The sequence below is a fragment of the Eschrichtius robustus genome, unplaced genomic scaffold (genome assembly GCF_028021215.1).
Source record: "Eschrichtius robustus isolate mEscRob2 unplaced genomic scaffold, mEscRob2.pri scaffold_631, whole genome shotgun sequence".
Lineage (NCBI taxonomy): Eukaryota > Metazoa > Chordata > Mammalia > Artiodactyla > Eschrichtiidae > Eschrichtius > Eschrichtius robustus.
The window spans coordinates 105,183-166,598 of NW_027175508.1; the positions used below are offsets into that span (position 1 = coordinate 105,183).

General features: G+C 49.4%; 2 protein-coding genes across 4 annotated transcripts; one reads left to right on the plus strand and one right to left on the minus strand.

Annotated features, from left to right (window-relative positions):
• Nucleotides 1-43,279: 43,279 nt before the first annotated feature.
• LOC137758012 (RAD52 motif-containing protein 1-like) lies at nt 43,280-52,178 on the minus strand. Of its 3 annotated transcripts, XM_068534403.1 has the most exons (7): nt 52,083-52,178; nt 51,523-51,702; nt 48,215-48,337; nt 47,671-47,839; nt 46,605-46,703; nt 44,841-44,926; nt 43,280-43,381 (listed from the first exon to the last, which is right to left on the minus strand). In XM_068534403.1, the coding sequence occupies exons 1-7, from the start codon at nt 52,176-52,178 to the stop codon at nt 43,280-43,282; spliced, it is 855 nt and encodes a 284-aa protein (XP_068390504.1). The 3 variants fall into 3 exon arrangements, with proteins under 3 accessions (XP_068390504.1, XP_068390505.1, XP_068390506.1); XM_068534404.1 differs by lacking the exon at nt 46,605-46,703; XM_068534405.1 differs by lacking the exons at nt 44,841-44,926; nt 46,605-46,703; nt 47,671-47,839.
• Nucleotides 52,179-52,595: 417 nt separating this feature from the next.
• On the plus strand, nt 52,596-58,212 carry LOC137758011 (RAD52 motif-containing protein 1-like). The gene is made up of 5 exons (XM_068534402.1): nt 52,596-52,691; nt 53,072-53,251; nt 56,437-56,559; nt 56,935-57,103; nt 58,070-58,212. The coding sequence occupies exons 1-5, from the start codon at nt 52,596-52,598 to the stop codon at nt 58,210-58,212; spliced, it is 711 nt and encodes a 236-aa protein (XP_068390503.1).
• Nucleotides 58,213-61,416: the final 3,204 nt, after the last annotated feature.

Below are 61,416 nucleotides of genomic sequence, written 5' to 3' on the forward strand. Positions count from 1 at the left end.
ACCTGTGGTCTCCTGCTGGGTTGGAGAAAGTTCAACTTCCCCAGGAGGCTCAGAAGGCGGAGCTGGCTGCTCCCGCTCACGTGAAAGCTCAACCTCTCCAGGAGGCTCTGGAGGCTCAGCTGAGGTCTCTTGTTGGGTTGGAGAAGATTCTGTCTCCTCAGGATGCTCAAGAGGTGGAGCCAGGGCCTCCTGCTGAGCTGTAGGAAACTCAGCTTCCGGAGTGGGCTCTGGAGTGATGCTAAGTTCCAAATGCAGAGGTTGAAGTGTCACACTGGGCAAGTTTGAATGAGCGTGACGCTGAACGACAGGTAGAGATGCTACCTCATCCCTCACTGGAATTTTATTTTATTTATTTCTTTTTTTAATTAATTTTGAACTGATTTGTATTTTTGTGAATTTTTTATATGAGGGTTTTGCTATTGCGATACTGTTCTTTTTCTTACTAATCTGTAAGAATTTTTAATAGGTTACTCTTTTTTTGTACAAGCAGATATTCATTTTTAATTATTATTTATTTAATTATTTTATTTTTGGCTGTGTTGGGTCTTCGTTTCTGTGCGAGGGCTTTCTCCAGTTGTGGCAATTGGGGGACAGTCTTCATCGTGGTGCACGGGCCTCTCACTATCGTGGCCTCTCTTGTTGCGGAGCACAGGCTCCAGGCGCGCAGGCTCAATAGTTGTGGCTCACAGGCCTAGTTGCTCCGAGGCATGTGGGATCTTCCCAGACCAGGGTTCGAACCCGTGTCCCCTGCATCGGCAGGCAGATTCTCAACCACTGCGCCACCAGGGAAGCCTCACTCACTGGAATTTGAAGTACATACTCAGTAGGGCACCCTGGAGCCTGAGTTGGGGCCTCTTGATGGAGTAGAGAAGGTTCAACCTCCTCAGGGAGCTCTGGAGGCTGAGATGGGGCCTGCTGCTGAACTGGAGAAGGTTCAACCTCCTCGGGGCTCTCTGGAGGCTGAGATAGGGCCTCCTGCTGGACTGGCGCAGGTTCAACCTCCTCACGGCTCTCTGGAGGCTGAGATGGGGCCTCCTGCTGGATTGGACAAGGTTCAACCTCTTTGGAGACCTGTGGAGTTATGGCCAGTGCCAGATCCAGAGGTTTAACAGTGACATTGTACAAGTTTGACTGCTGAGCTTCATTTACCCCATGATGTGCTACTGGTCGAACTACAACCTCCTTAAGTGTCTCCAAAGGCTGGGCTAGGGCCTCCTGGGGACTTGAAGTTTCTAGTTCCTCAGGGGCCTCTGAAGGCTGAGATGGAGCCTCCTGCTGAAGTGGAGGTAGCTCTACCTCTTCAGTGGGCTCTGGATGCTGAGCCCGGGCCTCTGCCTGGGGTGAAAAAGATTCAACCTCCGCAGGGGTCTGTGGATGCTGAGCATGGGCCTCTTACTGGGGTAAAGATTCAGCCTCCTCAGTGAGCTCTGGATGTCGAGTGTGGGCCTCCTGCTGGGATGGAGAAATTTCAGCTTCCTCAGGGGGCTCTGGAGGTTCATCTGGGCTCCCCAAAAAATCCCTAGGTAGGCTCTCCTCAGGGTAAAAGGCATCCATCCATACTGAGATCTAAATAATCACCCTGCAACTGTTGTTCTAGACACTAGAGAGTGTTTTTTTTCAAATTGGCCTATAGTTCCAACAACAACTTTGGCAAGCCGATGATGCTGAACTAGATCTTTCTTCAGGCTTGGGGGTGAAACAATAAACTTCATTGGTTTTGAGCTCTTACTACCTAGAGGTGGAACAAGTATTTCAAATGATTGGTGACCTTCAGCCTGATCTAGACCTATGTTTTTAGTCTTACATTTGCATTGAGAAGGCCGAACCAAGGCCTGAGTCTGATTCCAGTCCAGCACTGGAACTTCCTCTGGGAGCTTTTGAATTTGGGTTTGCTTGTTATTCAGATCCTGATGTGGGACAGCAAATTGATCTGGCCCTGTAAACAGCTCTCCAACCGAATCCGTGTCCGGGTATGGAACCTCAGTCTCAGTCAACTCCTGATGAGGCGGGGCAAACATCTGGACTGGAGATGAGGACGTCAAGTAATTAAAGCCCCCGGCTTCTGTCAGGGTGTAAGGGCATGGGGCAATTTGAGAGGGGGATCTGAGGCGTGTGAAGACCAAGCCTCGATCAGCGGCGGGGGGGGGGGGGGTTGGGGGCTTATTACTGAAGGTTTATTATGTGTACCGGCTTCTGGAGATTGGGCTGGAGCCTCCTGTTGAACTGGCAAAGGTTCAAACTCCTCGGGTGGCTGTGAAGGCAGCGAGGGGGCCTCATGTTGGGTTGTAGAAAATTCTGCATTAGTAAGGGGCACTGAGGGCTGAGCTGAAGGCTTGTGCTGATTTGGAGAAGGTCCCACCTCTGGAGTGGGTTCTTTTCTTATGGTAAGCTCCACATCTGCAGGTTTGACAGCGACACTGGAGAAGTTTGAATGCTGAGCATGACGGTGACTTGGAGGTGAAACTGTCATTTCATGATGCTCTGGAGGTTGAGCTGGCTGTTCCTGTTGAGTTGCAGAAGGTTCCACCTCCCCTCAAGAAGGCTCTGGAGGCTGAGCTGGTAGCTCCTGCAGGGTTGCAGAAGGATCTATCTATCTCCGCTGGAGACAGGGCTGGGATCTCCTGCTGGCTTGGACACCATTCTGCCGCACTAGGGGGCTCTGGAGACTGAGCTGAGGCTTCCTCCTGGGATGCAGAACTTTCAGCTTCTCCAAAAGACTCTGAAAGCTGAGCTGGGGTCTCCTGCTGGGTTGCTGGCTTCACCTCCTCAGGAGGCTCTGTAGGCTCAGAAGGCTGAGTCGGTTGTTCCTGTTCACTTGGAGAAGGCACAGCTTCCACAAGAGACTCTGGAGGCTGACCTGTGGTCTCCTGCTGGGTTGGAGAAGGTTCAACTTCCCCAGGAGGCTCAGAAGGCGGAGCTGGCTGCTCCCGCTCACGTGAAAGCTCAACCTCTCCAGGAGGCTCTGGAGGCTCAGCTGAGGTCTCTTGTTGGGTTGGAGAAGATTCTGTCTCCTCAGGATGCTCAAGAGGTGGAGCCAGGGCCTCCTGCTGAGCTGTAGGAAACTCAGCTTCCGCAGTGGGCTCTGGAGTGATGCTAAGTTCCAAATACAGAGGTTGAAGTGTCACACTGGGCAAGTTTGAATGAGCGTGACGCTGAATGACAGGTAGAGATGCTACCTCATCCCTCACTGGAATTTTATTTTATTTATTTCTTTTTTTAATTAATTTTGAACTGATTTGTATTTTTGTGAATTTTTTATATGAGGGTTTTGCTATTGCGATACTGTTCTTTTTCTTACTAATCTGTAAGAATTTTTAATAGGTTACTCTTTGTTTTCACAAGCAGATATTCATTTTTAATTATTATTTATTTAATTATTTTATTTTTGGCTGTGTTGGGTCTTCGTTTCTGTGCGAGGGCTTTCTCCAGTTGTGGCAATTGGGGGACAGTCTTCATCGTGGTGCACGGGCCTCTCACTATCGTGGCCTCTCTTGTTGCGGAGCACAGGCTCCAGGCGCGCAGGCTCAATAGTTGTGGCTCACAGGCCTAGTTGCTCCGAGGCATGTGGGATCTTCCCAGACCAGGGTTCGAACCCGTGTCCCCTGCATCGGCAGGCAGATTCTCAACCACTGCGCCACCAGGGAAGCCCCACTCACTGGAATTTGAAGTACATACTCAGTAGGGAACCCTGGAGCCTGAGTTGGGGCCTCTTGATGGAGTAGAGAAGGTTCAACCTCCTCAGGGAGCTCTGGAGGCTGAGATGGGGCCTGCTGCTGAACTGGAGAAGGTTCAACCTCCTCGGGGCTCTCTGGAGGCTGAGATAGGGCCTCCTGCTGGACTGGCGCAGGGTCAACCTCCTCACGGCTTTCTGGAGGCTGAGATGGGGTCTCCTGCTGGACTGGAGAAGGTTCAACCTCTTTGGTGACCTGTGGAGTTATGGTCAGTGCCAGTTCCAGAGGTTTAACAGTGACATTGTACAAGTTTGACTGCTGAGCTTCATTTACCCCTTGATGTGCTACTGGTCGAACTACAACCTCCTTAAGTGTCTCCAAAGGCTGGGCTAGGGCCTCTTGGGGACTTGAAGTTTCTAGTTCCTCAGGGGCCTCTGAAGGCTGAGATGGAGCCTCCTGCTGAAGTGGAGGTAGCTCTACCTCTTCAGTGGGCTCTGGATGCTGAGCCCGGGCCTCTGCCTGGGGTGAAAAAGATTCAACCTCCCCCAGGGTCTGTGGCTGCTGAGCAGGGGCCTCTTACTGGGGTAAAGATTCAGCCTCCTCAGTGAGCTCTGGATGTCGAGTGTGGGCCTCCTGCTGGGATGGAGAAATTTCAGCTTCCTCAGGGGGCTCTGGAGGTTCATCTGGGCTCCCCAAAAAATCCCTAGGTAGGCTCTCCTCAGGGTAAAAGGCATCCATCCATACTGAGATCTAAATAATCACCCTGCAACTGTTGTTCTAGACACTAGAGAGTGTTTTTTTTCAAATTGGCCTATAGTTCCAACAACAACTTTGGCAAGCCGTTGATGCTGAACTAGATCTTTCTTCAGGCTTGGGGGTGAAACAATAAACTTCATTGGTTTTGAGCTCTTACTACCTAGAGGTGGAACAAGTATTTCAAATGATTGGTGACCGTCAGCCTGATCTAGACATATGTTTTTAGTCTTACATTTGCATTGAGAAGGCCGAACCAAGGCCTGAGTCTGATTCCAATCCAGCACTGGAACTTCCTCTGGGAGCTTTTGATTTTGGGTTTGCTTGTTATTCAGATCCTGATGTGGGACAGCAAATTGATCTGGCCCTGTAGGCAGCTCTCCAACCGAATCCGTGTCCGGGTATGGAACCTCAGTCTCAGTCAACTCCTGATGAGGCGGGGCAAACATCTGGACTGGAGATGAGGACGTCAAGTAATTAAAGCCCCCGGCTTCTGTCAGGTGTAAGGGCAAGGGGCAATTTGGGAGGGGAATCTGAGGCGTGTGAAGACCAAGCCTCGATCATCCGCGGGGGGGGGGTTGGGGGTTTATTACTGAAGGTTTATTATGTGTACCGGCTTCTGGAGATTGAGCTGGAGCCTCCTGTTGAACTGGCAAAGGTTCAACCTCCTCGGGTGGCTGTGAAGGCAGCGTGGGGGCCTAATGCTGGGTTGGAGAAAATTCTGCATTTGTAAAAGGCACTGAGGGCTGAGCTGAAGGCTTGTGCTGATTTGGAGAAGGTCCCACCTCTGGAGTGGGTTCTTTTATTATGGTTAGCTCCACATCTGCAGGTTTGACAGCGACAATGGAGAAGTTTGAATGCTGAGCATGACGGTGACTTGGAGGTGAAACTGTCATTTCATGATGCTCTGGAGGTTGAGCTGGCTGTTCCTGTTGAGTTGCAGAAGGTTCCACCTCCCCTCAAGAAGGCTCTGGAGGCTGAGCTGGTAGCTCCTGCAGGGTTGCAGAAGGATCTATCTATCTCCGCTGGAGAGAGAGCTGGGATCTCCTGCTGCCTTGGACACCATTCTGCCTCACTAGGGGGCTCTGGAGAGTGAGCTGAGGCTTCCTCCTGGGTTGCAGAACTTTCAGCTTCTCCAAAAGACTCTGAAAGCTGAGCTGGGGTCTCCTGCTGGGTTGCTGGCTTCACCTCCTCAGGAGGCTCTGTAGGCTCAGAAGGCTGAGTCGGTTGTTCCTGTTCACTTGGAGTAGGCTCAGCTTCCACAAGAGGCTCTGGAGGCTGACCTGTGGTCTCCTGCTGGTTGGAGAAAGTTCAACTTCCCCAGGAGGCTCAGAAGGTGGAGCTGGTTGCTGCCGCTCACGTGAAGGCTCAACCTCTCCAGGAGGCTCTGGAGGCTTAGCTGAGGTCTCTTGTTGGGTTGGAGAAGATTCTCTGTCTCCTCAGAATGCTCAAGAGGTGGAGCCAGGGCCTCCTGCTGAGCTGTAGGAAACTTAGCTTCCGCAGTGGGCTCTGGAGTGACGCTAAGTTCCAAATCCAGAGGTTGAAGTGTCACACTGGGCAAGTTTAAATGAGTGTGACGCTGAACGCCAGGTAGATAAGCTACCTCATCACTCACTGGACTTTGAAGTACATAGTGAGTAGGGAACCCTGGAGCCTGAGTTGGGGCCTCTTGATCGAGTAGAGAAGATTCAACCTCCTCAGGGCGCTCTGGAGGCTGAGAAGGGCCCTGCTGCTGCACTGGAGAAGGTTCAACCACCTCGGGGCTCTCTGGAGGCTGAGAGAGGGCCTCCTGCTGGACTGGCGGAGGTTCAACCTCGTCAGGGCCCTCTGGAGGCTGAGATGGGGCCTCCTGCTGGACTGGAGAAGGTTCTGTCTCTTTCAGGGGTTCCAGAGGTAGGTCTGGGAACTCCTGTTGGAGTAGAGAAGACTCCATATTCTCAGGGGGCTGTAGAAGCTGAGGAAGGGTCCCTTAAGGGACTGGAAATGGTTCCACCTTTGCAGGGAGCTCTGGTGACTGAGCCTGAAGCTCCTGCTGTGTGGGAGAAGGTACCACCTCCTTAGGGGGCTCAGGAGATATAGCTGAGCCCCCCTGGGCAACTGGAGACTGAGCTGGGGGCTCCTCGTGGACTAAAGAAAGCTCTATCCCTCCAGGGGGATCTGGAGTCTGAGTAGGGTCCTCCTGCTGCACTGGAGGTTGTGCAACCTCTTTAGTGGGCTCTAGAGTTAAGACAACCGCCAGATCCACGGGTTTAACTGTCATATTAGGCAACACTGGATGTTCAACTTCACCTGGACCTAGAGGTGAGAATGTCACTTCATTATGTACTGAAGGTTGAGCTGCACCATCTGTAGAGGCCCCTGGAGGCTGAGTTGGGTGCTGATGCTGGACTGGAGAAGGTCCAACCCACTCAGTGGGCTTTGGATGCTGAGCTGAGCTCTCCTGCTGCCTTGGAGAAGCTTCAGTTTCCTCAGGAAGCTCTTCAGGTTGAGTTGGGGCTCCCTGCTGAACTGGAGAAGGCTCAACATTTTCAGAGGGGGTTGGATGCTGATCTGAAACCTCTTGCTGGACTGACAAAGCTTCCAACTGCTCAGGGGACACTGTAGACTGAGCCGAGGTTTCTTGTTGGGGTGGAGAAGTTTCAACCTCATTAGTGAACGCTGGAGTTACGATAAGTGCAAGATCCACAGGTTTAACAGTGACATCGGGCCGCTGCAGAAGCTGAGCTTGATCCTGACCTAGAGGAGAAACTGTTGTCACGTGATGCTCTGGAGAGAAAACTACAGTCACATTAGAGAGCTCTGGAGACTGGGTTGGAGAGGAGTCAACCTCACCAGGAGACTGTGGAGGCTGAGCTGTGGCTTCCTGTTGAGGTGGAGAAGGTACAAGCTCAGGAGCCTGTGGATGCTGATCTGGAGTCTCCTGCTGGGTTGTGGCAGGTATAACTTCTTCTCCAGGATGCTCTGGATACTGAGCTGGGGTCTCCTCTTGTACTGAAGGTTTATTATGTGCACCGGCTTCTGGAGATTGGGCTGGAGCCTCCTGCTGAAGTGGCAAAGGTTCAACCTCCTCGGGTGGCTGTGAAGGCAGCGTGGGGGCCTCATGCTGGGTTGGAGAAAATTCTGCATTTGTAAAGGGCACTGAGGGCTGAGCTAAAGGCTTGTGCTGATTTGGAGAAGGTCCCACCTCTGGAGTGGGTTCTTTTGTTATGGTAAGCTCCACATCTGCAAGTTTGACAGCGACACTGGATAAGTTTGAATGCTGAGCATGACAGTGACTTGGAGGTGAAACTGTCATTTCATGATGCTCTGGAGGTTGAGCTGGCTGTTCCTCTTGAGTTGCAGAAGGTTCCACCTCCCCTCAAGAAGGCTCTGGAGGCTGAGCTGGTAGCTCCTGCAGGGTTGCAGAAGGATCTATCTATCTCCGCTGGAGACAGGGCTGGGATCTCCTGCTGGCTTGGACACCATTCTGCCGCACTAGGGGGCTCTGGAGACTGAGCTGAGGCTTCCTCCTGGGTTGCAGAACTTTCAGTTTCTCCAAAAGACTCTGAAAGCTGAGCTGGGGTCTCCTGCTGGGTTGCTGGCTTCACCTCCTCAGGAGGCTCTGTAGGCTCAGAAGGCTGAGTCGGTTGTTCCTGTTCACTTGGAGAAGGCTCAGCTTCCACAAGAGACTCTGGAGGCTGACCTGTGGTCTCCTGCTGGGTTGGAGAAAGTTCAACTTCCCCAGGAGGCTCAGAAGGCGGAGCTGGCTGCTCCCGCTCACGTGAAAGCTCAACCTCTCCAGGAGGCTCTGGAGGCTCAGCTGAGGTCTCTTGTTGGGTTGGAGAAGATTCTGTCTCCTCAGGATGCTCAAGAGGTGGAGCCAGGGCCTCCTGCTGAGCTGTAGGAAACTCAGCTTCCGGAGTGGGCTCTGGAGTGATGCTAAGTTCCAAATGCAGAGGTTGAAGTGTCACACTGGGCAAGTTTGAATGAGCGTGACGCTGAACGACAGGTAGAGATGCTACCTCATCCCTCACTGGAATTTTATTTTATTTATTTCTTTTTTTAATTAATTTTGAACTGATTTGTATTTTTGTGAATTTTTTATATGAGGGTTTTGCTATTGCGATACTGTTCTTTTTCTTACTAATCTGTAAGAATTTTTAATAGGTTACTCTTTTTTTGTACAAGCAGATATTCATTTTTAATTATTATTTATTTAATTATTTTATTTTTGGCTGTGTTGGGTCTTCGTTTCTGTGCGAGGGCTTTCTCCAGTTGTGGCAATTGGGGGACAGTCTTCATCGCGGTGCACGGGCCTCTCACTATCGTGGCCTCTCTTGTTGCGGAGCACAGGCTCCAGACGCGCAGGCTCAATAGATGTGGCTCACAGGCCTAGTTTCTCCGAGGCATGTAGGATCTTCCCAGACCAGGGTTCGAACCTGTGTCCCCTGCATCGGCAGGCAGATTCTCAACCACTGCGCCACCAGGGAAGCCTCACTCACTGGAATTTGAAGTACATACTCAGTAGGGCACCCTGGAGCCTGAGTTGGGGCCTCTTGATGGAGTAGAGAAGGTTCAACCTCCTCAGGGAGTTCTGGAGGCTGAGATGGGGCCTGCTGCTGAACTGGAGAAGGTTCAACCTCCTCGGGGCTCTCTGGAGGCTGAGATAGGGCCTCCTGCTGGACTGGTGCAGGTTCAACCTCCTCACGGCTCTCTGGAGGCTGAGATGGGGTCTCCTGCTGGACTGGAGAAGGTTCAACCTCTTTGGAGACCTGTGGAGTTATGGCCAGTGCCAGATCCAGAGGTTTAACAGTGACATTGTACAAGTTTGACTGCTGAGCTTCATTTACCCCATGATGTGCTACTGGTCGAACTACAACCTCCTTAAGTGTCTCCAAAGGCTGGGCTAGGGCCTCCTGGGGACTTGAAGTTTCTAGTTCCTCAGGGGCCTCTGAAGGCTGAGATGGAGCCTCCTGCTGAAGTGGAGGTAGCTCTACCTCTTCAGTGGGCTCTGGATGCTGAGCCCGGGCCTCTGCCTGGGGTGAAAAAGATTCAACCTCCGCAGGGGTCTGTGGATGCTGAGCAGGGGCCTCTTACTGGGGTAAAGATTCAGCCTCCTCAGTGAGCTCTGGATGTCGAGTGTGGGCCTCCTGCTGGGATGGAGAAATTTCAGCTTCCTCAGGGGGCTCTGGAGGTTCATCTGGGCTCCCCAAAAGATCCCTAGGTAGGCTCTCCTCAGGGTAAAAGGCATCCATCCATACTGAGATCTAAATAATCACCCTGCAACTGTTGTTCTAGACACTAGAGAGTGTTTTTTTTCAAATTGGCCTATAGTTCCAACAACAACTTTGGCAAGCCGTTGATGCTGAACTAGATCTTTCTTCAGGCTTGGGGGTGAAACAATAAACTTCATTGGTTTTGAGCTCTTACTACCTAGAGGTGGAACAAGTATTTCAAATGATTGGTGACCTTCAGCCTGATCTAGACCTATGTTTTTAGTCTTACATTTGCATTGAGAAGGCCGAACCAAGGCCTGAGTCTGATTCCAATCCAGCACTGGAACTTCCTCTGGGAGCTTTTGAATTTGGGTTTGCTTGTTATTCAGATCCTGATGTGGGACAGCAAATTGATCTGGCCCTGTAGGCAGCTCTCCAACCGAATCCGTGTCCGGGTATGGAACCTCAGTCTCAGTCAACTCCTGATGAGGCGGGGCAAACATCTGGACTGGAGATGAGGACGTCAAGTAATTAAAGCCCCCGGCTTCTGTCAGGGTGTAAGGGCATGGGGCAATTTGAGAGGGGGATCTGAGGTGTGTGAAGACCAAGCCTCGATCAGCGGCGGGGGGGGTGGGGGTTGGAGGTTTATTACTGAAGGTTTATTATGTGTACCGGCTTCTGGAGATTGGGCTGGAGCCTCCTGTTGAACTGGCAAAGGTTCAAACTCCTCGGGTGGCTGTGAAGGCAGCGAGGGGGCCTCATGTTGGGTGGGAGAAAATTCTGCATTAGTAAGGGGCACTGAGGGCTGAGCTGAAGGCTTGTGCTGATTTGGAGAAGGTCCCACCTCTGGAGTGGGTTCTTTTCTTATGGTTAGCTCCACATCTGCAGGTTTGACAGCGACACTGGAGAAGTTTGAATGCTGAGCATGACGGTGACTTGGAGGTGAAACTGTCATTTCATGATGCTCTGGAGGTTGAGCTGGCTGTTCCTGTTGAGTTGCAGAAGGTTCCACCTCCCCTCAAGAAGGCTCTGGAGGCTGAGCTGGTAGCTCCTGCAGGGTTGCAGAAGGATCTATCTATCTCCGCTGGAGAGAGAGCTGGGATCTCCTGCTGCCTTGGACACCATTCTGCCTCACTAGGGGGCTCTGGAGAGTGAGCTGAGGCTTCCTCCTGGGTTGCAGAACTTTCAGCTTCTCCAAAAGACTCTGAAAGCTGAGCTGGGGTCTCCTGCTGGGTTGCTGGCTTCACCTCCTCAGGAGGCTCTGTAGGCTCAGAAGGCTGAGTCGGTTGTTCCTGTTCACTTGGAGTAGGCTCAGCTTCCACAAGAGGCTCTGGAGGCTGACCTGTGGTCTCCTGCTGGTTGGAGAAAGTTCAACTTCCCCAGGAGGCTCAGAAGGTGGAGCTGGTTGCTGCCGCTCACGTGAAGGCTCAACCTCTCCAGGAGGCTCTGGAGGCTTAGCTGAGGTCTCTTGTTGGGTTGGAGAAGATTCTCTGTCTCCTCAGAATGCTCAAGAGGTGGAGCCAGGGCCTCCTGCTGAGCTGTAGGAAACTTAGCTTCCGCAGTGGGCTCTGGAGTGACGCTAAGTTCCAAATCCAGAGGTTGAAGTGTCACACTGGGCAAGTTTAAATGAGTGTGACGCTGAACGCCAGGTAGATAAGCTACCTCATCACTCACTGGACTTTGAAGTACATAGTGAGTAGGGAACCCTGGAGCCTGAGTTGGGGCCTCTTGATCGAGTAGAGAAGATTCAACCTCCTCAGGGCGCTCTGGAGGCTGAGAAGGGCCCTGCTGCTGCACTGGAGAAGGTTCAACCACCTCGGGGCTCTCTGGAGGCTGAGAGAGGGCCTCCTGCTGGACTGGCGGAGGTTCAACCTCGTCAGGGCCCTCTGGAGGCTGAGATGGGGCCTCCTGCTGGACTGGAGAAGGTTCTGTCTCTTTCAGGGGTTCCAGAGGTAGGTCTGGGAACTCCTGTTGGAGTAGAGAAGACTCCATATTCTCAGGGGGCTGTAGAAGCTGAGGAAGGGTCCCTTAAGGGACTGGAAATGGTTCCACCTTTGCAGGGAGCTCTGGTGACTGAGCCTGAAGCTCCTGCTGTGTGGGAGAAGGTACCACCTCCTTAGGGGGCTCAGGAGATATAGCTGAGCCCCCCTGGGCAACTGGAGACTGAGCTGGGGGCTCCTCGTGGACTAAAGAAAGCTCTATCCCTCCAGGGGGATCTGGAGTCTGAGTAGGGTCCTCCTGCTGCACTGGAGGTTGTGCAACCTCTTTAGTGGGCTCTAGAGTTAAGACAACCGCCAGATCCACGGGTTTAACTGTCATATTAGGCAACACTGGATGTTCAACTTCACCTGGACCTAGAGGTGAGAATGTCACTTCATTATGTACTGAAGGTTGAGCTGCACCATCTGTAGAGGCCCCTGGAGGCTGAGTTGGGTGCTGATGCTGGACTGGAGAAGGTCCAACCCACTCAGTGGGCTTTGGATGCTGAGCTGAGCTCTCCTGCTGCCTTGGAGAAGCTTCAGTTTCCTCAGGAAGCTCTTCAGGTTGAGTTGGGGCTCCCTGCTGAACTGGAGAAGGCTCAACATTTTCAGAGGGGGTTGGATGCTGATCTGAAACCTCTTGCTGGACTGACAAAGCTTCCAACTGCTCAGGGGACACTGTAGACTGAGCCGAGGTTTCTTGTTGGGGTGGAGAAGTTTCAACCTCATTAGTGAACGCTGGAGTTACGATAAGTGCAAGATCCACAGGTTTAACAGTGACATCGGGCCGCTGCAGAAGCTGAGCTTGATCCTGACCTAGAGGAGAAACTGTTGTCACGTGATGCTCTGGAGAGAAAACTACAGTCACATTAGAGAGCTCTGGAGACTGGGTTGGAGAGGAGTCAACCTCACCAGGAGACTGTGGAGGCTGAGCTGTGGCTTCCTGTTGAGGTGGAGAAGGTACAAGCTCAGGAGCCTGTGGATGCTGATCTGGAGTCTCCTGCTGGGTTGTGGCAGGTATAACTTCTTCTCCAGGATGCTCTGGATACTGAGCTGGGGTCTCCTCTTGTACTGAAGGTTTATTATGTGCACCGGCTTCTGGAGATTGGGCTGGAGCCTCCTGCTGAAGTGGCAAAGGTTCAACCTCCTCGGGTGGCTGTGAAGGCAGCGTGGGGGCCTCATGCTGGGTTGGAGAAAATTCTGCATTTGTAAAGGGCACTGAGGGCTGAGCTAAAGGCTTGTGCTGATTTGGAGAAGGTCCCACCTCTGGAGTGGGTTCTTTTGTTATGGTAAGCTCCACATCTGCAAGTTTGACAGCGACACTGGATAAGTTTGAATGCTGAGCATGACAGTGACTTGGAGGTGAAACTGTCATTTCATGATGCTCTGGAGGTTGAGCTGGCTGTTCCTCTTGAGTTGCAGAAGGTTCCACCTCCCCTCAAGAAGGCTCTGGAGGCTGAGCTGGTAGCTCCTGCAGGGTTGCAGAAGGATCTATCTATCTCCGCTGGAGACAGGGCTGGGATCTCCTGCTGGCTTGGACACCATTCTGCCGCACTAGGGGGCTCTGGAGACTGAGCTGAGGCTTCCTCCTGGGTTGCAGAACTTTCAGTTTCTCCAAAAGACTCTGAAAGCTGAGCTGGGGTCTCCTGCTGGGTTGCTGGCTTCACCTCCTCAGGAGGCTCTGTAGGCTCAGAAGGCTGAGTCGGTTGTTCCTGTTCACTTGGAGAAGGCTCAGCTTCCACAAGAGACTCTGGAGGCTGACCTGTGGTCTCCTGCTGGGTTGGAGAAAGTTCAACTTCCCCAGGAGGCTCAGAAGGCGGAGCTGGCTGCTCCCGCTCACGTGAAAGCTCAACCTCTCCAGGAGGCTCTGGAGGCTCAGCTGAGGTCTCTTGTTGGGTTGGAGAAGATTCTGTCTCCTCAGGATGCTCAAGAGGTGGAGCCAGGGCCTCCTGCTGAGCTGTAGGAAACTCAGCTTCCGGAGTGGGCTCTGGAGTGATGCTAAGTTCCAAATGCAGAGGTTGAAGTGTCACACTGGGCAAGTTTGAATGAGCGTGACGCTGAACGACAGGTAGAGATGCTACCTCATCCCTCACTGGAATTTTATTTTATTTATTTCTTTTTTTAATTAATTTTGAACTGATTTGTATTTTTGTGAATTTTTTATATGAGGGTTTTGCTATTGCGATACTGTTCTTTTTCTTACTAATCTGTAAGAATTTTTAATAGGTTACTCTTTTTTTGTACAAGCAGATATTCATTTTTAATTATTATTTATTTAATTATTTTATTTTTGGCTGTGTTGGGTCTTCGTTTCTGTGCGAGGGCTTTCTCCAGTTGTGGCAATTGGGGGACAGTCTTCATCGCGGTGCACGGGCCTCTCACTATCGTGGCCTCTCTTGTTGCGGAGCACAGGCTCCAGACGCGCAGGCTCAATAGATGTGGCTCACAGGCCTAGTTTCTCCGAGGCATGTAGGATCTTCCCAGACCAGGGTTCGAACCTGTGTCCCCTGCATCGGCAGGCAGATTCTCAACCACTGCGCCACCAGGGAAGCCTCACTCACTGGAATTTGAAGTACATACTCAGTAGGGCACCCTGGAGCCTGAGTTGGGGCCTCTTGATGGAGTAGAGAAGGTTCAACCTCCTCAGGGAGTTCTGGAGGCTGAGATGGGGCCTGCTGCTGAACTGGAGAAGGTTCAACCTCCTCGGGGCTCTCTGGAGGCTGAGATAGGGCCTCCTGCTGGACTGGTGCAGGTTCAACCTCCTCACGGCTCTCTGGAGGCTGAGATGCGGTCTCCTGCTGGACTGGAGAAGGTTCAACCTCTTTGGAGACCTGTGGAGTTATGGCCAGTGCCAGATCCAGAGGTTTAACAGTGACATTGTACAAGTTTGACTGCTGAGCTTCATTTACCCCATGATGTGCTACTGGTCGAACTACAACCTCCTTAAGTGTCTCCAAAGGCTGGGCTAGGGCCTCCTGGGGACTTGAAGTTTCTAGTTCCTCAGGGGCCTCTGAAGGCTGAGATGGAGCCTCCTGCTGAAGTGGAGGTAGCTCTACCTCTTCAGTGGGCTCTGGATGCTGAGCCCGGGCCTCTGCCTGGGGTGAAAAAGATTCAACCTCCGCAGGGGTCTGTGGATGCTGAGCAGGGGCCTCTTACTGGGGTAAAGATTCAGCCTCCTCAGTGACCTCTGGATGTCGAGTGTGGGCCTACTGCTGGGATGGAGAAATTTCAGCTTCCTCAGGGGGCTCTGGAGGTTCATCTGGGCTCCCCAAAAAATCCCTAGGTAGGCTCTCCTCAGGGTAAAAGGCATCCATCCATACTGAGATCTAAATAATCACCCTGCAACTGTTGTTCTAGACACTAGAGAGTGTTGTTTTTCAAATTGGCCTATAGTTCCAACAACAACTTTGGCAAGCCGTTGATGCTGAACTAGATCTTTCTTCAGGCTTGGGGGTGAAACAATAAACTTCATTGGTTTTGAGCTCTTACTACCTAGAGGTGGAACAAGTATTTCAAATGATTGGTGACCTTCAGCCTGATCTAGACCTATGTTTTTAGTCTTACATTTGCATTGAGAAGGCCGAACCAAGGCCTGAGTCTGATTCCAATCCAGCACTGGAACTTCCTCTGGGAGCTTTTGAATTTGGGTTTGCTTGTTATTCAGATCCTGATGTGGGACAGCAAATTGATCTGGCCCTGTAGGCAGCTCTCCAACCGAATCCGTGTCCGGGTATGGAACCTCAGTCTCAGTCAACTCCTGATGAGGCGGGGCAAACATCTGGACTGGAGATGAGGACGTCAAGTAATTAAAGCCCCCGGCTTCTGTCAGGGTGTAAGGGCATGGGGCAATTTAAGAGGGGGATCTGAGGTGTGTGAAGACCAAGCCTCGATCAGCGGCGGGGGGGGTGGGGGTTGGAGGTTTATTACTGAAGGTTTATTATGTGTACCGGCTTCTGGAGATTGGGCTGGAGCCTCCTGTTGAACTGGCAAAGGTTCAAACTCCTCGGGTGGCTGTGAAGGCAGCGAGGGGGCCTCATGTTGGGTGGGAGAAAATTCTGCATTAGTAAGGGGCACTGAGGGCTGAGCTGAAGGCTTGTGCTGATTTGGAGAAGGTCCCACCTCTGGAGTGGGTTCTTTTCTTATGGTAAGCTCCACATCTCCAGGTTTGACAGCGACACTGGAGAAGTTTGAATGCTGAGCATGACGGTGACTTGGAGGTGAAACTGTCATTTCATGATGCTCTGGAGGTTGAGCTGGCTGTTCCTGTTGAGTTGCAGAAGGTTCCACCTCCCCTCAAGAAGGCTCTGGAGGCTGAGCTGGTAGCTCCTGCAGGGTTGCAGAAGGATCTATCTATCTCCGCTGGAGACAGGGCTGGGATCTCCTGCTGGCTTGGACACCATTCTGCCGCACTAGGGGGCTCTGGAGACTGAGCTGAGGCTTCCTCCTGGGTTGCAGAACTTTCAGCTTCTCCAAAAGACTCTGAAAGCTGAGCTGGGGTCTCCTGCTGGGTTGCTGGCTTCACCTCCTCAGGAGGCTCTGTAGGCTCAGAAGGCTGAGTCGGTTGTTCCTGTTCACTTGGAGAAGGCTCAGCTTCCACAAGAGACTCTGGAGGCTGACCTGTGGTCTCCTGCTGGGTTGGCGAAGGTTCAACTTCCCCAGGAGGCTCAGAAGGCGGAGCTGGCTGCTCCCGCTCACGTTAAACCTCAACCTCTCCAGGAGGCTCTGGAGGCTCAGCTGAGGTCTCTTGTTGGGTTGGAGAAGATTCTGTTTCCTCAGGATGCTCAAGAGGTGGAGCCAGGGCCTCCTGCTGAGCTGTAGGAAACTCAGCTTCCGTAGTGGGCTCTGGAGTGATGCTAAGTTCCAAATCCAGAGGTTGAAGTGTCACACTGGGCAAGTTTGAATGAGCGTGATGCTGAACGACAGGTAGAGATGCTACCTCATCCCTCACTGGAATTTTATTTTATTTATTTCTTTTTTTAATTAATTTTGAACTGATTTGTATTTTTGTGAATTTTTTATATGAGGGTTTTGCTATTGCGATACTGTTCTTTTTCTTACTAACCTGTAAGAATTTTTAATAGGTTACTCTTTTTTTGTACAAGCAGATATTCATTTTTAATTATTATTTATTTAATTATTTTATTTTTGGCTGTGTTGGGTCTTCGTTTCTGTGCGAGGGCTTTCTCCAGTTGTGGCAATTGGGGGACAGTCTTCATCGCGGTGCACGGGCCTCTCACTATCGTGGCCTCTCTTGTTGCGGAGCACAGGCTCCAGACGCGCAGGCTCAATAGATGTGGCTCACAGGCCTAGTTTCTCCGAGGCATGTAGGATCTTCCCAGACCAGGGTTCGAACCTGTGTCCCCTGCATCGGCAGGCAGATTCTCAACCACTGCGCCACCAGGGAAGCCTCACTCACTGGAATTTGAAGTACATACTCAGTAGGGCACCCTGGAGCCTGAGTTGGGGCCTCTTGATGGAGTAGAGAAGGTTCAACCTCCTCAGGGAGTTCTGGAGGCTGAGATGGGGCCTGCTGCTGAACTGGAGAAGGTTCAACCTCCTCGGGGCTCTCTGGAGGCTGAGATAGGGCCTCCTGCTGGACTGGTGCAGGTTCAACCTCCTCACGGCTCTCTGGAGGCTGAGATGGGGTCTCCTGCTGGACTGGAGAAGGTTCAACCTCTTTGGAGACCTGTGGAGTTATGGCCAGTGCCAGATCCAGAGGTTTAACAGTGACATTGTACAAGTTTGACTGCTGAGCTTCATTTACCCCATGATGTGCTACTGGTCGAACTACAACCTCCTTAAGTGTCTCCAAAGGCTGGGCTAGGGCCTCCTGGGGACTTGAAGTTTCTAGTTCCTCAGGGGCCTCTGAAGGCTGAGATGGAGCCTCCTGCTGAAGTGGAGGTAGCTCTACCTCTTCAGTGGGCTCTGGATGCTGAGCCCGGGCCTCTGCCTGGGGTGAAAAAGATTCAACCTCCGCAGGGGTCTGTGGATGCTGAGCAGGGGCCTCTTACTGGGGTAAAGATTCAGCCTCCTCAGTGAGCTCTGGATGTCGAGTGTGGGCCTCCTGCTGGGATGGAGAAATTTCAGCTTCCTCAGGGGGCTCTGGAGTTTCATCTGGGCTCCCCAAAAAATCCCTAGGTAGGCTCTCCTCAGGGTAAAAGGCATCCATCCATACTGAGATCTAAATAATCACCCTGCAACTGTTGTTCTAGACACTAGAGAGTGTTGTTTTTCAAATTGGCCTATAGTTCCAACAACAACTTTGGCAAGCCGTTGATGCTGAACTAGATCTTTCTTCAGGCTTGGGGGTGAAACAATAAACTTCATTGGTTTTGAGCTCTTACTACCTAGAGGTGGAACAAGTATTTCAAATGATTGGTGACCTTCAGCCTGATCTAGACCTATGTTTTTAGTCTTACATTTGCATTGAGAAGGCCGAACCAAGGCCTGAGTCTGATTCCAATCCAGCACTGGAACTTCCTCTGGGAGCTTTTGAATTTGGGTTTGCTTGTTATTCAGATCCTGATGTGGGACAGCAAATTGATCTGGCCCTGTAGGCAGCTCTCCAACCGAATCTGTGTCCGGGTATGGAACCTCAGTCTCAGTCAACTCCTGATGAGGCGGGGCAAACATCTGGACTGGAGATGAGGACGTCAAGTAATTAAAGCCCTCGGCTTCTGTCAGGTGTAAGGGCAAGGGGCAATTTGGGAGGGGAATCTGAGGCGTGTGAAGACCAAGCCTCGATCAGCGGCGGGGGTGGGGGTTGGGGGTTTATTACTGAAGGTTTATTATGTGTACCGGCTTCTGGAGATTGGGCTGGAGCCTCCTGTTGAACTGGCAAAGGTTCAACCTCCTCGGGTGGCTGTGAAGGCAGCGTGGGGGCCTCATGGTGGGTTGGAGAAAATTCTGCATTTGTAAAAGGCACTGAGGGCTGAGCTGAAGGCTTGTGCTGATTTGGAGAAGGTCCCACCTCTGGAGTGGGTTCTTTTCTTATGGTAAGCTCCACATATGCAGGTTTGACAGCGACACTGGAGAAGTTTGAATGCTGAGCATGACGGTGACTTGGAGGTGAAACTGTCATTTCATGATGCTCTGGAGGTTGAGCTGGCTGTTCCTGTTGAGTTGCAGAAGGTTCCACCTCCCCTCAAGAAGGCTCTGGAGGCTGAGCTGGTAGCTCCTGCAGGGTTGCAGAAGGATCTATCTATCTCCGCTGGAGACAAGGCTGGGATCTCCTGCTGGCTTGGACACCATTCTGCCTCACTAGGGGGCTCTGGAGACTGAGCTGAGGCTTCCTCCTGGGTTGCAGAACTTTCAGCTTCTCCAAAAGACTCTGAAAGCTGAGCTGGGGTCTCCTGCTGGGTTGCTGGCTTCACCTCCTCAGGAGGCTCTGTAGGCTCAGAAGGCTGAGTCGGTTGTTCCTGTTCACTTGGAGAAGGCTCAGCTTCCACAAGAGACTCTGGAGGCTGACCTGTGGTCTCCTGCTGGGTTGGAGAAGGTTCAACTTCCCCAGGAGGCTCAGAAGGCGGAGCTGGCTGCTCCCGCTCACGTGAAAGCTCAACCTCTCCAGGAGGCTCTGGAGGCTCAGCTGAGGTCTCTTGTTGGGTTGGAGAAGATTCTGTCTCCTCAGGATGCTCAAGAGGTGGAGCCAGGGCCTCCTGCTGAGCTGTAGGAAACTCAGCTTCCGGAGTGGGCTCTGGAGTGATGCTAATTTCCAAATGCAGAGGTTGAAGTGTCACACTGGGCAAGTTTCAATGAGCGTGACGCTGAACGACAGGTAGAGATGCTACCTCATCCCTCACTGGAATTTTATTTTATTTATTTCTTTTTTTAATTAATTTTGAACTGATTTGTATTTTTGTGAATTTTTTATATGAGGGTTTTGCTATTGCGATACTGTTCTTTTTCTTACTAATCTGTAAGAATTTTTAATAGGTTACTCTTTTTTTTTTACAAGCAGATATTCATTTTTAATTATTATTTATTTAATTATTTTATTTTTGGCTGTGTTGGGTCTTCGTTTCTGTGCGAGGGCTTTCTCCAGTTGTGGCAATTGGGGGACAGTCTTCATCGCGGTGCACGGGCCTCTCACTATCGTGGCCTCTCTTGTTGCGGAGCACAGGCTCCAGACGCGCAGGCTCAATAGATGTGGCTCACAGGCCTAGTTGCTCCGAGGCATGTGGGATCTTCCCAGACCAGGGTTTGAACCCGTGTCCCTTGCATCGGCAGGCAGATTCTCAACCACTGCGCCACCAGGGAAGCCTCACTCACTGGAATTTGAAGTACATACTCAGTAGGGCACCCTGGAGCCTGAGTTGGGGCCTCTTGATGGAGTAGAGAAGGTTCAACCTCCTCAGGGAGTTCTGGAGGCTGAGATGGGGCCTGCTGCTGAACTGGAGAAGGTTCAACCTCCTCGGGGCTCTCTGGAGGCTGAGATAGGGCCTCCTGCTGGACTGGCGCAGGTTCAACCTCCTCACGGCTCTCTGGAGGCTGAGATGGGGCCTCCTGTTGGATTGGACAAGGTTCAACCTCTTTGGAGACCTGTGGAGTTATGGCCAGTGCCAGATCCAGAGGTTTAACAGTGACATTGTACAAGTTTGACTGCTGAGCTTCATTTACCCCATGATGTGCTACTGGTCGAACTACAACCTCCTTAAGTGTCTCCAAAGGCTGGGCTAGGGCCTCCTGGGGACTTGAAGTTTCTAGTTCCTCAGGGGCCTCTGAAGGCTGAGATGGAGCCTCCTGCTGAAATGGAGGTAGCTCTACCTCTTCAGTGGGCTCTGGATGCTGAGCCCGGGCCTCTGCCTGGGGTGAAAAAGATTCAACCTCCGCAGGGGTCTGTGGATGCTGAGCAGGGGCCTCTTACTGGGGTAAAGATTCAGCCTCCTCAGTGAGCTCTGGATGTCGAGTGTGGGCCTCCTGCTGGGATGGAGAAATTTCAGCTTCCTCAGGGGGCTCTGGAGGTTCATCTGGGCTCCCCAAAAAATCCCTAGGTAGGCTCTCCTCAGGGTAAAAGGCATCCATCCATAGTGAGATCTAAATAATCACCCTGCAACTGTTGTTCTAGACACTAGAGAGTGTTTTTCTTCAAATTGGCCTATAGTTCCAACAACAACTTTGGCAAGCCGTTGATGCTGAACTAGATCTTTCTTCAGGCTTGGGGGTGAAACAATAAACTTCATTGGTTTTGAGCTCTTACTACCTAGAGGTGGAACAAGTATTTCAAATGATTGGTGACCTTCAGCCTGATCTAGACCTATGTTTTTAGTCTTACATTTGCATTGAGAAGGCCGAACCAAGGCCTGAGTCTGATTCCAATCCAGCACTGGAACTTCCTCTGGGAGCTTTTGAATTTGGGTTTGCTTGTTATTCAGATCCTGATGTGGGACAGCAAATTGATCTGGCCCTGTAGGCAGCTCTCCAACCGAATCCGTGTCCGGGTATGGAACCTCAGTCTCAGTCAACTCCTGATGAGGCGGGGCAAACATCTGGACTGGAGATGAGGACGTCAAGTAATTAAAGCCCCCGGCTTCTGTCAGGGTGTAAGGGCATGGGTCAATTTGAGAGGGGGATATGAGGCGTGTGAAGACCAAGCCTCGATCAGCGGCGGGGGCGGGGTTGGGGGTTTATTACTGAAGGTTTATTATGTGTACCGGCTTCTGGAGATTGGGCTGGAGCCTCCTGTTGAACTGGCAAAGGTTCAAACTCCTCGGGTGGCTGTGAAGGCAGCGAGGGGGCCTCATGTTGGGTTGGAGAAAATTCTGCATTAGTAAGGGGCACTGAGGGCTGAGCTGAAGGCTTGTGCTGATTTGGAGAAGGTCCCACCTCTGGAGTGGGTTCTTTTCTTATGGTAAGCTCCACATCTGCAGGTTTGACAGCGACACTGGAGAAGTATGAATGCTGAGCATGACGGTGACTTGGAGGTGAAACTGTCATTTCATGATGCTCTGGAGGTTGAGCTGGCTGTTCCTGTTGAGTTGCAGAAGGTTCCACCTCCCCTCAAGAAGGCTCTGGAGGCTGAGCTGGTAGCTCCTGCAGGGTTGCAGAAGGATCTATCTATCTCCGCTGGAGACAGGGCTGGGATCTCCTGCTGGCTTGGACACCATTCTGCCGCACTAGGGGGCTCTGGAGACTGAGCTGAGGCTTCCTCCTGGGTTGCAGAACTTTCAGCTTCTCCAAAAGACTCTGAAAGCTGAGCTGGGGTCTCCTGCTGGGTTGCTGGCTTCACCTCCTCAGGAGGCTCTGTAGGCTCAGAAGGCTGAGTCGGTTGTTCCTGTTCACTTGGAGAAGGCTCAGCTTCCACAAGAGACTCTGGAGGCTGACCTGTGGTCTCCTGCTGGGTTGGAGAAGGTTCAACTTCCCCAGGAGGCTCAGAAGGCGGAGCTGGCTGCTCCCGCTCACGTGAAACCTCAACCTCTCCAGGAGGCTCTGGAGGCTCAGCTGAGGTCTCTTGTTGGGTTGGAGTAGATTCTGTTTCCTCAGGATGCTCAAGAGGTGGAGCCAGGGCCTCCTGCTGAGCTGTAGGAAACTCAGCTTCCGCAGTGGGCTCTGGAGTGATGCTAAGTTCCAAATCCAGAGGTTGAAGTGTCACACTGGGCAAGTTTGAATGAGCGTGACGCTGAACGACAGGTAGAGATGCTACCTCATCCCTCACTGGAATTTTATTTTATTTATTTCTTTTTTTAATTAATTTTGAACTGATTTGTATTTTTGTGAATTTTTTATATGAGGGTTTTGCTATTGCGATACTGTTCTTTTTCTTACTAATCTGTAAGAATTTTTAATAGGTTACTCTTTGTTTTTACAAGCAGATATTCATTTTTAATTATTATTTATTTAATTATTTTATTTTTGGCTGTGTTGGGTCTTCGTTTCTGTGTGAGGGCTTTCTCCAGTTGTGGCAATTGGGGGACAGTCTTCATCGCGGTGCTCGGGCCACTCACTATCGTGGCCTCTCTTGTTGCGGAGCACAGGCTCCAGGCGCGCAGGCTCAATAGTTGTGGCTCACAGGCCTAGTTGCTCCGAGGCATGTGGGATCTTCCCAGACCAGGGTTCGAACCCGTGTCCCCTGCATCGGCAGGCAGATTCTCAACCACTGCGCCACCAGGGAAGCCTCACTCACTGGAATTTGAAGTACATACTCAGTAGGGAACCCTGGAGCCTGAGTTGGGGCCTCTTGATGGAGTAGAGAAGGTTCAACCTCCTCAGGGAGCTCTGGAGGCTGAGATGGGGCCTGCTGCTGAACTGGAGAAGGTTCAACCTCCTCGGGGCTCTCTGGAGGCTGAGATAGGGCCTCCTGCTGGACTGGCGCAGGGTCAACCTCCTCACGGCTTTCTGGAGGCTGAGATGGGGTCTCCTGCTGGACTGGAGAAGGTTCAACCTCTTTGGTGACCTGTGGAGTTATGGTCAGTGCCAGTTCCAGAGGTTTAACAGTGACATTGTACAAGTTTGACTGCTGAGCTTCATTTACCCCTTGATGTGCTACTGGTCGAACTACAACCTCCTTAAGTGTCTCCAAAGGCTGGGCTAGGGCCTCTTGGGGACTTGAAGTTTCTAGTTCCTCAGGGGCCTCTGAAGGCTGAGATGGAGCCTCCTGCTGAAGTGGAGGTAGCTCTACCTCTTCAGTGGGCTCTGGATGCTGAGCCCGGGCCTCTGCCTGGGGTGAAAAAGATTCAACCTCCCCCAGGGTCTGTGGCTGCTGAGCAGGGGCCTCTTACTGGGGTAAAGATTCAGCCTCCTCAGTGAGCTCTGGATGTCGAGTGTGGGCCTCCTGCTGGGATGGAGAAATTTCAGCTTCCTTAGGGGGCTCTGGAGGTTCATCTGGGCTCCCCAAAAAATCCCTAGGTAGGCTCTCCTCAGGGTAAAAGGCATCCATCCATACTGAGATCTAAATAATCACCCTGCAACTGTTGTTCTAGACACTAGAGAGTGTTTTTTTTCAAATTGGCCTATAGTTCCAACAACAACTTTGGCAAGCCGTTGATGCTGAACTAGATCTTTCTTCAGGCTTGGGGGTGAAACAATAAACTTCATTGGTTTTGAGCTCTTACTACCTAGAGGTGGAACAAGTATTTCAAATGATTGGTGACCTTCAGCCTGATCTAGACCTATGTTTTTAGTCTTACATTTGCATTGAGAAGGCCGAACCAAGGCCTGAGTCTGATTCCAATCCAGCACTGGAACTTCCTCTGGGAGCTTTTGAATTTGGGTTTGCTTGTTATTCAGATCCTGATGTGGGACAGCAAATTGATCTGGCCCTGTAGGCAGCTCTCCAACCGAATCCGTGTCCGGGTATGGAACCTCAGTCTCAGTCAACTCCTGATGAGGCGGGGCAAACATCTGGACTGGAGATGAGGACGTCAAGTAATTAAAGCCCCCGGCTTCTGTCAGGTGTAAGGGCAAGGGGCAATTTGGGAGGGGAATCTGAGGCGTGTGAAGACCAAGCCTCGATCAGGGGCGGGGGGGGGGGTTGGGGGTTTATTACTGAAGGTTTATTATGTGTACCGGCTTCTGGAGATTGGGCTGGAGCCTCCTGTTGAACTGGCAAAGGTTCAACCTCCTCGGGTGGCTGTGAAGGCAGCGTGGGGGCCTCATGCTGGGTTGGAGAAAATTCTGCATTTGTAAAAGGCACTGAGGGCTGAGCTGAAGGCTTGTGCTGATTTGGAGAAGGTCCCACCTCTGGAGTGGGTTCTTTTATTATGGTGAGCTCCACATCTGCAGGTTTGACAGCGACACTGGAGAAGTTTGAATGTTGAGCATGACAGTGACTTGGAGGTGAAACTGTCATTTCATGATGCTCTGGAGGTTGAGCTGGCTGTTCCTGTTGAGTTGCAGAAGGTTCCACCTCCCCTCAAGATGGCTCTGGAGGCTGAGCTTGTAGCTCCTGCAGGGTTGCAGAAGGATCTATCTATCTCCGCTGGAGAGAGAGCTGGGATCTCCTGCTGCCTTGGACACCATTCTGCCTCACTAGGGGGCTCTGGAGACTGAGCTGAGGCTTCCTCCTGGGTTGCAGAACTTTCAGCTTCTCCAAAAGACTCTGAAAGCTGAGCTGGCGTCTCCTGCTGGGTTGCTGGCTTCACCTCCTCAGGAGGCTCTGTAGGCTCAGAAGGCTGAGTCGGTTGTTCCTGTTCACTTGGAGTAGGCTCAGCTTCCACAAGAGGCTCTGGAGGCTGACCTGTGGTCTCCTGCTGGTTGGAGAAAGTTCAACTTCCCCAGGAGGCTCAGAAGGTGGAGCTGGTTGCTCCCGCTCACGTGAAGGCTCAACCTCTCCAGGAGGCTCTGGAGGCTTAGCTGAGGTCTCTTGTTGGGTTGGAGAAGATTCTCTGTCTCCTCAGAATGCTCAAGAGGTGGAGCCAGGGCCTCCTGCTGAGCTGTAGGAAACTTAGCTTCCGCAGTGGGCTCTGGAGTGACGCTAAGTTCCAAATCCAGAGGTTGAAGTGTCACACTGGGCAAGTTTAAATGAGTGTGACGCTGAACGCCAGGTAGATAAGCTACCTCATCACTCACTGGACTTTGAAGTACATAGTGAGTAGGGAACCCTGGAGCCTGAGTTGGGGCCTCTTGATCGAGTAGAGAAGATTCAACCTCCTCAGGGCGCTCTGGAGGCTGAGAAGGGGCCTGCTGCTGCACTGGAGAAGGTTCAACCACCTCGGGGCTCTCTGGAGGCTGAGAGAGGGCCTCCTGCTGGACTGGCGGAGGTTCAACCTCGTCAGGGCCCTCTGGAGGCTGAGATGGGGCCTCCTGCTGGACTGGAGAAGGTTCTGTCTCTTTCAGGGGTTCCAGAGGTAGGTCTGGGAACTCCTGTTGGAGTAGAGAAGACTCCATATTCTCAGGGGGCTGTAGAAGCTGAGGAAGGGTCCCTTAAGGGACTGGAAATGGTTCCACCTTTGCAGGGAGCTCTGGTGACTGAGCCTGAAGCTCCTGCTGTGTGGGAGAAGGTACCACCTCCTTAGGGGGCTCAGGAGATATAGCTGAGCCCCCCTGGGCAACTGGAGACTGAGCTGGGGGCTCCTCGTGGACTAAAGAAAGCTCTATCCCTCCAGGGGGATCTGGAGTCTGAGTAGGGTCCTCCTGCTGCACTGGAGGTTGTGCAACCTCTTTAGTGGGCTCTAGAGTTAAGACAACCGCCAGATCCACGGGTTTAACTGTCATATTAGGCAACACTGGATGTTCAACTTCACCTGGACCTAGAGGTGAGAATGTCACTTCATTATGTACTGAAGGTTGAGCTGCACCATCTGTAGAGGCCCCTGGAGGCTGAGTTGGGTGCTGATGCTGGACTGGAGAAGGTCCAACCCACTCAGTGGGCTTTGGATGCTGAGCTGAGCTCTCCTGCTGCCTTGGAGAAGCTTCAGTTTCCTCAGGAAGCTCTTCAGGTTGAGTTGGGGCTCCCTGCTGAACTGGAGAAGGCTCAACATTTTCAGAGGGGGTTGGATGCTGATCTGAAACCTCTTGCTGGACTGACAAAGCTTCCAACTGCTCAGGGGACACTGTAGACTGAGCCGAGGTTTCTTGTTGGGGTGGAGAAGTTTCAACCTCATTAGTGAACGCTGGAGTTACGATAAGTGCAAGATCCACAGGTTTAACAGTGGCATCGGGCCGCTGCAGAAGCTGAGCTTGATCCTGACCTAGAGGAGAAACTGTTGTCACGTGATGCTCTGGAGAGAAAACTACAGTCACATTAGAGAGCTCTGGAGACTGGGTTGGAGAGGAGTCAACCTCACCAGGAGACTGTGGAGGCTGAGCTGTGGCTTCCTGTTGAGGTGGAGAAGGTACAAGCTCAGGAGCCTGTGGATGCTGATCTGGAGTCTCCTGCTGGGTTGTGGCAGGTATAACTTCTTCTCCAGGATGCTCTGGATACTGAGCTGGGGTCTCCTCTTGTACTGAAGGTTTATTATGTGCACCGGCTTCTGGAGATTGGGCTGGAGCCTCCTGCTGAAGTGGCAAAGGTTCAACCTCCTCGGGTGGCTGTGAAGGCAGCGTGGGGGGCTCATGCTGGGTTGGAGAAAATTCTGCATTTGTAAAGGGCACTGAGGGCTGAGCTGAAGGCTTGTGCTGATTTGGAGAAGGTCCCACCTCTGGAGTGGGTTCTTTTCTTATGGTAAGCTCCACATCTGCAGGTTTGACAGCGACACTGGATAAGTTTGAATGCTGAGCATGACAGTGACTTGGAGGTGAAACTGTCATTTCATGATGCTCTGGAGGTTGAGCTGGCTGTTCCTGTTGAGTTGCAGAAGGTTCCACCTCCCCTCAAGAAGGCTCTGGAGGCTGAGCTGGTAGCTCCTGCAGGGTTGCAGAAGGATCTATCTATCTCCGCTGGAGACAGGGCTGGGATCTCCTGCTGGCTTGGACACCATTCTGCCGCACTAGGGGGCTCTGGAGACTGAGCTGAGGCTTCCTCCAGGGTTGCAGAACATTCAGGTTCTCCAAAAGACTCTGAAAGCTGAGCTGGGGTCTCCTGCTGTGTTGCTGGCTTCACCTCCTCAGGAGGCTCTGTAGGCTCAGAAGGCTGAGTCGGTTGTTCCTGTTCACTTGGAGAAGGCTCAGCTTCCACAAGAGACTCTGGAGGCTGACCTGTGGTCTCCTGCTGGGTTGGAGAAGGTTCAACTTCCCCAGGAGGCTCAGAAGGCGGAGCTGGCTGCTCCCGCTCACGTGAAAGCTCAACCTCTCCAGGAGGCTCTGGAGGCTCAGCTGAGGTCTCTTGTTGGGTTGGAGAAGATTCTGTCTCCTCAGGATGCTCAAGAGGTGGAGCCAGGGGCTCCTGCTGAGCTGTAGGAAACTCAGCTTCCGGAGTGGGCTCTGGAGTGATGGTAAGTTCCAAATCCAGAGGTTGAAGTGTCACACTGGGCAAGTTTGAATGAGCGTGACGCTGAACGACAGGTAGAGATGCTACCTCATCCCTCACTGGAATTTTATTTTATTTATTTCTTTTTTAAATTAATTTTGAACTGATTTGTATTTTTGTGAATTTTTTATATGAGGGTTTTGCTATTGCGATACTGTTCTTTTTCTTACTAATCTGTAAGAATTTTTAATAGGTTACTCTTTTTTTTTTACAAGCAGATATTCATTTTTAATTATTATTTATTTAATTATTTTATTTTTGGCTGTGTTGGGTCTTCGTTTCTGTGCGAGGGCTTTCTCCAGTTGTGGCAATTGGGGGACAGTCTTCATCACGGTGCACGGGCCTCTCACTATCGTGGCCTCTCTTGTTGCGGAGCACAGGCTCCAGACGCGCAGGCTCAATAGATGTGGCTCACAGGCCTAGTTGCTCCGAGGCATGTGGGATCTTCCCAGACCAGGGTTCGAACCCGTGTCCCTTGCATCGGCAGGCAGATTCTCAACCACTGCGCCACCAGGGAAGCCTCACTCACTGGAATTTGAAGTACATACTCAGTAGGGAACCCTGGAGCCTGAGTTGGGGCCTCTTGATGGAGTAGAGAAGGTTCAACCTCCTCAGGGAGTTCTGGAGGCTGAGATGGGGCCTGCTGCTGAACTGGAGAAGGTTCAACCTCCTCGGGGCTCTCTGGAGGCTGAGATAGGGCCTCCTGCTGGACTGGCGCAGGTTCAACCTCCTCACGGCTCTCTGGAGGCTGAGATGGGGCCTCCTGCTGGATTGGACAAGGTTCAACCTCTTTGGAGACCTGTGGAGTTATGGCCAGTGCCAGATCCAGAGGTTTAACAGTGACATTGTACAAGTTTGACTGCTGAGCTTCATTTACCCCATGATGTGCTACTGGTCGAACTACAACCTCCTTAAGTGTCTCCAAAGGCTGGGCTAGGGCCTCCTGGGGACTTGAAGTTTCTAGTTCCTCAGGGGCCTCTGAAGGCTGAGATGGAGCCTCCTGCTGAAGTGGAGGTAGCTCTACCTCTTCAGTGGGCTCTGGATGCTGAGCCCGGGCCTCTGCCTGGGGTGAAAAAGATTCAACCTCCGCAGGGGTCTGTGGATGCTGAGCAGGGGCCTCTTACTGGGGTAAAGATTCAGCCTCCTCAGTGAGCTCTGGATGTCGAGTGTGGGCCTCCTGCTGGGATGGAGAAATTTCAGCTTCCTCAGGGGGCTCTGGAGGTTCATCTGGGCTCCCCAAAAAATCCCTAGGTAGGCTCTCCTCAGGGTAAAAGGCATCCATCCATACTGAGATCTAAATAATCACCCTGCAACTGTTGTTCTAGACACTAGAGAGTGTTTTTTTTCAAATTGGCCTATAGTTCCAACAACAACTTTGGCAAGCCGTTGATGCTGAACTAGATCTTTCTTCAGGCTTGGGGGTGAAACAATAAACTTCATTGGTTTTGAGCTCTTACTACCTAGAGGTGGAACAAGTATTTCAAATGATTGGTGACCTTCAGCCTGATCTAGACCTATGTTTTTAGTCTTACATTTGCATTGAGAAGGCCGAACCAAGGCCTGAGTCTGATTCCAGTCCAGCACTGGAACTTCCTCTGGGAGCTTTTGAATTTGGGTTTGCTTGTTATTCAGATCCTGATGTGGGACAGCAAATTGATCTGGCCCTGTAGGCAGCTCTCCAACCGAATCCGTGTCCGGGTATGGAACCTCAGTCTCAGTCAACTCCTAATGAGGCGGGGCAAACATCTGGACTGGAGATGAGGACGTCAAGTAATTAAAGCCCTCGGCTTCTGTCAGGTGTAAGGGCAAGGGGCAATTTGGGAGGGGAATCTGAGGCGTGTGAAGACCAAGCCTCGATCAGCGGCGGGGGTGGGGGTTGGGGGTTTATTACTGAAGGTTTATTATGTGTACCGGCTTCTGGAGATTGGGCTGGAGCCTCCTGTTGAACTGGCAAAGGTTCAACCTCCTCGGGTGGCTGTGAAGGCAGCGTGGGGGCCTCATGGTGGGTTGGAGAAAATTCTGCATTTGTAAAAGGCACTGAGGGCTGAGCTGAAGGCTTGTGCTGATTTGGAGAAGGTCCCACCTCTGGAGTGGGTTCTTTTCTTATGGTAAGCTCCACATCTGCAGGTTTGACAGCGACACTGGAGAAGTTTGAATGCTGAGCATGACGGTGACTTGGAGGTGAAACTGTCATTTCATGATGCTCTGGAGGTTGAGCTGGCTGTTCCTGTTGAGTTGCAGAAGGTTCCACCTCCCCTCAAGAAGGCTCTGGAGGCTGAGCTGGTAGCTCCTGCAGGGTTGCAGAAGGATCTATCTATCTCCGCTGCAGACAGGGCTGGGATCTCCTGCTGGCTTGGACACCATTCTGCCGCACTAGGGGGCTCTGGAGACTGAGCTGAGGCTTCCTCCTGGGTTGCAGAACTTTCAGCTTCTCCAAAAGACTCTGAAAGCTGAGCTGGGGTCTCCTGCTGGGTTGCTGGCTTCACCTCCTCAGGAGGCTCTGTAGGCTCAGAAGGCTGAGTCGGTTGTTCCTGTTCACTTGGAGAAGGCTCAGCTTCCACAAGAGGCTCTGGAGGCTGACCTGTGGTCTCCTGCTGGGTTGGAGAAGGTTCAACTTCCCCAGGAGGCTCAGAAGGCGGAGCTGGCTGCTCCCGCTCACGTGAAGGCTCAACCTCTCCAGGAGGCTCTGGAGGCTTAGCTGAGGTCTCTTGTTGGGTTGGAGAAGATTCTCTGTCTCCTCAGAATGCTCAAGAGGTGGAGCCAGGGCCTCCTGCTGAGCTGTAGGAAACTTAGCTTCCGCAGTGGGCTCTGGAGTGACGCTAAGTTCCAAATCCAGAGGTTGAAGTGTCACACTGGGCAAGTTTAAATGAGTGTGACGCTGAACGCCAGGTAGATAAGCTACCTCATCACTCACTGGACTTTGAAGTACATAGTGAGTAGGGAACCCTGGAGCCTGAGTTGGGGCCTCTTGATCGAGTAGAGAAGATTCAACCTCCTCAGGGCGCTCTGGAGGCTGAGAAGGGGCCTGCTGCTGCACTGGAGAAGGTTCAACCACCTCGGGGCTCTCTGGAGGCTGAGAGAGGGCCTCCTGCTGGACTGGCGGAGGTTCAACCTCGTCAGGGCCCTCTGGAGGCTGAGATGGGGCCTCCTGCTGGACTGGAGAAGGTTCTGTCTCTTTCAGGGGTTCCAGAGGTAGGTCTGGGAACTCCTGTTGGAGTAGAGAAGACTCCATATTCTCAGGGGGCTGTAGAAGCTGAGGAAGGGTCCCTTAAGGGACTGGAAATGGTTCCACCTTTGCAGGGAGCTCTGGTGACTGAGCCTGAAGCTCCTGCTGTGTGGGAGAAGGTACCACCTCCTTAGGGGGCTCAGGAGATATAGCTGAGCCCCCCTGGGCAACTGGAGACTGAGCTGGGGGCTCCTCGTGGACTAAAGAAAGCTCTATCCCTCCAGGGGGATCTGGAGTCTGAGTAGGGTCCTCCTGCTGCACTGGAGGTTGTGCAACCTCTTTAGTGGGCTCTAGAGTTAAGACAACCGCCAGATCCACGGGTTTAACTGTCATATTAGGCAACACTGGATGTTCAACTTCACCTGGACCTAGAGGTGAGAATGTCACTTCATTATGTACTGAAGGTTGAGCTGCACCATCTGTAGAGGCCCCTGGAGGCTGAGTTGGGTGCTGATGCTGGACTGGAGAAGGTCCAACCCACTCAGTGGGCTTTGGATGCTGAGCTGAGCTCTCCTGCTGCCTTGGAGAAGCTTCAGTTTCCTCAGGAAGCTCTTCAGGTTGAGTTGGGGCTCCCTGCTGAACTGGAGAAGGCTCAACATTTTCAGAGGGGGTTGGATGCTGATCTGAAACCTCTTGCTGGACTGACAAAGCTTCCAACTGCTCAGGGGACACTGTAGACTGAGCCGAGGTTTCTTGTTGGGGTGGAGAAGTTTCAACCTCATTAGTGAACGCTGGAGTTACGATAAGTGCAAGATCCACAGGTTTAACAGTGACATCGGGCCGCTGCAGAAGCTGAGCTTGATCCTGACCTAGAGGAGAAACTGTTGTCACGTGATGCTCTGGAGAGAAAACTACAGTCACATTAGAGAGCTCTGGAGACTGGGTTGGAGAGGAGTCAACCTCACCAGGAGACTGTGGAGGCTGAGCTGTGGCTTCCTGTTGAGGTGGAGAAGGTACAAGCTCAGGAGCCTGTGGATGCTGATCTGGAGTCTCCTGCTGGGTTGTGGCAGGTATAACTTCTTCTCCAGGATGCTCTGGATACTGAGCTGGGGTCTCCTCTTGTACTGAAGGTTTATTATGTGCACCGGCTTCTGGAGATTGGGCTGGAGCCTCCTGCTGAAGTGGCAAAGGTTCAACCTCCTCGGGTGGCTGTGAAGGCAGCGTGGGGGCCTCATGCTGGGTTGGAGAAAATTCTGCATTTGTAAAGGGCACTGAGGGCTGAGCTAAAGGCTTGTGCTGATTTGGAGAAGGTCCCACCTCTGGAGTGGGTTCTTTTGTTATGGTAAGCTCCACATCTGCAAGTTTGACAGCGACACTGGATAAGTTTGAATGCTGAGCATGACAGTGACTTGGAGGTGAAACTGTCATTTCATGATGCTCTGGAGGTTGAGCTGGCTGTTCCTCTTGAGTTGCAGAAGGTTCCACCTCCCCTCAAGAAGGCTCTGGAGGCTGAGCTGGTAGCTCCTGCAGGGTTGCAGAAGGATCTATCTATCTCCGCTGGAGACAGGGCTGGGATCTCCTGCTGGCTTGGACACCATTCTGCCGCACTAGGGGGCTCTGGAGACTGAGCTGAGGCTTCCTCCTGGGTTGCAGAACTTTCAGTTTCTCCAAAAGACTCTGAAAGCTGAGCTGGGGTCTCCTGCTGGGTTGCTGGCTTCACCTCCTCAGGAGGCTCTGTAGGCTCAGAAGGCTGAGTCGGTTGTTCCTGTTCACTTGGAGAAGGCTCAGCTTCCACAAGAGACTCTGGAGGCTGACCTGTGGTCTCCTGCTGGGTTGGAGAAGGTTCAACTTCCCCAGGAGGCTCAGAAGGCGGAGCTGGCTGCTCCCGCTCACGTGAAAGCTCAACCTCTGCAGGAGGCTCTGGAGGCTCAGCTGAGGTCTCTTGTTGGGTTGGAGAAGATTGTGTCTCCTCAGGATGCTCAAGAGGTGGAGCCAGGGCCTCCTGCTGAGCTGTAGGAAACTCAGCTTCCGGAGTGGGCTCTGGAGTGATGCTAAGTTCCAAATCCAGAGGTTGAAGTGTCACACTGGGCAAGTTTGAATGAGCGTGACGCTGAACGACAGGTAGAGATGCTACCTCATCCCTCACTGGAATTTTATTTTATTTATTTCTTTTTTAAATTAATTTTGAACTGATTTGTATTTTTGTGAATTTTTTATATGAGGGTTTTGCTATTGCGATACTGTTCTTTTTCTTACTAATCTGTAAGAATTTTTAATAGGTTACTCTTTTTTTTTTACAAGCAGATATTCATTTTTAATTATTATTTATTTAATTATTTTATTTTTGGCTGTGTTGGGTCTTCGTTTCTGTGCGAGGGCTTTCTCCAGTTGTGGCAATTGGGGGACAGTCTTCATCGCGGTGCACGGGCCTCTCACTATCGTGGCCTCTCTTGTTGCGGAGCACAGGCTCCAGACGCGCAGGCTCAATAGATGTGGCTCACAGGCCTAGTTGCTCCGAGGCATGTGGGATCTTCCCAGACCAGGGTTCGAACCCGTGTCCCTTGCATCGGCAGGCAGATTCTCAACCACTGCGCCACCAGGGAAGCCTCACTCACTGGAATTTGAAGTACATACTCAGTAGGGAACCCTGGAGCCTGAGTTGGGGCCTCTTGATGGAGTAGAGAAGGTTCAACCTCCTCAGGGAGTTCTGGAGGCTGAGATGGGGCCTGCTGCTGAACTGGAGAAGGTTCAACCTCCTCGGGGCTCTCTGGAGGCTGAGATAGGGCCTCCTGCTGGACTGGCGCAGGTTCAACCTCCTCACGGCTCTCTGGAGGCTGAGATGGGGCCTCCTGCTGGATTGGACAAGGTTCAACCTCTTTGGAGACCTGTGGAGTTATGGCCAGTGCCAGATCCAGAGGTTTAACAGTGACATTGTACAAGTTTGACTGCTGAGCTTCATTTACCCCATGATGTGCTACTGGTCGAACTACAACCTCCTTAAGTGTCTCCAAAGGCTGGGCTAGGGCCTCCTGGGGACTTGAAGTTTCTAGTTCCTCAGGGGCCTCTGAAGGCTGAGATGGAGCCTCCTGCTGAAGTGGAGGTAGCTCTACCTCTTCAGTGGGCTCTGGATGCTGAGCCCGGGCCTCTGCCTGGGGTGAAAAAGATTCAACCTCCGCAGGGGTCTGTGGATGCTGAGCAGGGGCCTCTTACTGGGGTAAAGATTCAGCCTCCTCAGTGAGCTCTGGATGTCGAGTGTGGGCCTCCTGCTGGGATGGAGAAATTTCAGCTTCCTCAGGGGGCTCTGGAGGTTCATCTGGGCTCCCCAAAAAATCCCTAGGTAGGCTCTCCTCAGGGTAAAAGGCATCCATCCATACTGAGATCTAAATAATCACCCTGCAACTGTTGTTCTAGACACTAGAGAGTGTTTTTTTTCAAATTGGCCTATAGTTCCAACAACAACTTTGGCAAGCCGTTGATGCTGAACTAGATCTTTCTTCAGGCTTGGGGGTGAAACAATAAACTTCATTGGTTTTGAGCTCTTACTACCTAGAGGTGGAACAAGTATTTCAAATGATTGGTGACCTTCAGCCTGATCTAGACCTATGTTTTTAGTCTTACATTTGCATTGAGAAGGCCGAACCAAGGCCTGAGTCTGATTCCAGTCCAGCACTGGAACTTCCTCTGGGAGCTTTTGAATTTGGGTTTGCTTGTTATTCAGATCCTGATGTGGGACAACAAATTGATCTGGCCCTGTAGGCAGCTCTCCAACCGAATCCGTGTTCGGGTATGGAACCTCAGTCTCAGTCAACTCCTGATGAGGCGGGGCAAACATCTGGACTGGAGATGAGGACGTCAAGTAATTAAAGCCCCCGGCTTCTGTCAGGGTGTAAGGGCATGGGGCAATTTGAGAGGGGGATCTGAGGCGTGTGAAGACCAAGCCTCGATCAGCGGCGGGGGGGGGGGTTGGGGGTTTATTACTGAAGGTTTATTATGTGTACCGGCTTCTGGAGATTGGGCTGGAGCCTCCTGTTGAATTGGCAAAGGTTCAAACTCCTCGGGTGGCTGTGAAGGCAGCGAGGGGGCCTCATGTTGGGTTGGAGAAAATTCTGCATTAGTAAGGGGCACTGAGGGCTGAGCTGAAGGCTTGTGCTGATTTGGAGAAGGTCCCACCTCTGGAGTGGGTTCTTTTCTTATGGTAAGCTCCACATCTGCAGGTTTGACAGCGACACTGGAGAAGTTTGAATGCTGAGCATGACGGTGACTTGGAGGTGAAACTGTCATTTCATGATGCTCTGGAGGTTGAGCTGGCTGTTCCTGTTGAGTTGCAGAAGGTTCCACCTCCCCTCAAGAAGGCTCTGGAGGCTGAGCTGGTAGCTCCTGCAGGGTTGCAGAAGGATCTATCTATCTCCGCTGGAGACAGGGCTGGGATCTCCTGCTGGCTTGGACACCATTCTGCCGCACTAGGGGGCTCTGGAGACTGAGCTGAGGCTTCCTCCTGGGATGCAGAACTTTCAGCTTCTCCAAAAGACTCTGAAAGCTGAGCTGGGGTCTCCTGCTGGGTTGCTGGCTTCACCTCCTCAAGAGGCTCTGTAGGCTCAGAAGGCTGAGTCGGTTGTTCCTGTTCACTTGGAGAAGGCTCAGCTTCCACAAGAGACTCTGGAGGCTGACCTGTGGTCTCCTGCTGGGTTGGAGAAGGTTCAACTTCCCCAGGAGGCTCAGAAGGCGGAGCTGGCTGCTCCCGCTCACGTGAAACCTCAACCTCTCCAGGAGGCTCTGGAGGCTCAGCTGAGGTCTCTTGTTGGGTTGGAGAAGATTCTGTCTCCTCAGGATGCTCAAGAGGTGGAGCCAGGGCCTCCTGCTGAGCTGTAGGAAATTCAGCTTCCGCAGTGGGCTCTGGAGTGATGCTAAGTTCCAAATCCAGAGGTTGAAGTGTCACACTGGGCAAGTTTGAATGAGCGTGACGCTGAATGACAGGTAGAGATGCTACCTCATCCCTCACTGGAATTTTATTTTATTTATTTCTTTTTTTAATTAATTTTGAACTGATTTGTATTTTTGTGAATTTTTTATATGAGGGTATTGCTATTGCGATACTGTTCTTTTTCTTACTAATCTGTAAGAATTTTTAATAGGTTACTCTTTGTTTTCACAAGCAGATATTCATTTTTAATTATTATTTATTTAATTACTTTATTTTTGGCTGTGTTGGGTCTTCGTTTCTGTGCGAGGGCTTTCTCCAGTTGTGGCAATTGGGGGACAGTCTTCATCGTGGTGCACGGGCCTCTCACTATCGTGGCCTCTCTTGTTGCGGAGCACAGGCTCCAGGCGCGCAGGCTCAATAGTTGTGGCTCACAGGCCTAGTTGCTCCGAGGCATGTGGGATCTTCCCAGACCAGGGTTCGAACCCGTGTCCCCTGCATCGGCAGGCAGATTCTCAACCACTGCGCCACCAGGGAAGCCCCACTCACTGGAATTTGAAGTACATACTCAGTAGGGAACCCTGGAGCCTGAGTTGGGGCCTCTTGATGGAGTAGAGAAGGTTCAACCTCCTCAGGGAGCTCTGGAGGCTGAGATGGGGCCTGCTGCTGAACTGGAGAAGGTTCAACCTCCTCGGGGCTCTCTGGAGGCTGAGATAGGGCCTCCTGCTGGACTGGCGCAGGGTCAACCTCCTCACGGCTTTCTGGAGGCTGAGATGGGGTCTCCTGCTGGACTGGAGAAGGTTCAACCTCTTTGGTGACCTGTGGAGTTATGGTCAGTGCCAGTTCCAGAGGTTTAACAGTGACATTGTACAAGTTTGACTGCTGAGCTTCATTTACCCCTTGATGTGCTACTGGTCGAACTACAACCTCCTTAAGTGTCTCCAAAGGCTGGGCTAGGGCCTCTTGGGGACTTGAAGTTTCTAGTTCCTCAGGGGCCTCTGAAGGCTGAGATGGAGCCTCCTGCTGAAGTGGAGGTAGCTCTACCTCTTCAGTGGGCTCTGGATGCTGAGCCCGGGCCTCTGCCTGGGGTGAAAAAGATTCAACCTCCCCCAGGGTCTGTGGCTGCTGAGCAGGGGCCTCTTACTGGGGTAAAGATTCAGCCTCCTCAGTGAGCTCTGGATGTCGAGTGTGGGCCTCCTGCTGGGATGGAGAAATTTCAGCTTCCTCAGGGGGCTCTGGAGGTTCATCTGGGCTCCCCAAAAAATCCCTAGGTAGGCTCTCCTCAGGGTAAAAGGCATCCATCCATACTGAGATCTAAATAATCACCCTGCAACTGTTGTTCTAGACACTAGAGAGTGTTTTTTTTCAAATTGGCCTATAGTTCCAACAACAACTTTGGCAAGCCGTTGATGCTGAACTAGATCTTTCTTCAGGCTTGGGGGTGAAACAATAAACTTCATTGGTTTTGAGCTCTTACTACCTAGAGGTGGAACAAGTATTTCAAATGATTGGTGACCTTCAGCCTGATCTAGACCTATGTTTTTAGTCTTACATTTGCATTGAGAAGGCCGAACCAAGGCCTGAGTCTGATTCCAATCCAGCACTGGAACTTCCTCTGGGAGCTTTTGAATTTGGGTTTGCTTGTTATTCAGATCCTGATGTGGGACAGCAAATTGATCTGGCCCTGTAGGCAGCTCTCCAACCGAATCCGTGTCCGGGTATGGAACCTCAGTCTCAGTCAACTCCTGATGAGGCGGGGCAAACATCTGGACTGGAGATGAGGACGTCAAGTAATTAAAGCCCCCGGCTTCTGTCAGGTGTAAGGGCAAGGGGCAATTTGGGAGGGGAATCTGAGGCGTGTGAAGACCAAGCCTCGATCATCCGCGGGAGGGGGGGGGTTGGGGGTTTATTACTGAAGGTTTATTATGTGTACCGGCTTCTGGAGATTGAGCTGGAGCCTCCTGTTGAACTGGCAAAGGTTCAACCTCCTCGGGTGGCTGTGAAGGCAGCGTGGGGGCCTCATGCTGGGTTGGAGAAAATTCTGCATTTGTAAAAGGCACTGAGGGCTGAGCTGAAGGCTTGTGCTGATTTGGAGAAGGTCCCACCTCTGGAGTGGGTTCTTTTATTATGGTTAGCTCCACATCTGCAGGTTTGACAGCGACACTGGAGAAGTTTGAATGCTGAGCATGACGGTGACTTGGAGGTGAAACTGTCATTTCATGATGCTCTGGAGGTTGAGCTGGCTGTTCCTGTTGAGTTGCAGAAGGTTCCACCTCCCCTCAAGAAGGCTCTGGAGGCTGAGCTGGTAGCTCCTGCAGGGTTGCAGAAGGATCTATCTATCTCCGCTGGAGAGAGAGCTGGGATCTCCTGCTGCCTTGGACACCATTCTGCCGCACTAGGGGGCTCTGGAGACTGAGCTGAGGCTTCCTCCTGGGTTGCAGAACTTTCAGCTTCTCCAAAAGACTCTGAAAGCTGAGCTGGGGTCTCCTGCTGGGTTGCTGGCTTCACCTCCTCAGGAGGCTCTGTAGGCTCAGAAGGCTGAGTCGGTTGTTCCTGTTCACTTGGAGTAGGCTCAGCTTCCACAAGAGGCTCTGGAGGCTGACCTGTGGTCTCCTGCTGGTTGGAGAAAGTTCAACTTCCCCAGGAGGCTCAGAAGGTGGAGCTGGTTGCTCCCGCTCACGTGAAGGCTCAACCTCTCCAGGAGGCTCTGGAGGCTTAGCTGAGGTCTCTTGTTGGGTTGGAGAAGATTCTCTGTCTCCTCAGAATGCTCAAGAGGTGGAGCCAGGGCCTCCTGCTGAGCTGTAGGAAACTTAGCTTCCGCAGTGGGCTCTGGAGTGACGCTAAGTTCCAAATCCAGAGGTTGAAGTGTCACACTGGGCAAGTTTAAATGAGTGTGACGCTGAACGCCAGGTAGATAAGCTACCTCATCACTCACTGGACTTTGAAGTACATAGTGAGTAGGGAACCCTGGAGCCTGAGTTGGGGCCTCTTGATCAAGTAGAGAAGATTCAACCTCCTCAGGGCGCTCTGGAGGCTGAGAAGGGGCCTGCTGCTGCACTGGAGAAGGTTCAACCACCTCGGGGCTCTCTGGAGGCTGAGAGAGGGCCTCCTGCTGGACTGGCGGAGGTTCAACCTCGTCAGGGCCCTCTGGAGGCTGAGATGGGGCCTCCTGCTGGACTGGAGAAGGTTCTGTCTCTTTCAGGGGTTCCAGAGGTAGGTCTGGGAACTCCTGTTGGAGTAGAGAAGACTCCATATTCTCAGGGGGCTGTAGAAGCTGAGGAAGGGTCCCTTAAGGGACTGGAAATGGTTCCACCTTTGCAGGGAGCTCTGGTGACTGAGCCTGAAGCTCCTGCTGTGTGGGAGAAGGTACCACCTCCTTAGGGGGCTCAGGAGATATAGCTGAGCCCCCCTGGGCAACTGGAGACTGAGCTGGGGGCTCCTCGTGGACTAAAGAAAGCTCTATCCCTCCAGGGGGATCTGGAGTCTGAGTAGGGTCCTCCTGCTGCACTGGAGGTTGTGCAACCTCTTTAGTGGGCTCTAGAGTTAAGACAACCGCCAGATCCACGGGTTTAACTGTCATATTAGGCAACACTGGATGTTCAACTTCACCTGGACCTAGAGGTGAGAATGTCACTTCATTATGTACTGAAGGTTGAGCTGCACCATCTGTAGAGGCCCCTGGAGGCTGAGTTGGGTGCTGATGCTGGACTGGAGAAGGTCCAACCCACTCAGTGGGCTTTGGATGCTGAGCTGAGCTCTCCTGCTGCCTTGGAGAAGCTTCAGTTTCCTCAGGAAGCTCTTCAGGTTGAGTTGGGGCTCCCTGCTGAACTGGAGAAGGCTCAACATTTTCAGAGGGGGTTGGATGCTGATCTGAAACCTCTTGCTGGACTGACAAAGCTTCCAACTGCTCAGGGGACACTGTAGACTGAGCCGAGGTTTCTTGTTGGGGTGGAGAAGTTTCAACCTCATTAGTGAACGCTGGAGTTACGATAAGTGCAAGATCCACAGGTTTAACAGTGACATCGGGCCGCTGCAGAAGCTGAGCTTGATCCTGACCTAGAGGAGAAACTGTTGTCACGTGATGCTCTGGAGAGAAAACTACAGTCACATTAGAGAGCTCTGGAGACTGGGTTGGAGAGGAGTCAACCTCACCAGGAGACTGTGGAGGCTGAGCTGTGGCTTCCTGCTGAGGTGGAGAAGGTACAAGCTCAGGAGCCTGTGGATGCTGATCTGGAGTCTCCTGCTGGGTTGTGGCAGGTATAAATTCTTCTCCAGGATGCTCTGGATACTGAGCTGGGGTCTCCTCTTGTACTGAAGGTTTATTATGTGCACCGGCTTCTGGAGATTGGGCTGGAGCCTCCTGCTGAAGTGGCAAAGGTTCAACCTCCTCGGGTGGCTGTGAAGGCAGCGTGGGGGCCTCATGCTGGGTTGGAGAAAATTCTGCATTAGTAAGGGGCACTGAGGGCTGAGCTGAAGGCTTGTGCTGATTTGGAGAAGGTCCCACCTCTGGAGTGGGTTCTTTTCTTATGGTAAGCTCCACATCTGCAGGTTTGACAGCGACACTGGAGAAGTTTGAATGCTGAGCATGACGGTGACTTGGAGGTGAAACTGTCATTTCATGATGCTCTGGAGGTTGAGCTGGCTGTTCCTGTTGAGTTGCAGAAGGTTCCACTTCCCCTCAAGAAGGCTCTGGAGGCTGAGCTGGTAGCTCCTGCAGGGTTGCAGAAGGATCTATCTATCTCCGCTGGAGACAGGGCTGGGATCTCCTGCTGGCTTGGACACCATTCTGCCGCACTAGGGGGCTCTGGAGACTGAGCTGAGGCTTCCTCCTGGGTTGCAGAACTTTCAGCTTCTCCAAAAGACTCTGAAAGCTGAGCTGGGGTCTCCTGCTGGGTTGCTGGCTTCACCTCCTCAGGAGGCTCTGTAGGCTCAGAAGGCTGAGTCGGTTGTTCCTGTTCACTTGGAGAAGCCTCAGCTTCCACAAGAGGCTCTGGAGGCTGACCTGTGGTCTCCTGCTAGGTTGGAGAAGGTTCAACTTCCCCAGGAGGCTCAGAAGGCGGAGCTGGCTGCTCCCACTCACGTGAAGGCTCAACCTCTCCAGGAGGCTCTGGAGGCTCAGCTGAGGTCTCTTGTTGGGTTGGAGAAGATTCTGTCTCCTCAGGATGCTCAAGAGGTGGAGCCAGGGCCTCCTGCTGAGCTCTAGGAAACTCAGCTTCCGGAGTGGGCTCTGGAGTGATGCTAAGTTCCAAATCCAGAGGTTGAAGTGTCACACTGGGCAAGTTTGAATGAGCGTGATGCTGAATGCCAGGTAGAGATGCTACCTCATCCCTCACTGGAATTTTATTTTATTTATTTCTTTTTTTAATTAATTTTGAACTGATTTGTATTTTTGTGAATTTTTTATATGAGGGTTTTGCTATTGCGATACTCTTCTTTTTCTTACTAATCTGTAAGAATTTTTAATAGGTTACTCTTTGTTTTTACAAGCAGATATTCATTTTTAATTATTATTTATTTAATTATTTTATTTTTGGCTGTGTTGGGTCTTCGTTTCTGTGCGAGGGCTTTCTCCAGTTGTGGCAATTGGGGGACAGTCGTCATCGTGGTGCACGGGCCTCTCACTATCGTGGCCTCTCTTGTTGCGGAGCACAGGCTCCAGGCGCGCAGGCTCAATAGTTGTGGCTCACAGGCCTAGTTGCTCCGAGGCATGTGGGATCTTCCCAGACCAGGGTTCGAACCCGTGTCCCCTGCATCGGCAGGCAGATTCTCAACCACTGCGCCACCAGGGAAGCCCCACTCACTGGAATTTGAAGTACATACTCAGTAGGGAACCCTGGAGCCTGAGTTGGGGCCTCTTGATGGAGTAGAGAAGGTTCAACCTCCTCAGGGAGCTCTGGAGGCTGAGATGGGGCCTGCTGCTGAACTGGAGAAGGTTCAACCTCCTCGGGGCTCTCTGGAGGCTGAGATAGGGCCTCCTGCTGGACCGGCGCAGGTTCAACCTCCTCAGGGCTCTCTGGAGGCTGAGATGGGGTCTCCTGCTGGACTGGAGAAGGTTCAACCTCTTTGGTGACCTGTGGAGTTATGGCCAGTGCCAGATCCAGCGGTTTAACAGTGACATTGTACAAGTTTGACTGCTGACCTTCATTTACCCCTTGATGTGCTACTGGTCGAACTACAACCTCCTTAAGTGTCTCCAAAGGCTGGGCTAGGGCCTCTTGGGGACTTGAAGTTTCTAGTTCCTCAGGGGCCTCTGAAGGCTGAGATGGAGCCTCCTGCTGAAGTGGAGGTAGCTCTACCTCTTCAGTGGGCTCTGGATGCTGAGCCCGGGCCTCTGCCTGGGGTGAAAAAGATTCAACCTCCGCAGGGGTCTGTGGCTGCTGAGCAGGGGCCTCTTACTGGGGTAAAGATTCAGCCTCCTCAGTGAGCTCTGGATGACGAGTGTGGGCCTCCTGCTGGGATGGAGAAATTTCAGCTTCCTCAGGGGGCTCTGGAGGTTCATCTGGGCTCCCCAAAAAATCCCTAGGTAGGCTCTCCTCAGGGTAAAAGGCATCCATCCATACTGAGATCTAAATAATCACCCTGCAACTGTTGTTCTAGACACTAGAGAGTGTTTTTTTTTCAAATTGACCTATAGTTCCAACAACAACTTTGGCAAGCCGTTGATGCTGAACTAGATTTTTCTTCAGGTTTCGGGGTGAAACAATAAACTTCATTGGTTTTGAGCTCTTACTACCTAGAGGTGGAACAAGTATTTCAAATGATTGGTGACCTTCAGCCTGATCTAGACCTATGTTTTTAGTCTTACATTTGCGTTGAGAAGGCAGAATCAAGTCCTGAGTCTGATTCCAATCCAGCACTGGAACTTCCTCTGGGAGCTTTTGATGTTGGGTTTCCTTGTTATTCGGATCCTGATGTGGAACAGCAAACTGATCTGGCCCTGTAGGCAGCTCTCCAACCGAATATATGTCCGGGTATGGAACCTCAGTCTCAGTCAACTCCTGATGAGGCAGGGCCAACATCTGGACTGGAGATGAGGACGTCAAGTAATTAAAGCCCCCGGCTTCTGCCAGGGTGCAAGGGCATGGGGCAATTTGGGAGGGGGATCTGGGGCGTGTGAAGACAAAGCCTCGATCAGCCGCGGGGGGGGGGGTGGTTGGGGGTCACCTGGACGGGGCCCAGGGCCCACTCCGGAGGCTGCAATGCCTGGACTAGAAGCCAACGTCGTTGCCATGTGAGGAGGAGCCGTGGGGCGCACCCTCCACACAGAGGCGCAGCCGCGACATAACATGCGTCGGCTCCCAGGCGCAGCGACCCAGGCCAGTGAGGAGCTCGAGCCCCATCCTCCTTCAGAGCCGTACCGAACCGCTATGCCAGCGCCGCGACGCGAGGGCTCACCGTTCGCAATCGCGCGCCCCTCCCCCGCCTAACGTCCCACCCGTTATTTATGACATCTTTAGTTACGCCACCGTTATTAGGTTCGTGCGGAGATCCAACGCGCGCCACCAGAGTGGGCCTTTTTCCCACAGTCCCCAGGGCGCCAGCCAACCTTCCCCTTGCAAAGGCGACAATCACCTCCTGCCGGGCCCTCTCCCCAACCCCTCCCTGCCCTCCCTGGCCCCAAACAATGAGGCGGGATTTGGGCTGCACCCCCGAGTGGCCCCAAACTCCAGCAGCCCAGGGGTGGAGGGGGGTTGGGAAGGGTGCAGAGCTTCCCAAGGAAACCACAAGACCTGGCATTCTGGGAAATTCAAAAGTGCTAGTCCAGTTCTGGCAATCTGAACACTTCCTCCTCAAAGCTGAAGTCTGAGAGGCATTCTTCCTCCCTTTGGCCACACGGTTGACAAGAAAAGTAGCTGACCTGCAAAATGAGCACCAGTTAGGGTGGCGGGAGGGGAGCACACCTTACAGTTATTCTAAAATGTTGCCATTTCCTCCAAACTCTCAGTATTCACGTCTCATTATTAATTCACCACTCTGTGATTAGGGGTTACCACTGAATCAGTGATGACTCCAGAACTTCTGTAGGAGGGCTTTGGGGCAGGTGAGCAATTCATTCTGGGAAAGAGAGTCTAAAACCAAGTGAATGGCCCTTTACATTAGCATGGGAAAACTTCCCCCATCCCACCTTGTCTCAACAGAGCCATTAATCTGGAAAAAACGACAGTGTCACTTTTCAGAGGTCTACCCTGTGTGCACACATGGAGAAGACACTTAGAATGTTAAAGTCAGCATGGTAAGTAGTTTTCTTGAAATACTGTAACTAGCACCCAGTTTACTTTCTTCACAGTCCTTTTCATAATCTATTTAATTTTAGTGCTAAATTTTTAATTGTCTGGTACACCTTTAACACCTAAACTCCAAGAGAGAAGGAGCTTCATCTTATTTCCAGTGCCTAGCACATAATGGTTTCTAAATGGAACTGATTCCAAGATTGGCCTCATTTAGGAATGGATCTGTTGTTATAATCAGCCTTCCGAAATCTTTAGTATCAACACGGAATCCTTTCCTCTCACATTTCACAGGAAGCTAGACTTCCTAAAGCCCAGACATGGATACGTTTGAAGTTTCCTTGACTGATTTAAATTGAATTAAAATAATTATTTTGTACAGGAAAAACTTTCAAAATTTTTACATTTTTCAGAACATAAGCACCTTTTCTTTCTCTACTTTCTTCCCTTCAAAACAAACTTTGCAACATTGGGGTGAGTTAAATAATCAGAAATCTAGCCCCAAATTAAGCTCTCAATGACATGCAACACATTTTTTGCTCCTTTTTAATAAAAATCCTATATGCAGTACATTAACGTTTTCTTTTGGAAATTACGTTGACAACTTAATCCCTAATTCGAGGCATCCATATAATTGGTTTACAGAAAGGTTCTTCGGCAAAATATTTAACACAAGATATATATGAGATGCTGAGACCTCGGTAATACACCTCACTTGAAAGGCATGAATACTTTTTAAACACTGTAGCATAATCACACTTAAGGCCATAGTTACTTTGTTCCCAAATCCCTGCAATTCTATTTGAGGGGAGTGCTAAAAGGCCTGTGTCTTCTCCTGTGTCCACAACTGTAGACGTACACTGATGGCCCTCAATCCTGCTCTCCAAACTTCAAATAAGGGGCCAGAGGCAAGGCTCGGGACTTGGAAAAGTCCTAGAAATGCCCTGCCTCAAAAGCAGTTTCAGAGTTTCACATTTTCCGAAGGAAGACAGAGCTGAGTAGACATGCCAAAGTCTTCCAAATCCTGCTGGTTGTTTTGAATTACGGCTACACTGGCTGTGTACCCCTTGAGTTTTTATCTCCACATACTTGAATTAAATCCTGTAGTTCCTCTTCGGTTCTAGCATCTGTGACCTCTTCACAGGGTCTATATGCCACAGCTATTTTACCACTTTCTGAAATAAAGTTAACAAGGATCAGTTCAGAAGTTTTCTTGTTCTAAAACTTCCTGTATACAATGGTAGCACCCAATAATTAGACATTCTTTTGATTTCTAAAAGCAGAAAATGAGAGCACTTTCAAGCTAGAAGTGCCCTCATCTGACACTTCAGTCTTTATCATAATTATTTGTGAAAAAGTATATAAGAAGTATCAACTTTGGTTCAAAAACCTTTATGATCTTAGAAATAAGAACTAAGGAATAATGACATAGAAATTAAAAGCTGTGGAAACAAAAATGTTCAATCACAATACAATTAAAGAGGAAGGCATTAGGTGGGGGTCAAAGTGAGTTCAAACCTGGGATAGATACCACTGGACTATAATAGATACTTCATATCAGAAGCAAAGCAAGTGCTTACTCCTTGGGACCAAAATTCTACCAGATACAATGAACAAAGCTTTGGAGACAGAGAGAGAGAGAGAGAGAGACAGAGAGAGAGAGAGAGAGCATTTCAACACTCTACTGGCAGAAACTGGCCCATGTACCTTTTGGACAATACAGCTTTCCTCAAGGCAAGCTAGAGCCACCAGGCTTTTCGGTCTAAGGAGTTTTGAGTACATATAAGCAATACCTTTGCATATTAGGGACAAACAACCCAGACATTTAGTTTGGTTCTTAAAGGTTGTTACCCAGAGTTGACAGCTGATGGAGATTCTGCCTGATGACCAGGGAAGTCAAACTTCACTGGAAGGACGGCCCAGGCTGGAAGGCCAAGACCAAGCCACGGTCAACTCTTGCAAGCAAATAAGGTCTCTGACAACTTAGCTAGGATTCCTCAGTCTCTACGCCTGCAGGGCTGTGAAGCAGAGGAGCAATTCTGTTCCGGGAATCTACTAATCATAAAGTCTCCTTTGGGCACAGCCTGTGACATTCTCACCGCTGTATAACTCGATAGGGAACACAATCAACGCTGTTCAATAGCATGACCCCTTTCAAGGCTCACAAAAACGTAGCCGATTATTATATAAGAATCATATTCACCCAATATATCAGAAATGAAAACTGAAATTAAGCTGATTCCAATAACATAATCTAATAAACTCTTCAACAAGAAAACAACGACAATAATAATAGTCAATACATTTTGTCTGCTTACTATGTTTCAGGCATAGTTCTAAGCTTTTGACATTCATCATCTCATTTCCTCTTACAATATCCCCCATTAGGTGATAAGCTGAATTACTAACCCTATTTGCCGATAAAGAAATTGCAGCTTAGAGATATTAAATACCTTCAAATGTCCCTGGCTAGGAAAACCTAAAATTGCAACAACAACAACAACAAAACCTAAGAGACAAAGTTAGGACTCAAACACAGGTGTCCAAGGCTTATCATCACTACACTATTCTGTATGATAAGCAAGCAATTGAGGAAGAACTGGATCAAACACTTTCTGTATGAACTGAGGCAAGTCATTCTACATCTAAACACTGGGGACGATAATAGTTGCTGTCGTTTTTCTCATAAATGCCACAAAGAACAAATTTAAGACTGCTGCTGTGAAAGCATCTGGTGAATGAAAGAATATGTAATGTTTTAGATAACCATTATTTTCATCCAATTAACTTTTCAAATAAGTTGATTTGCTCACTGAAACCGAAGCACTTCAAGGACAATCAAAAAGGTCTTACCTAAAACCACAATCAGCAGTTTCCGGAATGCATCTGTCATAGCCTTCTGAATAGCAAGCTTCTGCGTTACCTTCCTTTTCATAAGGAATGATAATGACCCTAAATCCAACCCAAACAGATGAATTTAAAATGCCTATCTGAATAACTGATTTCTAGGTTATGTGTTTAAAACTAAAAATGCATCTGTCATTCTTAGATCATTATCTTCGTGATTAAGGGCAGGCACAACACTGGGCTACGGTTGAATGTCTCTGTTGTAGGTATACCCTGGCATGGCACACTTTTACTGCTCAGATCTATTCTGGAAGTTCCTAAAATACTCGACGGGAAATGCAAACCAAGAACGTGGCACAAATCTCATGTTACTCACAGATTTCAAATGGACAAGCTGAGGCTACACTGCTACAGACCCTGCTCTCCTGTGCGTAAAGGGCTGGATTCATACAGTGAGATAGACTTGGTGGTAGTGCAGATGATCTGGCCTCTCCTCAACCATCACCCACTCAGGTGGATGGTGGAGCCTCCTCCACTCCATTCGCGAACAGCCCTGCCTCTGACTTAAAACCCTAAGCCCAAGTGCCATGGATTCTAGGAAAAACCTCAGTACCAATCGGAATCCCCTTTCTAGGGACCTACATTTACTTTTTCCGCTCAGGCCCCTCTATAGGAGGCAAAGGACTGAACATTTACACAAGAGTTTATTTCAATCTTCAGACAATGATTTTGTTGGGATAACTGAAGGCCAGAAGACGTGTATTTGAAGGACTATTTTAGCACAAAACACATTATTAACCAAAAAATAAAAATAAAAATAACTAATTTTCCCTCCTCCTAAGCTTCTTGGAAGGCAGTCAGTTCTAAAATCTGAAGTTTAAGGTGCTGTCAGGTATTGCCTAAGATAAAAACCTATATTGTCCGGCAGAAAAATTCTGCCCAGGGCTTTAGTTGCTTAGCCCAGGTGATGATGTATCTGAAAAGTTGAGTTTCAGAAAGAAAGGAAAAAAGAGAAATCCCGCTTCCTCACCTCCCCACCCCCCCCCCCACACACACATACTGGAAAACAGACCTTCCTCCAACTTATCCAAAGGTTCCTCAGCCATGCCAGCTCCAGGACTCCTGCACTCGTGGGAGGGCAACACCACCTCTAAAGCACAGAAGAGCTTCAGGCTTTGCTTCTGAAGTGGTGTTACAATATCTTCATTTTCCCTTTCTTCAAGGTTAGAAAGATCCTGAAGCTGTTAGGATTTTGAATTAAAGGCTAGACTTCAAAATATTCTGGTGTCAGAGATAAAAACTAAACTCCAGCAATCCCAGGTAATAGTTTAGGTATGCTATAGCTTCAAAATCAAGTGAGACTTGCAAATGAATGACTAGATATGGACAACTATTTTTTATTATATACCATACAAATACGGGAGGAAATTATGGACACCACCATCCAAGTCATTGAGATTATCACTAATTCTAGGTGGCAGGCCAATGCTCAGATACTTCCATGTGGAAGCCTCTGACATCTCCTCCCCATAGCCCTGTTCTATTCTTCTTTCTAAAGTCTAGGAGTTCAATGTTGAAAGGAGTCTGGTTAGTCACAGAAAATCTACAGAGTTTACCCTGATGATCCTTTTTGACCACCCGTTGAAACCAAAGTAGTAATTTGCCAATTCTTGGCATCTGGAGCTGTTTAGGGCTAGCGTATTATGTCGAACCGCCTTATGTCTGGTGCCGAGACGACCCTAAAGACATAAAAGACCTAAAAATATCACAACCCTACATAGAGACTTATTTTGGATATACCTGAGATTTATCAATACCAATTTCATAGAGTGGTTGTGAAGAAAGATTAAGTAGGACATTTTAAGCAATGAGTTCACAGTGAACCCTAAATAAATGTTAGTTATTTTTCATTCAGTACTTTTCTGCATCATTTCCAGGGCCCCTGATTAACTGGAAGGTTCCCTGACCTCTGGTGGTAAAAGTGATGATGAAAGCAACCAAGGAAGCCCAGCAGAAGCCTATCACGGGGCTGGGGGTAAGCAAAGGAAGTGAACTGTTTTAGTCATCTCATCCTGTAGCTCCTGCTTGAGAATATGACCTGAAGAGGAGATAAGATAGACCTGCCACTGAATTAGGACCTTAATCTGTAGCACCCCCTCCCCAAGTTACTAACCCCTGTTAGAAGAGGGAATACGTATACCTCTATAAATGTAAATAAAGCAACCAAAAGAATTAGAGGTTCATCTGCATTAACAAGCTTCTTTGAGAGTGCAAATATTTCCAGTCTTAACTCTCTAAATAACTTACATATTACTGTGGATCTTTTTACATCACTAGTTCTTTCTTAAATGTCTATTTCCATTTCGAACAGGGTGTAGTATAGAAATATAGTCATAAAAATTCAAATAATACAAATAAAGTCAAAGCATTGTTAATTCTTTATTGACTTGTTTGTGCATCTTCCTCCATCACTAGTTTATGAGCTCCTTAAGTGCTTGAAGGAACCATATATTATTCTTTCCTTGTTACCAGAAACAAGCATAGATCTTGGCATACAATACAGGAGTGATGGTCTGTTGACTGAGTGAATGAATGAGTACATAAGAAAACGAAATTACTTTCTCCAACTGAAGCTGTCTGCTGGGAAGGAGAAATGAAGACTAATTTTTAAATGTTGAGTGTCGCAACATTTAAATGTTGAGTGTCGCAACATTTAAAACAGGGAGGCTAGGCCCTGTATGGTGAGTCATAATGGAGCTGTCCTGGACAATTAAGAAGCTTCGGAAGGGTTCTGAGCCCCTGGGTAGTAGAGACAGTTGACATCTGGGATAACCTTGCCACAGTTCTTGCTGGCAAACATTTCCCTTCGTGCTACTGAGAAAAACTCAGATACATTAGGCCTTTCCTTCATTTTATTTGAAGATGTTATTCTCTTGTCTGTATTTATAAAAAATACACGGGAAAAAAGATAAGAAGTATGTATACCTGCTAATGAATAAAAGAAGACATAATTGGAACTTGCCTGCTGGTGCAGTGGTTAAGACCCCGTGCTCCCAATGCAGGGGGCCCGGGTTCGATCCCTGGTCAGGGAACTAGGTCTCACGTGCATGCTGCAACTAAGAGTTCGCACGCCACAGTTAAGGAGCCTGCGAGCCACAACTAAAGGAGCCTGCCTGCTGCAACTGGGGAGCCCTTGAGCCACAACTAAGGAGCCCGCCTGCTGCAACTAAGACCCGGTGCAACCAAATAAATAGATAAATAAAATTTAAAGAGAACGCATAATTAAAGTAGGTAACAATTTCGGGGGTGTGGGTAGTAAACTAAGGCTCTGCATTAAATAAAGAAATCTAATACGAATGCCCTTTCCTCTCAACTCTATAGTGACTTGTAGAACATTTTCGTCATTACTCTATCAGTGACGGGCTTTATGCTGTGAAAATCTCAGAACCTAAGCTTATGGAATGGTCTTAATGTCCAATGTAAGAAAAGAACTCATTACTCACAACTGATACCAAGTAACTGTCTCATAATCTTTCCAGGACCATCCGTAATATCTGAGTGGTTATGTGAAATGGTCGCAGGGTCTGCAAATTAAAGAATGTCTGACATGAAATCATTTCAATACCAGGGAGTACAGCCAGGATTGAAGAGGGTGTTAAACAGGGTACAGAAGTGGGAGGTAGTGTACCTGGAGTCACATCGGAGGAGAGTTCTCAGATTCAATAAAGGTGAAATCAGTGAGTAAAGAAATATGGGTGAGAATAGGCAGCAAGGTCAGTAGGAAGTAGCCAGAGCAAGAAGTCAATCAGAGAAGACACACAATTATAAAGTGAAAGGTCTGGGAAATCGAAGCCTCACTCACTTATTCAGAGGAATTGAAAAGGTCCTTGAAAAAGGAATGGTGGCTGAATGGAGGCACATAATGAAATGTTAATTCTGGGGAAGTAAAATTGGATGGCATGTTAGTATGGAATAAAGTTTCTACAATGCATTAAAGAATATTTTAACCATTTTCTGGAATCTGAAGGGAGTTCTGAATAGGCAGTTTCAGAGTGATGATGATGACGAAGGCTCCTTTATGTTACATCTGACAAAAGTTTGTCAAGCTCGGGACTTCTCGGGTGGCACAGTGGTTAAGAGTCCGCCTGCCAATGCAGGGGACATGGGTTCGATCCCTGGTACGGGAAGATCCCACATGCCGCAGAGCAACTAAGCCCGTGTGCCACAACTACTGAGCCTGTGCTCTAGAGCCCGTGAGCCACAACTACTGAAGCCCGCGTGCCTAGAACCCGTGCTCCGCAGCAAGAGAAGCCATCGCGATGAGAAGCCCACGCACCGCAACGAAGAGCAACCCCTGCTCGCCGCCACTAGACAAAGCCGGCGCGCAGCAACGAGACCCAACACAGCCAAAAATAAATAAATAAATTAATTAATTAATTTAAAAAACAATTTGTCAACCTCACAGATTTAAAATCCACATAAAAGTAAATATAAGGAAGACTCTTGTGAAGATTTCTTAAGTTAAGGGGCAGCATAAACTGACATGGTGTTTAACATCAGTGAAGTTTGGGTTTGGCCTCTAGTTTCCACATTTACTGTCATGAACCTTAAGTAAGTCACTTAACCATCCTGAGTTCGAGTTTCTTCATCTAAAAAAAAAAAAGAAAGAACTGGGGAACTGGGGGATCAGTGGAGCAGTGCATCTCAGAGCATTCTGTACACCACAGTGCTGTACAAACGCTGGCCTTCCCCCCACCCCCCACCCCCGGGATCTTAGTTCCCGGACCAGGGATTGAACCCGGGCCCTCAGCAGTGAAAGTGCAGAGTCCTAACCACTGGACCGCCAGGGAATTCCCGATGGCCTATTAGTTTTCAATTCAGCACTTCATCCCAGTAGAGCGAGGAATTCCACATTTGGACCCACCTTCACTGGAGATGTCTGAAAAAGCTGCTTCTGGTCGCATGCCTTTTGGGCTCTGTGGGCCTCCCTTGCTGAATAAACCGTGATGATGGCATAGAACACAGGACCGGCCACTGCTGCATTTGGGAAGACTCGGACCGAATACTGAAGGCCAAACTGGGAGAAGACTGTGAACAGAGAATGCTGTAGGGTGGTCCCATGCTAAGTAAGTGCAGGAAATTTCACGCCCAGGAAGCCAAACCGCCCGTTCCCTTCTATTCCCCCAGCCCTTCGCCGCAGGCAACTGTGGTGAGCCTGCAACTCCAAACACTTCTCATTTCAGCAACAAGTTTCCCTCTGAAATCCTAAGCTTTGAGAAGCATTAGGAGGCAATGCCGGCTGTTGGGAACCCTCTCTCAAAAATCTGTGGGGGCGAGCTGACTGCTCAGGTCGGCTCTAGAACTAAGATTCCTCTCAGCGGAGACCACAGGCAGATGAGGTGCTGAAGCAGTACCCCAGGGCGCCCAGTTACTGAGGCGCGAGGTGGCTTCCTCCACCCCTCCCTCCGCCCCGGCTCGGCTCACTTGCAAGGCCTCGGCCGTGGGTCTAGAGCTCAGCTCCCACACCAGCAAGGTTTTGTCACCCACGATGGGAACCACAAAAGTTACCAACGCCACCATCCAACCGTTACTGCTCGTGCGCGGCTCGGTGCGCAAGTGGACTGCGCCTGCGCACGCGCGTCTGCGGAGGCGCGCGTGCGCAGAGGCCGTGCGCAATCGCGCCTGCGCAGACGCTCTTGGGTAATCGACGGTGCGCTGGCGCGCGTGCGCAGACGTCCTGCAGGGGTGTCTGCGCAGGCACAATTGCGCAGGGCGTCTACTCACGCGCCCGTGCGCACGGCGATTACCCACGAGCATCTGCACAGGCGCGTTTGCGCACGGACCTCTGCACACGCGCCCGTGCGCACCGTCGATTACCCAAGAGCGTCTGCGCAGGCGCGATTGCGCACGGCCTCTGCGCACGCGCGCCTCCGCAGACGCGCGTGCGCAGGCGCAGTCCACTTGCGCACCGAGCCGCGCACGAGCAGTAACGGTTGGATGGTGGCGTTGGTAACTTTTGTGGTTCCCATCGTGGGTGACAAAACCTTGCTGGTGTGGGAGCTGAGCTCTAGACCCACGGCCGAGGCCTTGCAAGTGAGCCGAGCCGGGGCGGAGGGAGGGGTGGAGGAAGCCACCTCGCGCCTCAGTAACTGGGCGCCCTGGGGTACTGCTTCAGCACCTCATCTGCCTGTGGTCTCCGCTGAGAGGAATCTTAGTTCTAGAGCCGACCTGAGCAGTCAGCTCGCCCCCACAGATTTTTGAGAGAGGGTTCCCAACAGCCGGCATTGCCTCCTAATGCTTCTCAAAGCTTAGGATTTCAGAGGGAAACTTGTTGCTGAAATGAGAAGTGTTTGGAGTTGCAGGCTCACCACAGTTGCCTGCGGCGAAGGGCTGGGGGAATAGAAGGGAACGGGCGGTTTGGCTTCCTGGGCGTGAAATTTCCTGCACTTACTTAGCATGGGACCACCCTACAGCATTCTCTGTTCACAGTCTTCTCCCAGTTTGGCCTTCAGTATTCGGTCCGAGTCTTCCCAAATGCAGCAGTGGCCGGTCCTGTGTTCTATGCCATCATCACGGTTTATTCAGCAAGGGAGGCCCACAGAGCCCAAAAGGCATGCGACCAGAAGCAGCTTTTTCAGACATCTCCAGTGAAGGTGGGTCCAAATGTGGAATTCCTCGCTCTACTGGGATGAAGTGCTGAATTGAAAACTAATAGGCCATCGGGAATTCCCTGGCGGTCCAGTGGTTAGGACTCTGCACTTTCACTGCTGAGGGCCCGGGTTCAATCCCTGGTCCGGGAACTAAGATCCCGGGGGTGGGGGGTGGGGGGAAGGCCAGCGTTTGTACAGCACTGTGGTGTACAGAATGCTCTGAGATGCACTGCTCCACTGATCCCCCAGTTCCCCAGTTCTTTCTTTTTTTTTTTTAGATGAAGAAACTCGAACTCAGGATGGTTAAGTGACTTACTTAAGGTTCATGACAGTAAATGTGGAAACTAGAGGCCAAACCCAAACTTCACTGATGTTAAACACCATGTCAGTTTATGCTGCCCCTTAACTTAAGAAATCTTCACAAGAGTCTTCCTTATATTTACTTTTATGTGGATTTTAAATCTGTGAGGTTGACAAATTGTTTTTTAAATTAATTAATTAATTTATTTATTTATTTTTGGCTGTGTTGGGTCTCGTTGCTGCGCGCCGGCTTTGTCTAGTGGCGGCGAGCAGGGGTTGCTCTTCGTTGCGGTGCGTGGGCTTCTCATCGCGATGGCTTCTCTTGCTGCGGAGCACGGGTTCTAGGCACGCGGGCTTCAGTAGTTGTGGCTCACGGGCTCTAGAGCACAGGCTCAGTAGTTGTGGCACACGGGCTTAGTTGCTCTGCGGCATGTGGGATCTTCCCGTACCAGGGATCGAACCCATGTCCCCTGCATTGGCAGGCGGACTCTTAACCACTGTGCCACCCGAGAAGTCCCGAGCTTGACAAACTTTTGTCAGATGTAACATAAAGGAGCCTTCGTCATCATCATCACTCTGAAACTGCCTATTCAGAACTCCCTTCAGATTCCAGAAAATGGTTAAAATATTCTTTAATGCATTGTAGAAACTTTATTCCATACTAACATGCCATCCAATTTTACTTCCCCAGAATTAACATTTCATTATGTGCCTCCATTCAGCCACCATTCCTTTTTCAAGGACCTTTTCAATTCCTCTGAATAAGTGAGTGAGGCTTCGATTTCCCAGACCTTTCACTTTATAATTGTGTGTCTTCTCTGATTGACTTCTTGCTCTGGCTACTTCCTACTGACCTTGCTGCCTATTCTCACCCATATTTCTTTACTCACTGATTTCACCTTTATTGAATCTGAGAACTCTCCTCCGATGTGACTCCAGGTACACTACCTCCCACTTCTGTACCCTGTTTAACACCCTCTTCAATCCTGGCTGTACTCCCTGGTATTGAAATGATTTCATGTCAGACATTCTTTAATTTGCAGACCCTGCGACCATTTCACATAACCACTCAGATATTACGGATGGTCCTGGAAAGATTATGAGACAGTTACTTGGTATCAGTTGTGAGTAATGAGTTCTTTTCTTACATTGGACATTAAGACCATTCCATAAGCTTAGGTTCTGAGATTTTCACAGCATAAAGCCCGTCACTGATAGAGTAATGACGAAAATGTTCTACAAGTCACTATAGAGTTGAGAGGAAAGGGCATTCGTATTAGATTTCTTTATTTAATGCAGAGCCTTAGTTTACTACCCACACCCCCGAAATTGTTACCTACTTTAATTATGCGTTCTCTTTAAATTTTATTTATCTATTTATTTGGTTGCACCGGGTCTTAGTTGCAGCAGGCGGGCTCCTTAGTTGTGGCTCAAGGGCTCCCCAGTTGCAGCAGGCAGGCTCCTTTAGTTGTGGCTCGCAGGCTCCTTAACTGTGGCGTGCGAACTCTTAGTTGCAGCATGCACGTGAGACCTAGTTCCCTGACCAGGGATCGAACCCGGGCCCCCTGCATTGGGAGCACGGGGTCTTAACCACTGCACCAGCAGGCAAGTTCCAATTATGTCTTCTTTTATTCATTAGCAGGTATACATACTTCTTATCTTTTTTCCCGTGTATTTTTTATAAATACAGACAAGAGAATAACATCTTCAAATAAAATGAAGGAAAGGCCTAATGTATCTGAGTTTTTCTCAGTAGCACGAAGGGAAATGTTTGCCAGCAAGAACTGTGGCAAGGTTATCCCAGATGTCAACTGTCTCTACTACCCAGGGGCTCAGAACCCTTCCGAAGCTTCTTAATTGTCCAGGACAGCTCCATTATGACTCACCATACAGGGCCTAGCCTCCCTGTTTTAAATGTTGCGACACTCAACATTTAAATGTTGCGACACTCAACATTTAAAAATTAGTCTTCATTTCTCCTTCCCAGCAGACAGCTTCAGTTGGAGAAAGTAATTTCGTTTTCTTATGTACTCATTCATTCACTCAGTCAACAGACCATCACTCCTGTATTGTATGCCAAGATCTATGCTTGTTTCTGGTAACAAGGAAAGAATAATATATGGTTCCTTCAAGCACTTAAGGAGCTCATAAACTAGTGATGGAGGAAGATGCACAAACAAGTCAATAAAGAATTAACAATGCTTTGACTTTATTTGTATTATTTGAATTTTTATGACTATATTTCTATACTACACCCTGTTCGAAATGGAAATAGACATTTAAGAAAGAACTAGTGATGTAAAAAGATCCACAGTAATATGTAAGTTATTTAGAGAGTTAAGACTGGAAATATTTGCACTCTCAAAGAAGCTTGTTAATGCAGATGAACCTCTAATTCTTTTGGTTGCTTTATTTACATTTATAGAGGTATACGTATTCCCTCTTCTAACAGGGGTTAGTAACTTGGGGAGGGGGTGCTACAGATTAAGGTCCTAATTCAGTGGCAGGTCTATCTTATCTCCTCTTCAGGTCATATTCTCAAGCAGGAGCTACAGGATGAGATGACTAAAACAGTTCACTTCCTTTGCTTACCCCCAGCCCCGTGATAGGCTTCTGCTGGGCTTCCTTGGTTGCTTTCATCATCACTTTTACCACCAGAGGTCAGGGAACCTTCCAGTTAATCAGGGGCCCTGGAAATGATGCAGAAAAGTACTGAATGAAAAATAACTAACATTTATTTAGGGTTCACTGTGAACTCATTGCTTAAAATGTCCTACTTAATCTTTCTTCACAACCACTCTATGAAATTGGTATTGATAAATCTCAGGTATATCCAAAATAAGTCTCTATGTAGGGTTGTGATATTTTTAGGTCTTTTATGTCTTTAGGGTCGTCTCGGCACCAGACATAAGGCGGTTCGACATAATACGCTAGCCCTAAACAGCTCCAGATGCCAAGAATTGGCAAATTACTACTTTGGTTTCAACGGGTGGTCAAAAAGGATCATCAGGGTAAACTCTGTAGATTTTCTGTGACTAACCAGACTCCTTTCAACATTGAACTCCTAGACTTTAGAAAGAAGAATAGAACAGGGCTATGGGGAGGAGATGTCAGAGGCTTCCACATGGAAGTATCTGAGCATTGGCCTGCCACCTAGAATTAGTGATAATCTCAATGACTTGGATGGTGGTGTCCATAATTTCCTCCCGTATTTGTATGGTATATAATAAAAAATAGTTGTCCATATCTAGTCATTCATTTGCAAGTCTCACTTGATTTTGAAGCTATAGCATACCTAAACTATTACCTGGGATTGCTGGAGTTTAGTTTTTATCTCTGACACCAGAATATTTTGAAGTCTAGCCTTTAATTCAAAATCCTAACAGCTTCAGGATCTTTCTAACCTTGAAGAAAGGGAAAATGAAGATATTGTAACACCACTTCAGAAGCAAAGCCTGAAGCTCTTCTGTGCTTTAGAGGTGGTGTTGCCCTCCCACGAGTGCAGGAGTCCTGGAGCTGGCATGGCTGAGGAACCTTTGGATAAGTTGGAGGAAGGTCTGTTTTCCAGTATGTGTGTGTGGGGGGGGGGTGGGGAGGTGAGGAAGCGGGATTTCTCTTTTTTCCTTTCTTTCTGAAACTCAACTTTTCAGATACATCATCACCTGGGCTAAGCAACTAAAGCCCTGGGCAGAATTTTTCTGCCGGACAATATAGGTTTTTATCTTAGGCAATACCTGACAGCACCTTAAACTTCAGATTTTAGAACTGACTGCCTTCCAAGAAGCTTAGGAGGAGGGAAAATTAGTTATTTTTATTTTTATTTTTTGGTTAATAATGTGTTTTGTGCTAAAATAGTCCTTCAAATACACGTCTTCTGGCCTTCAGTTATCCCAACAAAATCATTGTCTGAAGATTGAAATAAACTCTTGTGTAAATGTTCAGTCCTTTGCCTCCTATAGAGGGGCCTGAGCGGAAAAAGTAAATGTAGGTCCCTAGAAAGGGGATTCCGATTGGTACTGAGGTTTTTCCTAGAATCCATGGCACTTGGGCTTAGGGTTTTAAGTCAGAGGCAGGGCTGTTCGCGAATGGAGTGGAGGAGGCTCCACCATCCACCTGAGTGGGTGATGGTTGAGGAGAGGCCAGATCATCTGCACTACCACCAAGTCTATCTCACTGTATGAATCCAGCCCTTTACGCACAGGAGAGCAGGGTCTGTAGCAGTGTAGCCTCAGCTTGTCCATTTGAAATCTGTGAGTAACATGAGATTTGTGCCACGTTCTTGGTTTGCATTTCCCGTCGAGTATTTTAGGAACTTCCAGAATAGATCTGAGCAGTAAAAGTGTGCCATGCCAGGGTATACCTACAACAGAGACATTCAACCGTAGCCCAGTGTTGTGCCTGCCCTTAATCACGAAGATAATGATCTAAGAATGACAGATGCATTTTTAGTTTTAAACACATAACCTAGAAATCAGTTATTCAGATAGGCATTTTAAATTCATCTGTTTGGGTTGGATTTAGGGTCATTATCATTCCTTATGAAAAGGAAGGTAACGCAGAAGCTTGCTATTCAGAAGGCTATGACAGATGCATTCCGGAAACTGCTGATTGTGGTTTTAGGTAAGACCTTTTTGATTGTCCTTGAAGTGCTTCGGTTTCAGTGAGCAAATCAACTTATTTGAAAAGTTAATTGGATGAAAATAATGGTTATCTAAAACATTACATATTCTTTCATTCACCAGATGCTTTCACAGCAGCAGTCTTAAATTTGTTCTTTGTGGCATTTATGAGAAAAACGACAGCAACTATTATCGTCCCCAGTGTTTAGATGTAGAATGACTTGCCTCAGTTCATACAGAAAGTGTTTGATCCAGTTCTTCCTCAATTGCTTGCTTATCATACAGAATAGTGTAGTGATGATAAGCCTTGGACACCTGTGTTTGAGTCCTAACTTTGTCTCTTAGGTTTTGTTGTTGTTGTTGTTGCAATTTTAGGTTTTCCTAGCCAGGGACATTTGAAGGTATTTAATATCTCTAAGCTGCAATTTCTTTATCGGCAAATAGGGTTAGTAATTCAGCTTATCACCTAATGGGGGATATTGTAAGAGGAAATGAGATGATGAATGTCAAAAGCTTAGAACTATGCCTGAAACATAGTAAGCAGACAAAATGTATTGACTATTATTATTGTCGTTGTTTTCTTGTTGAAGAGTTTATTAGATTATGTTATTGGAATCAGCTTAATTTCAGTTTTCATTTCTGATATATTGGGTGAATATGATTCTTATATAATAATCGGCTACGTTTTTGTGAGCCTTGAAAGGGGTCATGCTATTGAACAGCGTTGATTGTGTTCCCTATCGAGTTATACAGCGGTGAGAATGTCACAGGCTGTGCCCAAAGGAGACTTTATGATTAGTAGATTCCCGGAACAGAATTGCTCCTCTGCTTCACAGCCCTGCAGGCGTAGAGACTGAGGAATCCTAGCTAAGTTGTCAGAGACCTTATTTGCTTGCAAGAGTTGACCGTGGCTTGGTCTTGGCCTTCCAGCCTGGGCCGTCCTTCCAGTGAAGTTTGACTTCCCTGGTCATCAGGCAGAATCTCCATCAGCTGTCAACTCTGGGTAACAACCTTTAAGAACCAAACTAAATGTCTGGGTTGTTTGTCCCTAATATGCAAAGGTATTGCTTATATGTACTCAAAACTCCTTAGACCGAAAAGCCTGGTGGCTCTAGCTTGCCTTGAGGAAAGCTGTATTGTCCAAAAGGTACATGGGCCAGTTTCTGCCAGTAGAGTGTTGAAATGCTCTCTCTCTCTCTCTCTGTCTCTCTCTCTCCTCTCTCTCTGTCTCCAAAGCTTTGTTCATTGTATCTGGTAGAATTTTGGTCCCAAGGAGTAAGCACTTGCTTTGCTTCTGATATGAAGTATCTATTATAGTCCAGTGGTATCTATCCCAGGTTTGAACTCACTTTGACCCCCACCTAATGCCTTCCTCTTTAATTGTATTGTGATTGAACATTTTTGTTTCCACAGCTTTTAATTTCTATGTCATTATTCCTTAGTTCTTATTTCTAAGATCATAAAGGTTTTTGAACCAAAGTTGATACTTCTTATATACTTTTTCACAAATAATTATGATAAAGACTGAAGTGTCAGATGAGGGCACTTCTAGCTTGAAAGTGCTCTCATTTTCTGCTTTTAGAAATCAAAAGAATGTCTAATTATTGGGTGCTACCATTGTATACAGGAAGTTTTAGAACAAGAAAACTTCTGAACTGATCCTTGTTAACTTTATTTCAGAAAGTGGTAAAATAGCTGTGGCATATAGACCCTGTGAAGAGGTCACAGATGCTAGAACCGAAGAGGAACTACAGGATTTAATTCAAGTATGTGGAGATAAAAACTCAAGGGGTACACAGCCAGTGTAGCCGTAATTCAAAACAACCAGCAGGATTTGGAAGACTTTGGCATGTCTACTCAGCTCTGTCTTCCTTCGGAAAATGTGAAACTCTGAAACTGCTTTTGAGGCAGGGCATTTCTAGGACTTTTCCAAGTCCCGAGCCTTGCCTCTGGCCCCTTATTTGAAGTTTGGAGAGCAGGATTGAGGGCCATCAGTGTACGTCTACAGTTGTGGACACAGGAGAAGACACAGGCCTTTTAGCACTCCCCTCAAATAGAATTGCAGGGATTTGGGAACAAAGTAACTATGGCCTTAAGTGTGATTATGCTACAGTGTTTAAAAAGTATTCATGCCTTTCAAGTGAGGTGTATTACCGAGGTCTCAGCATCTCATATATATCTTGTGTTAAATATTTTGCCGAAGAACCTTTCTGTAAACCAATTATATGGATGCCTCGAATTAGGGATTAAGTTGTCAACGTAATTTCCAAAAGAAAACGTTAATGTACTGCATATAGGATTTTTATTAAAAAGGAGCAAAAAATTGTGTTGCATGTCATTGAGAGCTTAATTTGGGGCTAGATTTCTGATTATTTAACTCACCCCAATGTTGCAAAGTTTGTTTTGAAGGGAAGAAAGTAGAGAAAGAAAAGGTGCTTATGTTCTGAAAAATGTAAAAATTTTGAAAGTTTTTCCTGTACAAAATAATTATTTTAATTCAATTTAAATCAGTCAAGGAAACTTCAAACGTATCCATGTCTGGGCTTTAGGAAGTCTAGCTTCCTGTGAAATGTGAGAGGAAAGGATTCCGTGTTGATACTAAAGATTTCGGAAGGCTGATTATAACAACAGATCCATTCCTAAATGAGGCCAATCTTGGAATCAGTTCCATTTAGAAACCATTATGTGCTAGGCACTGGAAATAAGATGAAGCTCCTTCTCTCTGGAGTTTAGGTGTTAAAGGTGTACCAGACAATTAAAAATTTAGCACTAAAATTAAATAGATTATGAAAAGGACTGTGAAGAAAGTAAACTGGGTGCTAGTTACAGTATTTCAAGAAAACTACTTACCATGCTGACTTTAACATTCTAAGTGTCTTCTCCATGTGTGCACACAGGGTAGACCTCTGAAAAGTGACACTGTCGTTTTTTCCAGATTAATGGCTCTGTTGAGACAAGGTGGGATGGGGAAGTTTTCCCATGCTAATGTAAAGGGCCATTCACTTGGTTTTAGACTCTCTTTCCCAGAATGAATTGCTCACCTGCCCCAAAGCCCTCCTACAGAAGTTCTGGAGTCATCACTGATTCAGTGGTAACCCCTAATCACAGAGTGGTGAATTAATAATGAGACGTGAATACTGAGAGTTTGGAGGGAAATGGCAACATTTTAGAATAACTGTAAGGTGTGCTCCCCTCCGCCACCCTAACTGGTGCTCATTTTGCAGGTCAGCTACTTTTCTTGTCAACCGA

What these genes read in the sequence shown, in the direction of transcription:
- LOC137758012 (XM_068534403.1), bottom strand. Translation starts at nt 52,178, where the DNA reads ATGGTGGCGTTGGTAACTTTTGTGGTTCCCATCGTGGGTGACAAAACC. An exon ending in TTTGGATAAGTTGGAGGAAG is followed by an intron (nt 46,704 to 47,670) that starts GTCTGTTTTCCA and finishes GGTTGGATTTAG; the next exon opens with GGTCATTATCATTCCTTATG. An exon ending in AACTACAGGATTTAATTCAA is followed by an intron (nt 43,382 to 44,840) that starts GTATGTGGAGAT and finishes CTCATTTTGCAG; the next exon opens with GTCAGCTACTTTTCTTGTCA.
- LOC137758011 (XM_068534402.1), top strand. Translation starts at nt 52,596, where the DNA reads ATGGTGGCGTTGGTAACTTTTGTGGTTCCCATCGTGGGTGACAAAACC. An exon ending in GGTCAAAAAGGATCATCAGG is followed by an intron (nt 56,560 to 56,934) that starts GTAAACTCTGTA and finishes AAATCCTAACAG; the next exon opens with CTTCAGGATCTTTCTAACCT. An exon ending in TTTGGATAAGTTGGAGGAAG is followed by an intron (nt 57,104 to 58,069) that starts GTCTGTTTTCCA and finishes GGTTGGATTTAG; the next exon opens with GGTCATTATCATTCCTTATG.